This window comes from Balaenoptera physalus (assembly GCF_965194825.1).
Source record: "Balaenoptera physalus genome assembly, contig: SUPER_7_unloc_3, whole genome shotgun sequence".
Taxonomy (NCBI): Eukaryota; Metazoa; Chordata; class Mammalia; order Artiodactyla; family Balaenopteridae; genus Balaenoptera; species Balaenoptera physalus.
In genome coordinates, this window is record NW_028126532.1 from 445,660 (window position 1) to 517,748 (window position 72,089).

The 72,089-nt window shown below is 36.4% G+C and overlaps 3 protein-coding genes across 3 annotated transcripts; all 3 read left to right on the plus strand.

The window, feature by feature from the left end:
• Positions 1-7,652: 7,652 nt before the first annotated feature.
• Positions 7,653-10,688, plus strand: LOC309665280 (uncharacterized protein). The gene is made up of 3 exons (XM_082478915.1): positions 7,653-8,192; positions 8,568-8,698; positions 10,015-10,688. The coding sequence occupies exons 1-3, from the start codon at positions 8,058-8,060 to the stop codon at positions 10,265-10,267; spliced, it is 519 nt and encodes a 172-aa protein (XP_082335041.1). The 5' UTR covers positions 7,653-8,057; the 3' UTR covers positions 10,268-10,688.
• Positions 10,689-13,143: 2,455 nt separating this feature from the next.
• LOC309665279 (serine/threonine-protein kinase MRCK alpha-like) lies at positions 13,144-41,600 on the plus strand. The gene is made up of 5 exons (XM_082478914.1): positions 13,144-13,362; positions 16,126-16,202; positions 37,269-37,352; positions 38,680-38,785; positions 40,377-41,600. Exons 1-5 carry the CDS (start codon positions 13,266-13,268, stop codon positions 40,649-40,651), a joined length of 639 nt encoding a protein of 212 aa, XP_082335040.1. The 5' UTR covers positions 13,144-13,265; the 3' UTR covers positions 40,652-41,600.
• Positions 41,601-47,869: 6,269 nt separating this feature from the next.
• Positions 47,870-57,528, plus strand: LOC309665278 (serine/threonine-protein kinase MRCK alpha-like; the record flags this gene model as incomplete). The annotated part of the gene is made up of 5 exons (XM_082478913.1): positions 47,870-50,246; positions 51,870-52,086; positions 53,216-53,278; positions 56,054-56,650; positions 57,521-57,528. Exons 1-5 carry the CDS (start codon positions 50,229-50,231, stop codon positions 57,526-57,528), a joined length of 903 nt encoding a protein of 300 aa, XP_082335039.1. The 5' UTR covers positions 47,870-50,228.
• Between the last annotated feature and the right edge of the window lie 14,561 nt (positions 57,529-72,089).

Sequence of the window (72,089 nt, forward strand, 5' to 3'; positions counted from 1 at the left end):
GGGAGGGAGCATACTGTGCCCTGCAGGGCCACATGGGGAAGCACCAGGGTCAGTCAGGAGGGAGAAGGAGAGGCGAAAGCATGAGCCAGAGAATTTATTGTGGTTTCATGGGGAGGAAAGGTAAGACAGGCTAAGCATCTGAGCAGGTCTAAGATTGGATAGTTTGAATGATTTTGGTGGACTCTGGGCTATAAAAGTCATCCCTAGTTGTCTGGTACCTGGCACGGAGGTGATGCAGGGCAGGAGGAATACTGGCTTGGTGTGTGTGAGAATTAGATAAAGGAGGTGGTTGGGAGTATAGGCTCTGGATTAGTTGGTTTGCATATCAGAGGCATGCTTTCAGGCAAGTTGTTTGCTATCTCTAGGAGTTAGCTAACCCTGCAAGGGTCAATCTCTCTCTGGGTCCATAAGGCCTCAAGATATCAAAGCATCATAAAATATAGAAAATAACAAACATGATTAATACACTCTTACAAGCGTTCCTCCTAATAAATATCTTGCACATTGAATCTTGTCCTGGCTTCTGTTTTTTCGTAGGTCCCAATAACACGACATCTTTTTTAAATCCCAGTTTAGTTTTATCTATCTTTCATCTTTTATACGTCCTCTTGAACATGTGATGTGTACCCACATTCCCTCTTCACTGAGACGTTTGTTGGCCCCACTGCTCGGAGTTCTGTCAGCAGACAGCTTTCAGCTCTCAGTAACTCCAGGGATTGCCTCAGCTGTAGATGCAGAACCACTTTGCCAAGGTCTTACCACCCTAGGGGAGCCCACATCCATTGACTGATGAGGAACATAAATGCCTGCCTATCTTTGTGCAAGTTGACACAACTCAGAAAGCCCATTCTTGGTCTAGAGTTCTCCATGGAGTCAGTTTAGACTATAATTGGGTCTTCATGATGACTCAACTTCTCTCTCTTCCCAGTACTGCCCCTGTACCCTCCCTTCCATAATTATTGCTCACGAGTGCATTTCTGAATAAACTCTGACTCACAGCTGGCCTCTGCGGGATTGGAGACATGACAAGATAGGGTTTACCTGTGGGTTTTCTCTATTGTCTGTTTTTACTTTTGTATTTTTGTTTACCTGATCATGTTTCTGGAATTCTTAGTGCACTGCATTTTCATTAAATAACAGAAATTTCATAAGCAATTATAGAGGCTCAGGATGAAGCTGTCTTTCCTTAGATTGGATTTTCTGCTGGTAGGCAGATAGAGAGTGGGTAGTTCACCTGAATCCAGTTCAGATGGTATTTCAGACATTGTTAAAGCTGGCATTTTCTAGTTTGTTCTGACTCCCATGGTGAAGACTTTCTGAGGTCTCAAATGAAAACCTCGAATGTTGACCAGGACTTCTGCTCTTTGATAGGCTCTGAACTCCAACTTCCATTTCTCCAGCACCATTAAACAGCTGAAACTCTGCTTTCATTTTATAGTCTCTTAAAACTGCTTTTTTGCTTGTCTTCTTTGATCCATCCGTACAGCCTAGAATTTATCAAATGCCCTGTGCAGAAGGAAGTTGCATGCAGAATGTCAAGTCCTCTTTGGTTCCCTTTCTTCTCAAATTTTGGCCATCAGCTCCTGCAGCCCAGTGAGATTGCTGTAAGCTCTGGGCTGCTATTTTTTGTTTTGTGTCTGTGCACAGAATGGCAAACTAACAAATGCTCTGAAGGAAAGGGTTGTGGTGAATATAAGACCCACTCTATGTATTTCCCTTTACTCTGGTATCTTGGTGGCTTTGGCTGTCCTCAAATGACTTCAAAGACCTGGATTTTTGTTTTATGCTATTTTAGTCTTATTTTATAGTCATTCTGGGGTAAACTTAGCTGAGGGCTGAAGTTTTATCATTTTTCTTTTTGGCTTAAGATGGGGAGAAACTAGAGCTTGTTGGAAGAGGTTAGAGGAGTTTGTATACGATTTCTACACAGTTCCTCTTATCCAGATGTATTAGTGAACACAGTATTCTGGAAAGAACCATCATTAAAATTTTTTCAATAATATTGTGTGTGGTTGTGTATGTGTGTAATCCCTCACTAACAAGCAAAACTTCATATGGTGGCAGGTAATCATTTATCTTCCTTGAATTAATTAATTTTCTTAAACAATTTGACGTATATAGAACAGTTTCCAATTACACTTTTCAGACCAACTGGTCCTTATTTACTCTTGTCTTGGAAACCATCATCTGGAGTGTCCCTGAGCTGACCCACACTGGATGGTCTCATTGATAACATCCATCATTCAGCAAGCCTTGATACAGCATTCTTTCACACTGCCTTCCAGTCTTCTCTTAGCAGATTTCAGAAGGTCCACTAAAATGCTATGAGTGTATCAATCCTGCCCTCAAAGATTACATTATAAAAGAGATTTATAATATAGAATATTACCTATTAATTTAATATAGCTAAGAGCATTGAATTAACTGCATTTAATTCTCATTTAAATGAGAATTTCCTCATGGTCTAGAGTTGAGATTAAGAGACTAGATTGTGTCCCATGGAGTCTTGCCTTCCGTTGATCCACTACTTGCCTCTTTGTGCATCATTCAGTATGAGCCCAACCAAATGAAGGCTTTGCACTAGCAAAGTCCCCAAGGAAAACAGGTATTCATCTCTATGTTTCACAGATGAAGAGTTGTTGTTATATAGCCATATTTATTCCAACGTTAAAGTAAATGTGAATATGACCTTTGTGACGATAAGAGTAGAGATTTTGAACACAGAACATTTAAGACTCAAGGTATAGCTAAGAGATACAGCTGCCACTCTGCTTAGCATGCTTCACAGCTGCTTCTCAGGTGAACAGGTGTGGTAAGAGTCAATGACTCCTGATTCTATGAGGTTTGTTCACCATGTTGTCTAGCTCCTACTCCATTTCCTAAGAGATATGCTTCTGTGATAGTGTCAGGTTCAGGAATCAGATTTAAAATGTCTATTTTGTGTTTCATTTTATTAGTTTTACAAAGCTTATATACATGTATATATGTCTGTGTCTCTGTGTCTGTGTGTGTATATATAAGTTTGTGCATGTGTGGTATGCGTACAAGCATGTGTGTGTACATGGGTATGTGTATTTGAGTGGTACGTGTTCGTGTATATGTATGTTTGTATACGTACATGTGTGTGTGCGTATATGTATATGTGTGTGCATATATCTGCATGTTCACCTAGTTCTTTCTGCTGAGAGGACCGAGAGCAGGGATAAGCCAGTAGCAATGAGCAATAAGCCAGTAGCAAACAGCACATATAGTGTGCTGTTTTCTAAATATCACTCCCCATAAAAAGAAACAGGGGTCCTTGGAAAATTCTTGATTGCATATCTAGGACAATGAAAGAACAAGATGACCTTGGTACATCTTATGCCAGAAAACAATTAAGCCTTCCAATAATATTGGAGCTTGTGAAAAGGACTTAAGAGTCAGCTTGAAGTGTTTCCCTCTGACCAATAGGAGATAATTGTCCAGACGGGATCAATATATTTTCCCCTCCTAAATTCATATGTTGAAATCCTAACCTCCAATGTGATGGGATTTGGAGGTGGGGGCTTTGGGAGGTGACTAGGTTTGATGAGGTCATGAGAGTGAGGCACTTATAAGAGGCATCAAAACCGCTCTCTCTCTCTCTCTCCAAGCACACACGAAGAAGAGGCCATATGAGCACACAGTGAGACGGCGGCCACCTACAAGCCAAAAGAAGAAGGCTCAGGGTGACACCTACTTTTATGATGCCTTGTTCTTGGGCTTGTAGCCTCCAGAACTGTGAGAAAGACATTTCTGTTGTCTAAGCTATCCAGCCTATGGTATTTTGTTATAGTACCCTGAGCTGACTAATACAGGAGACAATTGAGCATCAAAATAAATAAGGAATAAGATGAAATCAGAGCCCATTAGTATATTCAGGTATAAATAAATTAATGAATACATAATAAGTGAGAGAAAAGGAAAAGCTGTTTCTTATAGTGAATGCCAATTAACAAATGTAGAAGGAATGATGGCATTGGAAACCTGTCTTCAGAGCATATTAATAACATTCAGGTAAGAATGATCAGTGGATGAAAGTTTGATGAGGAACAGGATAACTGCTTAGTTTTGAAATATTTTCCTACAGAACAGCTTATTAGTTAGAAATGGAGAACAGAAAATTTACAGTAAAAAAACAATCTGGTTACCCAAAGTTAATATCACCAACAAATGGACATCAAGTGTCCCTGGGGCGCATGGTGTTGGAGTTTGTGCCATCTTAGAGGGTGCAATTGGGCAGAACGTCAGTATTATGGAATTCCTCTCCAAGCTGCTAACATGGATCTAATCATGTGGAAACCAAACTGAAAATAATTGATCTGTATTTGTCAAAGTCTCCAAGTCATAAAAGACAAAGACAAACTGAGGAACGTCTCCAGATTAAAGATGTCACCTGAATGCAGCTAGCAGTCCTGGATTCCATCCTGAACCTGGAGAAAAATAATTACAAAGGACATTATTAGGACAATTAAAATTTGAATAGAGGCTATATTTTAGTTAATAGTGTTGTGTTGATGTTGAATTTCCAGGTTTTTAATTTTGTACTGTGATTATGTAAGGAGTGTCCTTATTCTTAAGTATTTCAGGGGTAATAAAGCTTAATGTCTGTGACTTACTTTCATATGATTCAGAAAAAAACAAAACAAAACAAAGAAACAAATGGAGTGAGAGAGTAAGAGAGAGGTAAAGTAAATGGGGCAAAATGTTTAAAATGGTAAATTTGATAAAGAATTTACAGGATGTCTTTGTCTATTCTTAAGCTTTTCTGCAAGTTTGAAATTTTATCAAAATTAATGGTTACCAAAAGGAAATATCTCAACAAAACAAAACAGAATAAAAAAATTATGAAATGACTTACAGCAATTTCTGCTTGTCTTATATATATATATAAAATCATATATATTTTGTATATATATGTATGTATATGAAAGTTCAGAGTTCAAAGGCTATGTTGAATGATTCAGTATCACAATGTCATCACCAGAATGCCCTTTTGGATTTCTCCCACCCTATGATCCAGGGAAGGATTTCCTCCTTTCCCACACGATGGGCCATTATACATGGATGCCCATCAAGCCTGTACAGTTAGGTCTTCTCATTTAACTGCCACTGAGGCCAGTGCCTTCCTTGGAATCCTGGGGCAGGACCCTTCCAGCCTCAGGGAGCAGCAGTTGACCTCACACCGGCAGCTCCTTTGGACAGTTGCAGGACTTGGAGCTAGACTTTCAGGCCTCCCTGCTCCACCAAGATCTCCAGGAGGGGAAACCCTGGGACTGTTTGTGTCACTATGAGCAAGGACAGAACGCCCTTATTCTGTAGGGTGAATGATTTTAAGCCCCTACAGAATGCCTCAGGAAGGTACTTAAGGCCCACGTCTGCAGTTCTTTTCCTATTAATTTACCAGTAATAACTCAATTACACTTTTTAAAAATATATGCTAAATAGTGTTTATATTTAGAGCTGGGTTTCAGGGCTTCTGCTTTCAAAAGAATACTTTTTTTTTTAGCTAAATTTCTATTTTCTTTTCTTACAAATTATAACAGGAAATGGTGCTTTGAAATACAGGTAGCACTATATTTAAATACATCATGAAATTAATGAATTAGGAAATTAAATGTGTTTATTACTCTTAAACATTCTTCAGCTCACTTTCCTGAATTATCAAGTCTAAAGTTTTGACTGAGATTAAAAATTAAGACAATTTCTGTAAGCTCTTTTTTGGTGTGTATTTAACAATAACAACAAAAAAGCTGTGTGTCCACAATGTACAAATATATATATACACACACACACATATATAAAGAAAATTAACAAAATTTAAATATAAGCTATATTTTAGTTAATAGTGTTGTGTCGATGTTGGATTTCCAGTTTTTTATTTTTGTACTGTGAGTATGTAAGAAGTGTTCTTATACTTAAGTATTTAAGGGGTAGTAAAACTTAGTGTCTGTGACTTATTTTCAAATGATTCAGAAAGAAAAACATATGGAGAAAGAGAGTGAACAAGAGATAAAATAAATGGGGCAAAATGTTTATGTGTATATATGTATATATATGTCTATATATCTATCTTCTGATGCATGTATACACACACACAATTTTTTGAATGTATATATTTCAGATGCTTCTAACTACTCTTCCAGTTAAATACATATTAATACTCCATTTTGTGTCTTCATTCAGAGATGCTTTTTAAAAATTTTATTTCTTATTTTTATTTATTTTTTGGCTGCGCTGGGTCTTCGTTGCTGCACATGGGCTTTCTCTAATTGTTGTGAGCGGGGGCCACTCCTCTTTGCAGAGCGCAGGCTTCTCACTGTGGTGGCTTCTTTCGTTGTGGAGCACGGGCTCCAGGTGCTCAGGCTTCAGTAGTTGCAGCACGTGGGCTCAGTAGTTGTGGCGCACTGGCTTAGCTGCCCCGCAGCATGTGAGATCCTCCCGGACCAGGGATCAAACCCGTGCGCTCTGCATTGACAGGTGGATTCTTAACCACTGTGCCACCAGGGAAGTCCCCAGAGATGCTTTTAATATACTTAGGTTCACATAAATCCTAGCAGCTAGAACCAAATTGGTTCCCAGGAATATGTGACCCAATGCCCATACTAGTTTCACTGTTGTTTCTTCCCTGCACGTATTTTGGTTTGCGTTTGTCTTGTGTTTTGCCTAAACTTTTTAAATTGTGATTTGTTCGTAGGCAGTTATTTCCTTTTAAATTCCATAAGAATTTGTTCAAGCTTGTGCTAAGTTTGCTTCTTTGATTATTAACATGCAGGGAAGCCACACAAGAAATATTTTTTTCTCCTGAAAGCCCTTCATATCATGTATCACATGTAAGTATATGTGAGATGCAGCTTTATTTCAAAAATTTCCACTATAATCACACTTAATACAAAAACATCATAATTGAGCCTAACAAAGTTTCTGGAGATCAGATTCGAAGAAATGTATTTTTCAAGTTCAGTGATATGAGAATCTGTGATATTACCTCTTACTGTAAGGATACAAGATGCTCTAAGTTTTCCTTAACAATAAAAATATTCAAAATTGTGTAATTTGTTTCTATAGGGCACATCTTTTCTAAGGTGCTCAAAGAATTTGCTTATTTACTGGTAGGCGTTGATTTTGATCCAGCAGAGTCATTATTCTATGACGACTGCTGCTTCACGAAGATTGAATGGCCAGTGGAGACAGTGAGAGTAGGGCTCTTGTGTTCTCCCTGCATTTGGCTCAGAACTCTGAGAGTTCCACTCCAGATCTAACGCTGATATCATATGGGATTTTAGATCCAGATTATAATTTACTGACAGTATATTAGACTTAATCATAAGTTACAATTATAGTTGTTGCCACTGTTCTTGTATCCTGTTTCCCTCTCTCTTGAATTCAGCTTTTGTTTTGCAATAGAGAACATCCTGGAAGAACTCTTTCAGAAAAGTCTGTGTGTTATAAACTTTCTACCTCTTTGTATGTCTACAATTTTCTTTCGTTCTCTTTTATACCTGAGTTTTTATTTGCCAGCACAGAACTTGCTAGGGAGTGATGGGACTAACCATCTCATTAACTGAGCAATCCTTCTGGGAACGGAGGTTTAAGGCTGTTATAGTAATAAGTGGTGTAGACTGTATGTAATGCTTACCAGTAAGCTATTTTACAGATGGGTGTAGTGTAGATTTTCAATGCTTACATTAATATTTACATTAATCTCTAATTAAGAATAAACAGTTCGGAATAGTGACATTTCTTAATTAAGTCCATAAAACTGTCTTTGCCTTGAATTAATGATTTCCCCAACTACGTGGTCTGAACCTAGGAATTCGTCTACTCCTGTTCAATGTTTCTTAAATCCAGCCAGCCACTTCACATTTTCTAAGAGCATTGTGAAAATCCAGGGCTATATATTTTGGTAGCATCTCTAGATTTTTACTCTTTTCTGTTGGTCGTAAATTACTTGTTATGACTCCTTAAACAGTCTTATGCTAAGATTTGCTGTCATGTATCTTTCTCATATCCTCATTTAGGTTGATTAATTTTTTTCCATGTTTGCATTTTATATCTGTTTTTTCTTTCTATATTGCAGCATCAAGGATGAAAAGGATGCCCAGGACTTGATCTTAGAAAAAACCAAAGAAGTGGAGTCTTTACGAAATTCCAGCTTGGTTAAAGGAGCAAGAGTGAGTGTCAGTCACAGCCCAGGAAGACTCATAGAATGGAAAAAAGGAAAGCTAAAAATGATGATACTAAAGTTGCTGACTAATGTCAATTTGTCTAGATCTCAACCTGAAAAATGCCTTTTCATAAGAGATGAGCCCTGCTTTTTTGGGAGGGGAGGCAGCTATCGTAGTTATAAGCAGAAAAATGAGACTGTTCATATGAATCTTTAATAATATCCCCAAATTTAATGAAAATAATACAATTTAACAATCAGTTTTTCTATTCACTATTCAAGAAAACTAATGGTCCCCAGCACCTCCTAAGTTTTTCTAGAAGTGATTTAAAATTTTGTAAATATAAGATGGAAATCAAAACCTTCTTATCTGATTTTGTAGAAAATGCCAGGGGCAATGGAGCGATTTGATAAACTGGATATGTCAGCTATGCTTAAGTTGGAGCCGGCTTTCGACAGAGAGCGAATTTCCAGAAAGATCCTCCCAGAGGCTGCTCCAAGCACTCTAAACTGGTGAGACCGACTGACACCATTTTTAAAACGACTTATTTATAATCTGGTTGCAAAGTACTTAAAGCATAGTTATGTGTTTAGTTTCTTCCTATGACATAAAGTTTAGTGTTTTTTTTTAAAGAATAGTTTTTTTCTGTGAAGTGAAAAGTAATGAAAATTTGAAAGCAATTAGTTACTTTTAACATATGTACTTTCAACAGGCTTTAATTGATTCTGGCATCTCTACAAAATGGTATCAATAATACTGAAAACTGAATCATCTGTGAATGAAGTTTCTGTTGTTTTCTCCTTATTTGCAAAATTTCCTTGATTCACAGGCACCCAAAATCCTCTAGTAAGAAACACCTCGTATATGTAGGAAAAAAATTTTTGAATGAAAATAGAATGAGGTAAACTCAAAATGTGGCCTATTTCCCATAGACCTTTAACTTCTAAAGGGTCTACTGAGGTTGGTTTTCTCATATTTTTAATTATAGCTTGTAACTTGTATATTGCAACATGTATATTTTTTAAAGGGCTCCTCTCTCCATTCTGTTTGCTGGTTAGTGAAGCAGTTTGTTTCATTCTTACCACAAAAATAGAGCAAATTAAACTCCAACACTGTGGATGATAATCATACAAATAGACAATAAACATAGCTAATGAATACATCAGTGTAGGTGAGGTGGTGTAATATTGGAGAGTAAAAGGAAGAAAAGAAAGAAAATTCAAACCAGTGTGAAAAACTATATATGACATCCGTTTCTTACATAAACGTGCTCCAAAAGAGTCATTTTAGTGAGATGAGAAGAAACATAAGCCTCTGAGGGCCACTTTCATGCCTAAAGCCTTATTCACTTAACTGTAATCGTTAACATGTGGATCAACTTCAGTGCAAGAAGTTGAATTATTTAAAGCCAAAAGCTTTATATGCTGCAAATGACCCAGTTATAAGACCAGTATACTTTATTAAACATGAAAAGGAAAAGACATTTCTCATTGTGTGAATGATACAGTGTAAAGAGCTATCAAATAACATCTGTGTAATCGTCCACAATAAACATGTTATTTCATCTTATGCTTAGGGCATCTCAGTTCTCATATCTGCTCAAAAGTAGGCATGTAAATCAGATTGAAAGTTAATATATATACACATTTATTTGCTCCATTATTTGGGTTCCTTATGAAACAAACCTTGATGCAGTTGTCAAATCTTTCAGTGGAACTACTTTTTTTCAGCATCATGATATATTTCGTAAAAACATGTTTGTCATTGGTAAAATTTTTCAATTCATACCAGACACTTCCCAGTTTTGGAATGCTCCCATGTGTTGCAGCATGAGGCAAACCACTCTGGCGATGGGGAAGTCGGCTGTTGTTCAAATTGGACAGAGTCGAGGCAACACGGGTCCGTGTGTTCAGAGCTGTAAGAGGCAGAGTGGGATACGGCAAAGCGCAGCTGCGGAGACGTCATGGGAGACTCCCTCAGACTTGCATCACGATGCCCCTCATCCTCCTCCGCTCTTCATCCACCGCGAGCCCGCTTTAAGCCATTTTCAACTATCTCTTAACCTTTTTGTTCTCCACTAAGATTTCCTGACATTTGCCCATGACTCTGGAAGCTAAGAATGTGTCACCCTTTTCAATACATGGATTTCTTAAATTTTTTTCATTATGAGGGTATTAATAATATGAGAATTTAATTTAAAAAAACAACTGTGGATGTTACCTTTAACTGAAGGGGTATTTTATTGTCTTAACAGAAGCCACTTCTTATGCAAATGAGTTAGTGGAGCTTCTACCTGTGTGAGTTCCCCTTTCCTTTCATGCCACAGTTTTTTGGCTCACACTGGATTGGATTAGAGTCCCATGACTCTGGGCCTGTGCCAGCTGATGAATATTCTGGAGGGGAGGGAGTAGGCTCATAAGGAATTCAGGATAGGCAAACTCTGGAAGTAAATATTTGTCCAATAAATAGTTGTGAGTGGACTTTTTTCTGGACAATAGAAAAACCAATGTCAATATATAGAAATAAATACATATCACGTTGATATACTCAAATCAAATGTATTTCTATATATGAAGAAGAAATATTAAATAATTACCTTTTTAAACACACACCATTTACAATAGCATAAGAAATCAAGTATTTAGAAACAAATCTAACAATAGCTAAAAGGCCTCTAGGAAGAAATATTATAAAATTTAAAGAGGGACACTTGAAAAGGCCTAAGTTACATAGAGAGTTATACTATAATCCGAGATTGAAAGACTCAATATTATAAAGATATTAATTCTCCCTTAACTGATAATGTATCAATTCAATCAAGATTCCATCAGGATTCCAGTTATAGGACTAGTATACTTTATTTAAACATTTCTCAGTGTGTGAATGATACAGTGTAAAAAGCTATCAAAGAACATCTGTGTAATCTTTCAGAATAAATATGTTATTTCATCTTATGCATAGGGCATCTCAGTTCACACATTTGCTCAAAAGTAGGCATGTGAATCAGATTGAAACTAATATATACATTAAATATATATACACATATATATATTTGCTCCATTATTTTGGTTCCTTATGAAACAAGGAATGTTATTTGGAATGTTGTAAGACGTTCAGCTTGACTGAAGACTAACTGTATTAGCCCCACATTCCAGTTATGTGGGATCCAATTATAGGTCAGTCTCTTGCACTTAGCACTTAATGATGTCTTCCCTTCTTTCTGCCTCTTTTAGTAAAATGAAAGCCAGAGAGAAGTACCAATCTGACCTGTGGTTAGAAATTGAACACCTGAATAAGGGTGAGGAACTCAGATCTAAAAGGGTATGGGGCTAACTGTTGCCTAAATCAGGACCTATTGCGCTACACTTCCATGGGCCCAGCTGGCTACAAGGGAGCCAGTTTACTATGAAGGTGGGAGATTAGCTCTTGTAAGCCAGTTTAGAGCCCAAGGTTAGTGTGTGTGTGTGTGTGTGTGTGTGTGTTTCTACTCTCATTTGGTAAAATATTCGAAGAGCCATTTTGTTGGGTTTTATTTTATACAATTTAGAGATTTTTCTATCACAAAGAAAGCAAAATATTATGCTTAACTGGAACTACCTTTTTTTCAGCATGACGAAATATTTCATAAAACATGTTTGTCATTGGTAAAATTTTTCAATTCATACCAATCACTTCCCAGTTTTGGAATGCTCCCATGTGTTGCAGCATGAGGCAAACCACTCTGGCGATGGGGAAGTCGGCTGTTGTTCAAATTGGACAGAGCCGAGGCAACACGGGTCCGCGTGTTCAGAGCCGTAAGAGGCAGAGTGGGATGCGGCAAAGCACAGCTGCGGAGACGTCATGGGACACTCCCTCAGACTTGCATCTCGATGCCCCTGATCCTCCTCCGCTCTTCATCCTCCGCGAGCCCGCTTTAAGCCATTTTCAACTATCTCTTAACCTTTTTGTTCTCCACTAAGATTTCCTGACATTTGCCCATGACTCTGGAAGCTAAGAATGTGTCACCCTTTTCAGTACATGGATTTCTTAAATTTTTCTCATTATGAGGGTATTAATAATATGAGAATTTAATTAAAAAAAAAAAACTGTGGATGTTACTTTTAACTGAAGGGGTATTTTATTGTCTTAACAGAAGCCACTTCTTAGGCAAATGAGTTAGTGGAGCTTCTACCTGTGTGAGTTCCCCTTTCCTTTCATGCCACAGTTTTTTGGCTCACATTGGATTGGATTAGAGTCCCATGACTCTGGGCCTGTGCCAGCTGATGAATATTCTGGAGGGGAGGGAGTAGGCTCATAAGGAATTCAGGATAGGCAAACTCTGGAAGTAAATGTTTGTCCAATAAATAGTTGTGAGTGGACTTTTTTCTGGACAATAGAAAAACCAATGTCAATATATAGAAATAAATATATATCACGTTGATATACTCAAATCAAATGTATTTCTATATATGAAGAAGAAATATTAAATAATTACCTTTTTAAACACACACCATTTACAATAGCATAAGAAATCAAGTATTTAGAAACAAATCTAACAATAGCTAAAAGGCCTCTAGGAAGAAATATTATAAAATTTAAAGAGGGACACTTGAAAAGGCCTAAGTTAAATAGAGAGTTATACTATAATCTGAGATTGAAAGACTCAATATTATAAAGATATTAATTCTCCCTTAACTGATAATGTATCAATTCAATCAAGATTCCATCAGGATTCCAGTTATAGGACTAGTATACTTTATTTAAACATTTCTCAGTGTGTGAATGATACAGTGTAAAAAGCTATCAAAGAACATCTGTGTAATCTTTCAGAATAAATATGTTATTTCATCTTATGCATAGGGCATCTCAGTTCACACATTTGCTCAAAAGTAGGCATGTGAATCAGATTGAAACTAATATATACATTAAATATATATACACATATATATATTTGCTCCATTATTTTGGTTCCTTATGAAACAAGGAATGTTATTTGGAATGTTGTAAGACGTTCAGCTTGACTGAAGACTAACTGTATTAGCCCCACATTCCAGTTATGTGGGATCCAATTATAGGTCAGTCTCTTGCACTTAGCACTTAATGATGTCTTCCCTTCTTTCTGCCTCTTTTAGTAAAATGAAAGCCAGAGAGAAGTACCAATCTGACCTGTGGTTAGAAATTGAACACCTGAATAAGGGTGAGGAACTCAGATCTAAAAGGGTATGGGGCTAACTAACTGTTGCCTAAATCAGGACCTATTGCGCTACACTTCCATGGGCCCAGCTGGCTACAAGGGAGCCAGTTTACTATGAAGGTGGGAGATTAGCTCTTGTAAGCCAGCTTAGAGCCCAAGGTTAGTGTGTGTGTGTGTGTGTGTGTGTGTGTGTGTGTGTGTGTGTGTTTCTACTCTCATTTGGTAAAATATTCGAAGAGCCATTTTGTTGGGTTTTATTTTATACAATTTAGAGATTTTTCTATCACAAAGAAAGCAAAATATTATGCTTAACTGGAACTACCTTTTTTTCAGCATGACGAAATATTTCATAAAACATGTTTGTCATTGGTAAAATTTTTCAATTCATACCAATCACTTCCCAGTTTTGGAATGCTCCCATGTGTTGCAGCATGAGGCAAACCACTCTGGCGATGGGGAAGTCGGCTGTTGTTCAAATTGGACAGAGCCGAGGCAACACGGGTCCGCGTGTTCAGAGCCGTAAGAGGCAGAGTGGGATACAGCAAAGCGCAGCTGCGGAGACGTCATGGGACACTCCCTCAGACTTGCATCTCGATGCCCCTGATCCTCCTCCGCTCTTCATCCTCCGCGAGCCCGCTTTAAGCCATTTTCAACTATCTCTTAACCTTTTTGTTCTCCACTAAGATTTCCTGACATTTGCCCATGACTCTGGAAGCTAAGAATGTGTCACCCTTTTCAATACATGGGTTTCTTAATTTTTTCTCATTATGAGGGTATTAATAATATGAGAATTTAATTAAAAAAAAAAACTGTGGATGTTACTTTTAACTGAAGGGGTATTTTATTGTCTTAACAGAAGCCACTTCTTAGGCAAATGAGTTAGTGGAGCTTCTACCTGTGTGAGTTCCCCTTTCCTTTCATGCCACAGTTTTTTGGCTCACATTGGATTGGATTAGAGTCCCATGACTCTGGGCCTGTGCCAGCTGATGAATATTCTGGAGGGGAGGGAGTAGGCTCATAAGGAATTCAGGATAGGCAAACTCTGGAAGTAAATAAAACTGTCCTATAAATATTTGTGAGTGGACTTTTTTATGGGAAATAGAAGAAACAATTAAAGAGAACTTGAGTACCCTTGCAAAGATGAGAACCAAGAGAGGTTCTAATTCAAGAGAGGTGTAGGAAGCACTGAATGTAGGATAAGTGATGTAGCGTGCTCAGGTGGTGGTGCTTCCGGGGCTGAGGCTGAGGCTCCAGCAGAGAAGTCAAGGCCAGAGTATCGCTCACTACACAGCACCAGCGGATGGGGTACTTTGGATAACAAAACACTGATAGGTGGGAGTAATGATAGGTTTGACAATTTTTAGAAGGAACCTAAAAGAGAAAGACTACATATCTATCTATCTATATCTATCTATCTATATATATATAATCACAATACTTTATCAAGTTAACATTTTTATCCTGGAATTTTATTTTTACCATTAGTTTTTCTCTAAATGCTGCAGAGCAATACAATCTTTGTGCGGTATTATGTGGCATTTCTGAACACCTTTCCTTATTTGACTATTAAGCAATTGTGTTTAGTAATTTATAGCTGGAAAATTCATACTCCCGGCAATGTCAGTTGCTAAAGGTGTGCTTGTTAGAGAAAGTCTGAATTCGTGCTTTTTCTTCTCTCATATTTAAGTAAAATTATAATCTTACAATAAGAATTCATTTTGAATATATTTAAAGTTAGTAAAATTGCTAAGTGATAATGCATGGAATTTCTTTAAAGTTCCTTTAAGGAAAAAAACCTTGTAGTTGGATATTTTATTCTGTCTAAATAAATAAAGCCTTGACAATATGATAAAAGTTTTAAGTATAATTAACATTTGTTTTATGTCTGCCTGTGTTCTTCTTATAGAAACTTAGCCAAAGAAATGCATACATTTGACCCTCCATATCTGCGGGTTTCGCATCTGTGGATTCAACCAACTCAGATCAAAAACATTAAATTAAAAAATTCCAGAAAGTTCCAAAAAGGAAAACTTGAATTTGCCATGCACCAGCAACTATTTACATAGAATTTACGTTGAATTTGCCACCTGCCAGCAACTATTTACATAACATTTACATTGTATTAGGTACTATGAGTAATCTAGAGATGATTTAAAGTATACAGGAGGATGTGGGTAGGTTATATGTAAATACTACATCATTTTATATAAAGAACTTGAGCATCAGAGGATTTTGGTATCTGCAGCGGGTACTGTAATGAATCTCCTCTGGATACTGAGGGGTAATTGTACTAGGTACCTAAGAGGAATCATTTGAAATTGATTCCTGAAGTGGGGAGAAACTAGCATAGGAAAAGCAGCCATCATTGGCATGACCATATTGCTGAAATCCCCTTGGGGCTTCTAAAATTGTTTCAAGTTCTATATAAACCTAATACTATTAGGGAAAAGAAAGCTGTGATTTGACACGCAGGAGTTAATTCATGAAAACTTATATAATTTATTTATATACTTCCATTATAAGTTTACCATAAATTTGCTAAAAATTATTGTTTCGTTTGAGATGCAGAATGCTTAGATATATTAAATGTACTTAACATACACAAATAAATATAAACATACTTTGACTTAAGTATATATAGATGATAAATCAGATTACCTCTGAAAATATGGTTTGAGAACAATTTTAAAGAGATAAAGGTCCAAAAAGGCATGAACGTTAGTTTCAATTTTCTGAGTTTAATAAATGTTTGCTGTTGTGTTCCAGGTTTAGTGCTACCAGACCCAAGTTCATCTTCCTTGGCACGTTTTAATACAACTACCTATGCCGTGGCTCAGTGTGAAGTAAGTACTAAACTTCTTGAGTATGTTCTACAGCCACTTCAGAAGTCACTGATGTGCTCAGAGTAGCACTTTCTTCTTGCAATAAAACTGTTTTTAATATTATTCCCTGAGAGAGGCCTGAAGTCTTGATATAAGCACATAGGAAAGAAACAGTTTTCATGGAAAGTAAGGCTGCAAGTTTATGTAAGTTACAAGGTCATCTGTATTAGAATTAAAATAACAAATAAAATATTTTACACTGTGAACTATGACACACATACAGAAAAGTGTAAAAAACACCTCTATAGACCGCACTCAGGTGAAGACAGGAAACACGACTGATGCCCCAGAAGTGTGCCCTTCTAGTTGGTAGCAAGCCCTCCGTCTCTGCTGTGGGCAACTGCTACTCTGCTGCTCATGGTAAGGACGTCCTTGTTTTTGTTATGTTTTTACACTCGATGTATGCATCCCTACACAAGAGGATTTAATTTTAGAATGTATGTAAGTGGAATCATACTGTATATGTCCTTTTGTGTCACAGCATGGGTGAGTTTCATCCACGTGCAGCAATAATATGTTCAACTGTATTTCAATATATATGATGGTCCATTATATGAATATATTGTAGTTTATTTACCCATTCTATTATTGAGGAACCCTTGGATATATGTCTGGCTCCAGTCAGAAAAATAGGAACTATAACAGTTATTTTAATGGAGACATTTTATTTTATCTATTTATTTTGAAAAGCTTTATTTAGGTGCAGTTGATATACAACTGATGTACCTATTTAACGTATATAGTTTGATGACTTTGTACATACACATACACCCATGAAACCATCACCACAAAGTAATAGATATATCAATTACCTCCAAAAATTTCCTTGTGCTTCTTCTTTGTTGTTGTAAGAACACTGTTTTTGTTTGTTTGTTTTTTATGCTTCTTTGTTGTGTGGCATGCGGGGTCTTAGTTCCCCAACCAGGGATTGAACCCTGGGCCCCAGCAGTGGAAGCTCGGAGTCCTAACCACTTGACTGCCAGGGAATTCCTGTAAGAACACTTAACATAAACCCTTTTAACAAGTTCTTAAGTGCATTTAACCGTATGGTTAACTATCGGCACAACGTTGTACAGCAGATCTCTAGAATTTATTCATCTTGCGTAACTGAAACTTTGCACTCACTGACAGACATTTCCCCATTTTCCTCTCCCCGCAGTCACTGACATTCACCATTCCACTCTCTGCTTCTATGAGTCTGACTATTTTAGATTCTTCTTATAAGTGGAATCATGCAGTATTTGTCCTTCTGTGACTGGCTTATTTCACTTAGCATAATGTCCTCTGGGTTCATTCCTTCATTTTAAAACAGAGAATTGGTTAAACAGACATTGGAGGACTAAAAGTGCAAAAAGCAAACGGTGAGGTGACACAGAGGCAGGAGAAGCTACCATCTCTGGAGCTTGAAAAACAAAAGGAAGGGGTTGTGGTTTAAGAACCTAGAAGCTTAGAAGATGGGGCTGGTTCACAGAGTGTAGAAGGAGACTGCAGACCAGGACCCACTGCTGCTGGAAGGAAGGGCTCTGCAGGCAATTACAGAATCGTTGTGCACTAGGCAAAAGGAAACACCAGACTTTTCAGAGATGGTAAACACTGGCTCTTTGTCAATGCTAATTTCTGGGACACAAAGCACCACCAATGTCCACAAGTCAGCCTGGAGCTACATCATATAGGAGGTAAATGACATTTTGGGCTGGGACTGTGTCTCAGTGGACTCAAAGGGACCGTGAATCTAACCTGTGGTTACTGAATATATAATTTGAATAAATATACTAAAAAACTGGTATGATTCATGCATGATCTCTGCAGTCTGGGGAGTGAGGGAGGCCTATTACAGTAAGAAGAGCCAGATGGAAGCCCTGAGGCCTTCTCTTTGGGGTAGTCTGGTAGGCAGAATTTGAATTGACCTTTAGAATTAGTTTTTGCCACCTGCTGTACATACCCTGTAAAATCCCCTCCCCTTGAGTGTGGGGAGGATCAGTGAAAATGATAGAATATCATTCTTATCATTAGGTTACTCATCAGTTGACTTTGAGTTAATGAAAAGGGAGACTATGCTAGGTGGACCAGACATAATAAGGTGAACTCTTTACAAGAAGGTTGAGTGTCAGAGAGATGCTATTATGCTGACCTTGAAGATGCAGCCCCCGTGAGTTTTATAGCTGCAAGGAAATGAGTTCTGCTAACAGCCACATGAACTGGAAAGAGGACCCCAAACCTCAAATGGGATACCAGCCTTTCTGATACTTTGATTTCAGCCTTGTGAGACTCTGAGCAGATTACCCAGCCATGCCAAGCCCAGATTCTTGACATGCATGACTGTGAGATAATAAATGGGTATTGTTTCAAGGTGCCACGTTTGTGGTAAATGGTTACTCAGCAATAGAAAACTAATGTAAATAGTAAAGCAAAAGCAATACCAATGTCCTGGGGGCAGTTGAAGAGGGTAGTGCAAAGATTTGAAAAATGCAGGGCTGGTTGTCTTTTTCAATCTCTTTTAATCACCTACTTGCCCTGTGCAAAAGCACATAGATATTGGAGAATGCAGTAGTTTATTGAAGCTTAATCAAATGGTGCCTGTAGTTTCAGCTCTTATTCTGCATCTCTTATATTTATGGGAGAAAAATTTTAAGAAGCTCTTGTACCTGGTTCATAGTTACCAATCTTACAAATGCTTTTGTTCCTTTTATACCAATTTGTAGGTTCGGTTTTGTGCACAAAATGATTTGGTTGCTTTTTTGGCTGATGATAATTGTAAAATAATAGTGATTTTCAATGTACTATAAGAAAATAACTGTAAACCTATCTATCAAAAATGAGGATGAATTTTTTATTTACAGATAAATGAAAATTAAGAGAAGAGGATCTGTCAGCAACAAAATCTCATTAAAGGAAATTCTAAAGAGTGTAGTTTAGGCAGTAGGAAACTGATCCCAAATGGTAGGTCTAAGATAGGAAAGGAAAAAAGAACAAAGAAAGTGGTAAATATATAAGCAAATGTAAATTAGCATTGACTGAATAAAACAGTGATAATCTCTACAGAATTAAAAAACAAACCAAGATGGACTTTCAAATGGAGATAATAACATTTAATTCAAAAGAGGGGTAAATGAATTGAAAGTATTCCAAGATCCATGTATTGCTCAGGAGGAGGGTAAGGATTTGATCAAATTCAGATTTGTGGAGTTAATTGTACATGCTTTAATTTCTAGGGAAACTACAAATAGGATAGGAACAGTATTAACAAGTTCAAAGGTGAAAAAATAATTATAACCATATTTGGCTAATCTAACAAGACAAGAAAGGAGAGGAAAAGAAACAAGGAATAGATGGGACAAATAGCACAAACTAAGATTATAGAAATAAATCTCAGTAAGTCAGTAACTAAAATGATTAAAAGTGAAGAAAATTACGCCAGTGAAAAAATAAAGATTGTCAAACTAGATAAAAATAAAATCTAACTTATACTGTCCATAAGGGAAACATCTAAAACATAAGTATACAGAAAGCATTAATATCTAAACATTAGCTAAAACAAGTTACATAAATATCAGATAAAATAAAATCTAAAGCAAAAAAAATTATTGTAGGTAAAGAAAGTCAATTATATAATAAAGGTTATTTTACCTGGAAGTCACACTAATCTTAAATATATATTGACCATATAATGTAGTCTAAATATAAATAATATGGAATTTGACAGAACTACAAGAAGAAATAGACAAACTGACAACTATAGTGGAAGATCTGAACACACATTTCTCAGTAATTGACAGACAATATTTGAATAAAATGATTAACAAAAGTGGACAAATATGGAAAGTGGACAAATATATACAGTTCACATAACACATGCTGAATGCATTTTCTCTTTAAAATCACAAAACATTAACAAAAATAAGCAGATGGACCACAAACTAAGACTCAACAACAGATGTAAATGGATTGGACTCATGGAAAGTATGCTCTCTGACCATGAGAAAGCTAAGTTATAAATCAATATTTTAAAATACATGTTAAATTCCTAATGTAAATCAAGAAATACCTTTTTAAGTAAACTATGAACCAAAGGAGAAATTCTAATGGATATTAGAAAATAGTTTGAAGTCAGTAATAAAATACTACATATCAACACTTGTGGAATGCAGCTAAAGCAGTATTTAGAAAAAATTTATAGCCTTATGTACATAAGCTAGACAAGAAGAAAGCCTGAAAAGTTAATGGACTAAGCATCCATTTTAAGAAGTTACAAAAAGAAAAGCAATTTATACCCAAAGAAGGTGGAAGGCAAAAGTAAAAAAAATAATGAAGTAAAAAAGTAACATAAAATAGAATGGAACAGTAAAGCCAATAGTTTCAACCTTGATAAAACTAATAAAATTGACAAAAGTGTGACATGGTTCATTAAGAAACAAACAAAGACACATAAAACCAATATGAAAAATGATAAAACAGACATTATATCTGGGGCAGATAATTAAAGATAATAAAGTATATAATAACTTTAGACCATTTCAAAATATGCAGAAAATCATGTCAATATATGAAAAAAAGGACAAATTGTTAGAAAGTATCACTTATCGTAATCAACTCAAGAAAAAAAATGGAGAAAAGCTTATATTCCTATAATCATTAAAGAAATTGAATCTGTTTTTAAATATCTCCCCACACATAAAACTCCAGGCCAAAATAGCTCTATCAAACATTCAAGATGAAATAATTTTAATTTACACAAAATCTTCCAGAAAATAAGAAAAGAAGGAAATCCTTGTGATGGTTAATTTTATGTGTTAACTTGAGTAGGCCACAGGGTGCTCAGACATTTGGCCAAACATTATTCGAGTGTGTTTGTGAGTGTATTTTTGGATAAGATTAACATATAAATTGAGGGACTAAGTAAAGAAGATTGCTCTCCCCAATGTGAGTGGGCCTCATCTAATCAGTTGAAGACATGAATAGGTCACAAAGACTAACCCTCCAGAGAATCACTTCTTCTGATTGACTACTGAGCTGGAACATCAGTCTTTTCCTGCCTCTGGATTTGAACTGGAACTTTGGCTCTTCTTGGGTCTGAAAGCCTGCTGGCTTTTGGACTGGAACTTACACCATCAGCTCTCCTGGTTCCCAGGCCTTCAGATTTGACTCGAACTACATCATTGACTCTTTTGGGGCTCCAGCTTGTTGACTTCAGGTCTTGAGATTTCTAAGTCTGCATAATCATGTGAACCAATTCCTTAAAATAAATAAATATATATAAAATATACATATAAATATATATTTATATAAGATAAAAACATATATATATATATATATATATACACATACATAAGGATACATAAAAAGATACAGATATTAAAAAGAATTGGCTCACATGATTATGAAACATAACCAATAGGAGATATACATATATAGATACAGATACTGATATACATTCCTGGTGTTTCTGTTCCTCTCGAGAACACTAAGACAGATTTTGGTGCTTAGAAGAGAAGTGCTGCTGTAACATATACCTACAAATGTGGACGGCTTTGGAAGTGGGTAAAGGAGAGAGGATGGGAGACTTTTGAGGTGCATGTTAGGAAAAGCCCAGATTGCTATGAAGGGATTGTTGGTAGAAATATGGACATTAAAGGTGATTCTGCTGACAGCTCAAAAAGAAAAAGGGAGAGGTGGAGAGAAAGCCTCCATCTACTTAGAAAAATATATAAATATTCATGAACAGAATATTGGTGGAGTGTAGATGTTCAGGGCCATTCAAATGGAAATGAGGAAGAGCTTATTGGAAATTGGAGGAAAGGTGATCCTTGTTATAAAGTGGCAAAGAACTTGGCTGAAGGGTGTTCTAGTGTTTTGTGGAAGGTAGAACTTGCAAGCAATGAGATTGGATATTTAGCAAATGAGATTTCTAAGCAAAGTATTGAAGGTGTGGCTTAGGTTCGCCTTACTGCTTACAGTAAAATGCAAGAGGAGAGATATGAATTGAAGAAGGAATTATTAAGCAAAAAGGAACCAGAAATTAGAAATTTAGAAAACTCTCAACCCAGTCATATTGCAAAAAAAGAAAGCTTGTTCTGAAGAGAACACTGAGGGTGTGGCTGAACAGCCACTTGATAACAAGATCATGGGTATGACGCAGGGATTTAATGAGTCATCTCAGCAGAGGCCAGGAATAGAGATGGCATTAAACCAGCAGAGACACTGCCAGTTTGAAGTAAAGGGGACCGAGAAAGCCAGGGAGAATGAAGGAAAGCTGTCAGACTTCTTGGGTTCTACAGAAGAGGACCTAGAGCTATGTGGCTGTGAACTTGCACTATTCTTAAAGGAAAGGCAAGAATGACTCAAAAGGCAATTCAGAGATCATAAGGGCTGCCACTCGCATCATAGCCCCAGGGGACAAAACTATTTGCTGCTCTGTTTCAGAGGCAGAGCTTCTGTAGAAAGCCATGTGGGCAGGTCCCATCTAGCTGAAGGGGCAGGGTCACCCCACAGAGGAGTGGGGGGTGAGGGTGATGCTGCCACCTCGGTGGTCCAGGAAGGTAGGACATTGAGGCAAAGAGGATTATTCTGGAGCCTTAAGATCTAATGGAGTCTGCCTTGCTATTTTTTGAACTTGCTTGGGAACTGCCACCCCTTCCTTCTCTCCTATTTCTCCCTTATGGAGTAGGAAAGTCTATCCTATGCCTGTCCCAACATTGTATTTTGGAAGCACATAATATGTTCGGATTTATAGATTCACAGCTTGGAGAGGAAGTTTGCCTCAGGGTGAACTGTACCTCAAATCTCAAACATACTTGATTTAGATATTTTGATGAGACTTTGGACTTCAGGCACTAGGGATGATGCTGAAATGAGTTAAGACTTCGTGACTGTTGTGCTGGAATGAATGTATTTTTCATATGAGAAGGACATGAATTTTGTGGGGCAGAAAACTATGAAATGAATTTTGTCCCCTGCTAAATTCTCATATTGAAACCCTGATCCCCAGTGTGACTGTATTTGGAGATAGTGTTTTTAGGAGGTAATTAAGGTTAAATGAGATCATAAGGGTGAGACCCTAGTCTGATAGTATTGGTGGCCTCTTCCATGTGAGGGCATAGTGAGGAGCCGGCTGTCTGCAAACTAGAAAGAAAATTCTCACCAGAAACCAACCACGGTGGCACCCTGATCTGAAACTTCCAGCCTCTAGAACGAAGAGAAATAAATCCCTGTTGTTTAGTCACCTAGTCCATGGTATTTTGTTTTGGCAGCTGTAGTTGACTAAGACACTCTCCAAATTATTTTATGTGGCTCCTGTAACCTGATACCAAAACCCGATAAGGACAATATTAGAAGGGAAGATTGTAGGCTAATCTTACTTGTGAACATACAGAATTCTTCTTTTGACATTAATGAGTATATTGTTGGTTTTATACCTGTTGTGAAAAATAAAGGTTTTGTCTTAACTGAAAACAGAGCTTTAATTTTTAGCCACTGATTTAAAAGATTATTGAGGGTAAGGCTAGGATAACAATGTTCCTATGGCTGTTAAAGACAAAGGTACACAATCCAGGCTTTTGGCTGAAAATACAGAAGCATTCTTTGAACTGTAGTTGGAATTTTAAGAAGAACATGTATGACTTTATCTGTGCTGATAGCAATGACATTCCTTGGAACACTTCAAAGATTATATACATTGTTTTCAGTATATTTCATCATTATTGCCCAATGGTAGAACATCTTCATAAAACACATACCAAATCTGATCTTTTGTACACTCTTAGCTCTACAGTGGGAATTCCCATGAAATGCTGAACATAATGAGTTCTTTAAAAAACATTGCTAAATGGAATCCAGTTGTATATAAAAAGAATAACACAGCATGACTAATTTGGTATTATCCCTGATACACAAAGTTTGACTTTAGAAAATGAATGAGCATAACATAGTAACAGATTAAAAATAAAAACCATATATCAATAAAAGCATAAGAACATCTGATAAAATTCAACATACTTTTATGATACAAAAACAAAAGCAAAACCCCTCTTCCCAACTAGAAATAGAAAAGAACTTCCTTAATCTGATGGAAGGTATCAGCATCAGCAACAGAATTCATAGCAAACAGTGTAATTAGTGGTAAAATACTGAAACTTTTCCATTTTTATATTTAGGGACACCACAAAGATGCCTGCTATGACTATTTCTAATCATTATGAAATGGAGGGTCTTTCAATAAATTTTTAGAATTAATAAAAGAGTTTTGCAAGGTGGTTAACTACCATGTCAATGTACAAAAATCAATATACAGAGTATATTGTATGTACAGAATATATTGACTACAATGTCAATATACAGAAATAGATATATATCATATCAATATACTCAAATGTCTTTCTATAGACGAAGAAGAAATATTAAATAATTACCTTTTTAAACACACACCATTTACAATAGCATAAGAAATCAAGTATTTAGAAACAAATCTAAAAATAGCTAAAAGGCCTCTAGGAAGAAATATTATAAAATTTAAAGAGGGACACTTGAAAAGGCCTAAATTAAATAGAGAGTAACACTATAACCCTAGATTGAAAGACTGAATATTATAAAGATATTAATTCTCCCTTAACTGATAATATATCAGTTCAATCAAGATTCCATCAAGATTGAAGATTCAATATAATATATCAAGATTCAATATAATCTTGATTAAAATCCTATTTTTTTATGGAATTCACAATTTATATGGAAACACAAAAAGCCAAGAAAGTAAAAATGCTTTTGAAGAACAAATTGGCACTAAAAAGTATCAAGACATTATAAAACTACAGTGATTAAAACTGTATGGTATTTGCAAAAGCATAGACACATAGACCAGTGGAACAAAACAGTTCCCAGAAAAAATGTATTAGGAATACTTAATTTATTATAATGCTAGTAGTGTAGAACAGTGGGAAAAAGACCATTAAAACACAAGCCTTAGAGTGGAGATAGATACTTGTAACACATACAACTAACAAAGGCTCATATCCAGAATATGTGAGGAGCCCTGTAAATCAATACAAAAAAGACAGTCAACCCAGTGGGAAAGTGGCAAGAAATTTAACAGGCTACTCATAAAAGAGGAAATCCAAATAGACAATAAACGTATTAAAAGTTCTAAACCTAATGAGATGTCACTAGTTAAAATAATTAAAATAAAATGACTATAAAAGCAAGTGCTGGTGAGTATTTGAAGCAATATGAACATGCATATACTATAATTTCATTTCTAGAAATACATCCTACAGGAATGCTTGCACATTTTATGCAAGGAGATACGTAGAAGAATGTTTGTAACAGCTAAAACACAAGTGTTCATCAAAGTGTAGAATGAATAAAGAAATTATGTTATGTTAATATAATGGAATACACTATAGTAATAAAAATGAATAAATTATAGCTGCATACAACACCATGAATGAATCTCTCAGCATAATGTTGAGTGAAAAAAGCCAGGCACAAAAATGAACACACTATGAGCAAAATTAAACTATGGTTTTTGTGTTAGTCTCAGCCTATTGGTAGTGATGCTCTTGTCTAGGAATGCCCGGGGCACTCACCTGGGCCATAGTACTTGTAGTGAGTCCCACAGACATTCCTCTCCACCACCACAGGGGCCATTGTTGTGGCTGGACCAAGCCTTGTGGTTCTTATTATGATAGCAGGATGTGCTTCAGTAAACACTATCAGGGAACTTTGAGGAACAGGATTGATCACTCACAGGTCCTGGAGGGTACATGGCCTACCCAGTGGCCACACAACGAGGTGGCAGGTAGAGAGAATGGGAGAGAAAGTGGACCCAGGGCTCTGCTTTTGTTAGGATGGAGGGTAGGGTGTCTTGGGTTTCAGGGTTTCACTATTGTCTAATTTAAAGCTTAAGAGCAGGATTCAGGGCATGGGAAGGGATAAACGGGTGGCTCAAGTGGTCAGTTATCTGGGTTGCTGAGGGCTTTCTGAAAGGAAACTTCATGGCTGGGGGTGACAACTCCTTATATGGTTGTTATGCTGGTAGCTGAGTCATAGGCAGGCAAGATGTTTATTCACGATGGATGTCTTTTGTAATGGATGCCTCAGCAATCCAAAGTTTAATATCATGCACTTACACTACAATCCAAAGTTTAATGTCAGGCACTTGCACTACAGTAGTGTTTAGGGATGCAGATGTAATGTGCTAAAATTCTAAGCAAATGCAAAGAGATGATCAAAGGTAGTTTCCTTTGGGGAAGGAAGGCAGTTGACTGGGACACAAGAGGGGCTTCTTTTGCCGTAGGCGGTATGTCCCTGGTTGTTTGCATCATAATACTTAATTAGCATTATATATTTGAGTTATGCCCTTTTTCCATTTAGTTGCTACACCTCATACTGAAAACCTAGTTTGCAAAAAAAAAAAGGAGAGAGAGAGAGGATATAAACAGACCAGCTGGTGAAGTAGAGGGTAGTGATTGTGAAGGATGTGGCTGTGATCTGAGGGTTGGAGGGTGGCATATGGAGAAGGCAGCTAATGGAGGTGGGAAGACTTGAGTTTCAGTTGTGCCAGGCATTGTGCTGAGAGTTGCACACGCACGGTGGATGAGGACTCTGTCCCAGTGAGGCTCATGGCCCTACCAGGAAACACGTCTATTAGCAACAGGCAAATCTCGCTGGTTTTAAAGTTCCAGCCTTCAGTGTTAAGCTCAAGTATTTTGTTGGGAGACTTGTTGATCTCTAAAGTATTAGCCACATAGAAAATTGTACCAGGAATCAATCCAAAAGCAGACTTTTAAATTCGCCACACTAAAAAAAAAAAAAAAAAAATTAATCATGAATTAATTATATGAATAGTAGTACACTGTATTTCATAACAGTGGTCACATGAATTAACAATGGAAGATACTGAGAAAATAAACTGGGCATTTGGGGATTTAAGCCACATGCCTGATGCCACCTTGAAATGAAAGCAAGCTTAAGAAGTAATTTACTAACCAAAGGTTTTTGCTTTGCACATCATCTATTATTTCTGTTCCTTATTATTTGGCCTTATTGTCTAAAGAGAGTTTATTCTGTTAGCCAAAAAACGTGCTCATACAAACCCATAGGACTTTCTAAGAGTCTACGACTAAGGTGTGCTCAGGGCTGTGTTAGCCTTTCTATAATCTCTACCAGCTCCCCCCACCCCTAAATCCCAGTTACAACTGCTATCACCACCACAACCATCTCATGTATATTACATATTATGTGTAAAGAAAATAGCAAAACACTATTTTTATTCTCTAGAACCATATGAAGTACCATATGGAGTGTATGCAACTCCAGGAGGGCTGCCCTATAGCCTCCTCACTAAATTATGCACTATAGTGTAACAGGGAAGAGCAAATTCTGACTCCATGATTCTGTTTCTTTTACTTTAACGTTTGCTTTTCATTGTTTTTGTTATTGTTACAATCACTGGCCTGCCACAGGGAACCCTGCCCCTCTTCCTGACTGTTAAACTAAAAGGCCTTTGTTCACCTCACAGGGAGACATTGTGACCCTGCCCACCTGTGAATTGCTACAGAAAAGAAGAAATTAACACATCCCCTCCCCAATGAGGGCCAAGTGAGCAGGAGATATTTTGCAAGATAAATGGCCTTTTCACTTTACTTCCTCCCCTCCTCCCCCTCTCTGTTCTATAAAAGAAACTGGCAACCAGACCCCATAAGATGGGTTTTTTGGGTACACTAGTCTGCCATTTTCTCAGTCCGATGGCTTTCCGAATAAAGTCCTTATTCCTTGCCTCAGCACCTTGTCTCCCAATTTATTGGCCTGTCATGTGGCGAGCCGGCTTGGTAACAATATGATCTTCCAAAGTAAAGTTTAAAAATTTCTGAACATAAAAGATGGCGACCCCTGAGTGCCAGTATTCCTACACTGTGAAATAAGCAGGGGTTTGCATTTGCACCATTAGTCACAATTATTAATCACAATGATTAGTTTCTTTTACTTTCATTTAATGCCTAATCTGGTGTGGGGGAGGAAAAATTCTTGTCTACCTTCTTTGGGTCTTTGGCTGGGCCTAAGACTTAAACTGACGTAAGACAGATTAACAGGAGAAAAGCATACACATTTTATTGAATTTTTACATGTACATGGGAGCCTTCCCAAGAGAAAGAAGACCTGAAGTGACCAGAGTAAGAAGCTTTTACACTTTTTTAGTCAAAGAAACAGTAAATTTGTGAAGAATTGATAGACAAAGTGGTTTGGGTTATGGGTAATGAATGGTGAAGTAACAAGGAAGATATGGGTTGTTTAACAAGGTTTGTTTATGCAGCCTTCATGGCCTTAAATTCGCTGTGTCTGGTGATAAGAATGTCTTCCCTCCTCCTGGTACAGGGAGGGTGCCTTTCACAGGGGAGGTCTACATCTTGCCTTCAGGAGGACAAAGGAGGGTCACAGTGTCCTTGCATGGCTGTTTCTCAAGTATTTTAATTCAAATAATTAATATGTCAAAGTGGCATATTTTGGGGTGATATATTCTGAATCTTTTTACTAGGTACCCTCAGGGATAGAATTCTTATCTTTAGTTTCTAGTTCATTTCTCTATTACCCACTGTGGATGAAATCTACCTGCTCAATTTTTTTTTTTTTTTTTTTTTTTTTTGATGTCATGGTACCTCCACATGGGATGGAATGATGGATGTGAAACAGCACCAGCTAAAGAGAAGGTGCAGGTGGGAACAGCTGTGTCCACTATTGAAGCATTATGGCTATGGTTTTGTAGGTTGACATATTTCTAACAAATATACTAAAATAATAATTTTGTTACCCATTATTAGGAAGCATTGTAATGTTCATGACTTCCATTAAGAGTCCTGAATTCTTCACAGTGATCTCTTAAATTTTTGTTTTCCCTAACTTGTTTTTCTAGGCTGATCCAACTGAGAACATATTTGAACAGAATCTAAATATCAAGTTTTACATCAGTTCCAGATCCACATCTCCATCCTCATACAGTGGAGACGAAGCAGACCCAGTGAAGGTGCCTCTCTGGGGTAGCTTTGCTTCAGAACTTTTCACTTGTAACAAACAAAGGGCGACTGAATCCCATTCAGAAACATTGCTGTTTCTCTCCTAATCAGATGCATTGCTTAGGAAGAGTCTATAGAGAATATTAAGTTTAACTGATAACACAGGAAGATTTGAAATTCAAATGAGAAAACTGCTCCTGAAAATCAGTGAAAAAAGAAAAAATTCTACCTGCACTTGAACAGAGAACTTAATGATGGGGTCTACTATGAAGCGAGGATTTAAAAGAGCAGAGAGCACAGTTAGGTGAATGATGAAATGGTCAGTAAAACTTGTGGTACAAAGCATGAGGGGACATGGTCTGGCAGGGAAAATTTTCTTGTTATTTGCATTGTTTTAATTAACATTACAGAGTCATGCTATAACAGGAATATTTTACACAATCATATCATAACATCAAGTCTGGTATTATGTAAGGCATAAAAATACATTTGCTAAACAGACTCACAGACTTCGAAAACAAACTTATGGTTGCCAAAGGGGAAACATGGGGGGGAGGGATAAACTAGAAGTTTGGGATTAACAAATACACACTAGTGTATATAAAATAGATAATCAACAAGGACCTCCTTTATAGCACAAGGACCTCTACTCAGTATTCTGTAATAACCTATATGGAAAAGAATCTGAAAAAGAATGGATATGTTTATATGTATAAATGAATCACTTTGCTGTACACCTGGAACTAACACAACATTGTAAATCAACTATAATATAAAATCAAAAAAAAAAACAAACAAAAAATACAAATAGCCCTCAGAGGCCATCCATCATGCAAGAAACCACAAACAAACAAAAACAAAACAAAGAAATACATTTGCGACTGCACTTAAAATTAAAGATAATTTCATATCTCCTATATAATGGGACATAAAACAACTATTTGCCCTTCATGTTAATCAGAGAGCTTGACTCTCTGCAAAAGAAAATGTTTCCTCAAGTGAAAGGGTTTGGTGTCTCCCAGCTCATTTTCTCCCTCTTCAAAAATGCTATTCCCTTCTTTCTCTGCATCTCATTCACCCTGAATAATCTGGGCAGGGTTCTTTGCTGCACATTTTGGAATCCTGGAGGCTAGATGGAGAGTTCTTCTGGAGACATGTGGTCTGCTTTGGAAAATTTCAGTGTGGTTTATAGCCAGGCCAGACCTTGTTTTCAAATTCTGCTCAGAGCCTCTAAAATTTTGATAACACTTTTATTTTATTGTTTTAAATTTTTAATAATAAAATATTTCCATCATGGAAGAAGGTACAAGGAATAATCTATCACAAGCCCATATACCTACTACCCACAAATTTAGCAAAACAGTTTGCCATTTTTGATTCAGATAAAAAGAAAATTAATTTGATAGTGAACAGTTGAGCCCATCTAACTTCATTCTTCTTTTTCCTGGGAGGTGATTGAATATTCTGAAATGGTGTGCATTCTTCCCTTCACATTCTTATATTTTATATCATAAGCATGTATCCTTCAAGTTCACAGGATTTCTTGGTCTGCTTAAAACACACAAATATTATCCCTATTGTTTTACAACTTATTATTTTCACACTATTTATTCATGTCAAAACATCTCATTAATTTTAACTTCTGTGTAGTATTCCAGTGTATAAATATACTTGGATTCACATAACCATGCTCCTTTTGATCGGTTGATGACTTTTTTTCCTTATTACAATTTCTCTATTATAATGAGCCTGTTGGGACCCACTTGCCTATATACATATGGGAGAATTTGTTAGTTGTTGGGTGGTGAAATGCATATTTTCAATGTAAAATTTTGCCAACTGATGGCTTAAATTTTTTGAAACAATCACAAATTTTACAGAAATATTTCAAGTAGAGTATAAATTTATTTTTCCTAGACTATTTGAAAGTTGTCATTTGATTTTCCATCACCTTGAGTTCTTTATCTTGTACTCTGATCAATAAGAATATTCTCCTACTTCCTATACATATATAATACAACCATCTCACTAACATTGATGCATTACTATCATCTAATCCTCAGACCACTTCAGGTGTCACCAACTGTCCCCATGTGTCCATTATAGCAAAAGAATACAGTTCAAAATTGTACTTTGCTTTTGGTTGTCATCTCTCATTAGTCTCTTTCCATATAGAAGAGTTTCTTAGTCTTTCTTTTACTTCAGTACCTTGATACTCTTGAAAGTCACAGGCTGGTGTAGAAGAGAATGTCTCTCTTTTTATACAAGTGTTTCCTCACGACTTGATTCAGATTATGCATCTTTGTTAAGAATATCACAGAAGTGATACTGGGGTCTTCTCATTGTATCCTATCAGGTGGTATATGATTTTGATTTATTCCATTATTCCATTATTCCATTATTGATGATGTTTACTTTGACCTCTGCACTAAGGTGAGATTTTTCCAGGCCTCTCCATGTTGAAATTACTTTTTCTCCTTTGTAATTAATAAGTACTTTGTAGAGAGGTACTTACCCCATTTCTCACCAAACTTGCAATTTATTTATATCTGTATGGACACATAGTATTTTTAATTTTATCCATGGCTTATAATCCATTATAGTCTTAATTTATTCTGGTGTTCAAATAGCTGTACAGCTCATCTGTATTTTCCCAGCCCTAGATTTAGCCATTTCTCCAAGGCACTCTGATTGCTTTTAGTGGAAAATGGTATTTAGAAGTCAATATCTGGGTGTTAGGTGTGTTTATTGCTATTGGGGTATCAGTATTCCAGAACTTTTTATTGGATAGAGATGGAGAAAAATATATTATATATCAGTCTCTCTATATGTATCTATTTATCATCTATTTGTCCATCTATCATCTCTACCTACCTAGCTGTCTACTTACTTACCTATAAAAACTATGAGTTCATACACATGTTCATACCTCTAATTTCAATCCAACGTTATAGGGTTCATTCTGGTTTTCTCTCTTTCCATATTTGTAGCTCCTTTCTGTGATGATAGTGAAAAACTTGCCTTTTATTATTCTCAATATGCTTATTATTTGAGTGACTCTATTCTCTGTGACCAATCTGCCATCTCTGCAGCTAACCCATCACTTCTCACACTACATGGGCTCTGCGTCCCCACCTTAAATTACCCTCCATGTGCATGCTCTTCTCACCTTGCTGGGCAATAGAGTTTTTAAAAACCAGTTTCCACTCTCACTTAGCAGCATGTAAGAGTTCTCATTTTGTTATACCCATGTCAACCGTTGCTGCTACTAGACATTTGAAATTTTGTAGTTCTGATGAAGTGGTGTCTTATTATTGCTTTCATTTTGTCATGCAGAGATTTTTAATTCTAATTACTAAAATTTATCAGTCTTTCCTTTTATTGCTTGAGCTTTTTAATTGTTTTCTAAGAAATCCATTTCTATAGTATCCCTCTGTCCCCAAAGGTTTGAAAAGATTTAAAGTTTTGCTTTTTTGCATTTAGGTCCTTAAATCACCAGGAAATTATATCTTTGTTTGCTATGAAGTAGGAATCTAACTTTTGCCACCCTGATACCATGAAAGTTAGTTGTCCAAGTACCATTCACTGACTAGTCTATCATTTCCCTAATAATTTGTAATGTCACTTCTGTCACATACGAGCTATTTTTAGTTAGTTACTTATTTGTTTTGTTGTAAAATATACATAACATAAAATTTTCTATTTATTCATTTTAAGTGTAGAGTTCAGTGGCATAAATTACGTTCACAATGTTCTGCAAACATCACCATTACAGTATTTATTTCTCAAACTTTTCCATCTCCCTGCACAGAAGTAAGTTTTATCCTCATTAAACAATAACTCGTCATTTCCCTTCCCTTCAGTCCATGGTAAACTCTGAAGTACTTTGTGTCTCTATGAATTTGCCTATTCTGTATATTTTATATAAGTAGAATCATACAATATTTGCCCCTTTTTGTCTGGCTAATTTCACTTACTATCTTCACATTTCATCTATGTTATAGCATGTGTCAGAATTTCAATCCTTTTTAAAGCAAAAGAATGGACAAGTAGATCAATGGAATATAATAAAGAGCCCAGAAGCATACAGTGGACCAAAGAGAGTCTCTTCAACAAATGATGCTGGAACAACTAGACATCCACATGCAAAAATATAAACCTAGACACAGACCTTACATTCTTTATAAAAATTAATTTGAAATTGATCATAAACATAAATATAAAATGCAAAACTACAACATAGGAGAAAATCTCATTGACCTTGAGATTGGTAATGAGTTCTTAAATATAAAACCAAAAGCATGATCCACTAAATTATTGATAAGCTGGACTTTATTAAAATTAAAAACCTCTGCTCTGCAAAAGACAATGTCAAGAGACTAAGAAGACTAGCCACAGACAGGGAGAAAATATTTGCAAAAGACAAATCTGATAAAGAACTATTATCCAAAACATACAAAGAACTCTTAAAACTCTACAATAAGAAAACAAACAATCCTGCAGTTTAGCACCTTGGTATTTACCCGAATGAAATGAAAACTTACCTCTACACAAAATCTTGTACGTGGATGTATATAGCCACTTTATTTATAATTGCCCAAACTTGGAAGCAACCAAGATGTCCTTCAGTAGGTGACTGGATAAATAAACTGTGATACGTCAAGACAATAGAATATTATTTAGTGATAAAAATAAATGAGTTATGGAGCCATGAAAAGACATAGGAATCTAAAGTGCATCTTACCAAGTGATAGTAGCCAATCTGAAAGGGCTACATACTGTATGATTCCAACTATATGACATTTTAGAAAAGGCAAAACTACATGCTGTAAAAAGATCATGTAGTTTCCAGGGGTTGGGGTTGAGGTGATGAACAGGCAGAGTAGAGAAGATTTTTATGAGAGTGAAACTATTCTGTATGGTGCCATAATGATAAACACATGTCATTATACATCTGTCCAAACCCATAGAATGTACAAGGCCAAGAGTAAACCCTAATGTAAACTATGGACTTCGTGTGATTACGATGTGTGTGTGTAGGTTCATCAAGTGTAACAAACGTACCACTATGCTGGGGGATTTTGATAAAGGGAGAGTTTATCCTTGTGTGGGGCAGGGGCTGTATGGGAAATATCTGTACTCTCCCCTCAATTTTGTTATGAACCCTAAAGTGTTCTAAAAAAATTAAGTCTCAGTAAAAAAGTCTATTTCCAGTTATTTATTGCTCTTATGTAGAAATATGATTAACTTTTGTGTTAATTTTGTGTCATGACTTTGTCAAATTCATTTAACAGTTCAAGATTTTCTTTTTCTTTGACATTACTAGGCATTTTCTATTCAGATAATTAATCATGTCATCTGCAAATAAGATAGTTTGATTTCTTGCTTTCTGATCTGTATGCCTATTATTCTTTTTCTTTTTTTTTAACATCTTTATTGGAGTATAATTGCTTTACACTGTTATGTTAGTTGCTGCTGTATAACAAAGTGAATCAGCTATACATATACATATATCCCCATATCTCTTCCCTCTTGCAGCTCCCTCCCTCTCACCCTCCCTATCCCACCCCTAGATGGCTTCACAGGACCAGATGGCTTCACAGGCAAATTCTATCAAACATTTCGAGAAGAGCTAACATGTATCCTTCTCAAACTCTTCCAAAATATAGCAGAGGGAGGAACACTCCCAAACTCATTCTATGAGGCCACCATCACTCGATACCAAAACCAGACAAAGATGTCACAAAGAAAGAAAACTACAGGTCAATATCACTGATGAACATAGATGCAAAAATCCTCAACAAAATACTAGCAAACAGAATCCAACAGCACATTAAAAAGATCATACACCATGATCAAGTGGGGTTTATCCCAGGAATGCAAGGATTCTTCAATATACACAAATCAATCAATGTGATAAACCATATTAACAAATTGAAGCAGAAAAACCATATGATCATCTCAATAGATGCAGAAAAAGCTTTTGACAAAATTCAATACCCATTTATGATAAAAACTCTCCAGAAAGTAGGCATAGAGGGAACTTACCTCAACATAATAAAGGCCATATATGACATACTCACAGCCAACATCATTCTCAATGGTGAAAACCTGAAACCATTTGCACTAAGATCAGGAAAAAGACAAGGTTGTCCAGTCTCACCACTATTATTCAACATAGCTTTGCATAGTTTTAGCCACAGCAATCAGAGAAGAAAAAGAAATAAAAGGAATCCAAATCAGAAAAGAAGACGTAAAGCTGTCCCTGTTTGCAGATGACATGATACTATACATAGAGAATCCTAAAGATGCTACCAGAAAACTACTAGAGCTAATCAATGAATTTGGTAAAGTAGCAGGATATAAAATTAATGCACAGAAATCTCTTGCATTCCGATACACTAATGATGAAAAATATGAAAGAGAAATTAACAAAACACTCCCATTTACCATTGCAACAAAAAGAATAAAATACCTAGGAATAAACCTACCTAAGGAGACAAAAGGCCTGTATGCAGAAAACTATAAGACACTGATGAAAGAAATTAAAGATGATACAAACAGATGGAGAGATATACCATGCTCTTGGATTGGAAAAATCAATACTGTGAAAATGACAATACTACCCAAAGCAATCTACAGATTCAGTGCAATCCCTATCAAGCTACCAATGGCATTTTTCACAGAACTAGAACAAAAAATTTCACAATTTGTATGGAAACACAGAAGACCCTGAATAGCTAAAGCAATCTTGAGAAAGGAAAACGGAGCTGGAGGAATCAGGCTCCTTGACTTTAGACTATACTGAAAAGCTACAGTAATCAAGACAGTATGGTACTGCTTATTATTTCTTATTCTGCCTGAATAGGAAAAGTGGTAGTGAACATCTTTACCTTGTTTCCATTCTTAGGGGAAAGCATTTGGTTTTTCATCATTAGTGGTAGTGCTTGCCTTAATTTCTTGTAAATGCCCTTCATCAGGTTAAGGAAGTCTCTTCTATTCCTAGCGTGTTGAGAGTTATCATGAATGGGTGTTGAATTTTGTCAAATACTTTTTCTGCATCAACTGATATGATAATTCCCCCCCCTTCGGACTGAAGATAGTCTCTTTTTAAATAAAATAAAATTAAATTGGAGCTAAGGCATCAATAAATTGCCTCATAGGAGGGATTCTTTATTATATTCATTCTATGAATCCATATGAAAAAGTCTATTTATTGGGATGCATACTAAAGAGACATTTTTTTCTTCATTACTTTGAAAATTTGGCATATGTTCTGAATCTCCTGCATTTACTATCAATTTCTTGTATTTTTTCTCCATTGTATTTGTCATTATTCAAGTCTATATACTTATATGCTCTGCTCAGCTGTGCAGCATCTTCACTTACAATCAAACCTTATTCCCCAGTAACATCTGTAAGCATCCAATTCTTTCCATTTCAAAACGTATTTTCTACTATTTCCTCGGAAAGAAAAATTTTATATCATATAGACAGCCAAATTTCATATGCTTTTGAAGTCTAATTTAAGAAATGTAATCTAAGTTACCTGCACCCATTTTTAGATTATTAGTATTCACAAAATCTTGCTGAAACCTCTATAATTGATTTTAATGTATTTCTACATATTTACAGCCATAAATCCCTTCTACATTTATAAGACAAGTAGTTCAAGAAATCTTTTGAAGATTCTGATCGTATATCTACTTAATGAAAGTATCTTTAAATACGTTTATGATTAATATTCTCCTTTTAATGTAGTCTACATGCACATGCTATGACACACATTTAAAAACAGCCAAATTGATATAAAGTATATGAAATATACATATATTTTGTTTGTAGAAATTGAAAGCATAGATTTAAATTACTTAAAATATATTTTCAGCTTTGTGAGAATTTTAGTTTTATTGTGTTTTTGTCTAACAAGTATTATTCTTTTGTCTTACTTGAGAAATAATTTAATTCTTATAATTTTGGTGACATAGGTAACTTGCCTATATTTATTATTGTCTCTTTGATTCAGATCACAGATTCTGCTCACCTTCCAGTTCACACACCAACGATAAAGAGAAAGGAATATCATAATAGAATCCTCTTTCCAACTCAGGTACTTGATTTAGTTATAAACTTAGCAGGTCCTTGAAAAATGAGAATAAGTTCTTTTTGGTCTCTAACCCCTCCCTCCCTCCCTCTCCCCTTCCCTCCCTCCCTTTCTCCTTTCCTCCCTTCTTTCTTTTCTTCCTTTTTTCTTGGAGACTTCTGGTTAAACATAGTAGATTCAAAAATGCCTACACTTTTGCTTTCTAATGAAACTTGTTAAACAGACTAAAGAGAGAGAGTAGACAAATAAGTCAACATAATTTTGAAAGATGGAAGAACCTGAGTGAGGGGTTAGGAGAGCTGAGAAATATGAATGTCAGGTGCTTAGAAATGACTTACCAAAAAGTCACAAGATAATTAATACTTTGGAAACCTAGAAGGATTCAGGGATTAGGGACACCAAGTCCTTTAGGAGGCAGAGGTGACATGTGGTGCTGAAAAGAGGGGAATAAATTGAAGATCTGAGAAAAAGCAGGTAGCCCCTGTACACACTCAGGGCCCATGGCAGGGACTGCAATCTGTCCATGTCACAAATCAGGAAACAGAGACAATGAAGGTGAGAAAATTTCCCAACTAGTATTTGGAGAAACTGGATTTTATTGTAATTTAGATATTGCTAATTTACGATAACAGTAATTTCAAGTCAAAGAGGCATGATACAGAAATGGAAAATCCATAGTGGATTGTCAAATTGTTGATAATTTTGTGAAGACATCTGCAGTTTTATTTGTTGGGGTTTCTACACCTAGAAAGTGTAATATGGCTTGCTTAATCGGAGTGTTCCAATTCCCGGAGCACATTATTTTTTTATTGATAATAGAAAATGAAACATAATTTTCTATAGAGAAAAAATTTAAAATTATTCTTTTTTTTCAAAGAAGGTAAAAAAAACATATTATTTTTGCTACCCCTCCCCAGTAAAAATATGTATACATAGGCAATTCTGACTCCATTCCTAGTTAAGGAATCATTTGAAGAATTTATCAATCTAGAATTTTTAAATGTTCAGGATATATTAGCTCAAATAAAGGCCAGGCTTTATTTATTTGGTTCCAAATAGTAGTAATGAACATTTGATCACCACTTAAATAATTCTCCTTCTTCTTCTCCTCCTCCTCCCGTCTCTTCTTGGTAATTTTTGGATCCTTTAATCAGTATTTTCCAACTATGAAGTAATTAAGGGCAAGAATCTTAAATGCTGGTAAGAAAAGGGGGAGCTGCTTTTCTTGGCATATATAATGATATTTTGGGCAGGGTGGGTTGAAGGAATCACCAGAATCACCTTTTCATAGTTATTTAACCATCGATGTATGTTTGGTCTCTTCATTTTGTAGCATAAGACCCACAGGTTTTTCCTCACGTCCTTTACCGTTCCCACCAAGTGTCACCAGTGCACATCTCTGATGGTGGGCTTGATAAGACAAGGCTGCACCTGTGAAGGTAAGACCCGAGGAAGGGACACATGGAGTCAGAGCCATAATACTTGTACCTAAGTGTTTTAGTCAACTCGGTGGTTTAGTCAGCTGCCATAACAAAGCACAGAGACTGGGTGGCTTCTAAACACAGTCATATATTCCTCACTGGCTGGAAGTCTGAGATCAGGGCACCAGTATGGTCCAGTTCTGGTGAGGACACTCTTCCAGGTTGCAGACTGCTGACTTCTTGCTGTGTCCTCATGTGGTGGAAGGGGCCAGGGAACTCTGTGGGGTCTCTTTTTTAAGTGCATTAATCCCATTCATGAGGGCTCCACCCCCATGACTTCCCAAAGTCTCCACCTCCAAATACCCTCACCTGGGGATTAGGATTTCAACATGTCAATTTTGAAGGAACACAAACACTCAGTCCACTGCATTTAGTTGGTAAGAAGAAATTTCGTTCTCTTTGAATTGTAGAAGCATGATGGTGAACTGATTACTTTACTAAAAATTCCTCTGAATCTGTTTCATATGAACGGGTGATCTTTGGGAGCATTTGGGGGGGACCTCTGCATTGTGCAGCTCCAAAGAGCCTCATGCCCTCATAGCCTGTGTGAACAGCACCCCAGGGAGGCATGCTGTGTAGCCTGTCCATGCAGGCAGGGCCACACTTATTAGGAAAATGTGTTTAATGAAATTTTGTTCTCTGTAGCATTAGTAGAGTATGAGGATGACATCCACCAGCTTATGTGACAGGAAAATGGAATTGGAATACTATCCTTGAGTTGTAATCCTTTTATTTTACTCAATGAATTTATTACAGTAGATATCGTTGAAAGAAAGAAATGTATTTTTTGGAAATATCAAACAGTGGATCACAGTGCTACACAGGCACCTCATACGTCATCCTAGGGAACAGACTCTGTACTCATTGGTTTCCCCAGCCAGTCCTGTCGAGTGTCCACTCAGGGACACACAGCGCTGAGCAGGACAACTTTCCTGCCCTCAGCATTGTGACAGTCAGAGATGCCTTAACCATAAATGTGTCCTAGCATATTAAAGAAAATAGGATTTTAAATGGGGAATTATGTGCCCATACAATTCTCCTAGGGCAGCAGAGGCAGGCTCTGAGCTGAGCTCCCAGGAGCATCTCCTGCTGCCAGCATTACTCAGTCTCTGCTGAGCCTGGGACAGCTCCACCTTTGTCGCAAGAAGATGGTGACTCTGGAAGCTGCCACCACTGCTGCAGCCCTCAGAACCTGCAACTTCTGCCAGAGTCAAGAAAGACCCTGTTGCTGCAGAGTTAACAGAGTTTCCATCAAATTCAGAAACCACCACTGCAGCTGTGACCTCACACTCCCTCTGTCAAGATCCAAGCCAGTAAAATGGATGTGCTACATCAGGCATCTCTCCCATCTTGACTCAACTCAAAGTCTTACAGAGAGTTATCTTATTAGTGGAGCTTACACCAGGTCCAAAACTTAGTTCCAAGGGAGTCTGGGAAATGTAGTTTTTAGCATTTCACCTCTACAGTAGTAGACAGAATTGCAATGGGGGTTGAGGGAGTCAAACCATCATATCCCCTACAATCATATCTCTTTATTTCCCTCAAAAAGCATGTGGGTTCTCATGTCACACAACCTGTGTAGAAAAAGCTCCAAAAACTTGTCCCGTGCCTTTTCATCAGAAGAAAGGTGCCTTCTGTCTAGACTCACAGAAAGGCATGGGAACAGCCTATGAAGGCCATGTCTGGGTAAGTGTCAATATTTTTGTTTCAGATGAAGTCTTAAAGAGTTTATTAATCACTTTTCACAATGTGTGCACAATATTTTTCAGAAATATTTATGATATGTTATATGATATTAATTATATGCAATTGAAAATCATCTGAAGAATATGATTTCAGAATAAAGTTTAAGTGTCCCCGATAGGATATTTTCAAATTTCCCAAAGTTTTCTGTTTAGACCTTACTTTGCAATGAACGAATGCTAAAATCCCTTCTAATGGTGTAAATTTGACTTCCGGTCAGTAATAATAAATTATGAAACTAAAAGTGAAAGAATCTTCTTCAGAAATATTTAAAATCTGAGTTGAATTTGAGGCTACCAAAATTGAATTTAATCTTAGGTAGAGGCAACGCTGTGACTAGTGTTAATGGAAATGGTATCGATCTTATTTTCACAACCTAAGAATTGTTTAGTCCTCAAAGGAATTATGTTATATAGTTCTGTTCCAATCTTTAACAAGTGGTAGATTTGTAACACATATTTTTTTCATTTTTATTATTTTAATTTTATATGTAATAATTGGGTAGTATTTGATGTTTCAGCTTGGATTGCTTTTATTTGTTTTTTGAAAAATAAAAACTAAAGACTCCAAAGAAAGCAGGGATGAAAAAAGGATGGCAGAGGGCATTGGCTGTAGTGTGTGACTTCAAACTCTTCCTGTATGATATGGATGAAGAAGACTCAAAACCCAATGTTGTAGTTAGTCAAGTGATCGACATGAGGTAAGCTTCAAAAGGGAGAGTATTTTTTATCAAAAAAATCTGGGAATAAAAATGGTTTCTGAAATTTTTAAAAATAGTGTTGTCATTTAACTTATGTTAAGTTTCTAATTTTCTCCATTGCCATGTGAACTTTAAAATAGAAGATTTCTGCCTGAAGTTTGCATCATTACCTCTTGGGTATGGATTATAATTGTGTAATATTTGTAATAGTTTTTTTATTTATTTTTTTAGTCAGAAGTTTATATTCTTATGTGTGTGTGTGTGTATGTGTGTGTGTAGCAGAAAAGGAAATACAACCTTAAAACCAGATGCTCTTTATATTGAGATATAATTCATATGTTATAAAATTCACCATTTAAAAATGGGCAACCCAGTGGTTTTTAGTATATTCACAAGGTTGTAAAACCATCACTACAATCTAATTTTAGAACATTTTCATCACACCAAAAAGAAACCTTTATTAGTTAGCAGTCGCTCTACATTCACCCCTTCCCCCAGCCCCAGCAACCATTAATCTGTTTCTATCTCTATGGATTTGCCTATTCTGAATTTTATATAAATGGAATCATACAACATGTGGAGTTTTGTAACTGGCTTCTTTCACTAAGCATAATGTTTCAAGACTCACCCATGTAGCATGTATCAATACTTCATTATTTTTCATGGCTGATGCCCTTTATCAGGTTGAGAAAACAGCCTTCTCCTCCTGGTTTGTTGAGTGTTTTTATCTGTAAGGGGTGTTGGATTTTGACAAATGCTTTTTTTGTGTCTATTGAGAAGATCACATGATTGTTTTCCCCTTAATTCTCATGATGTATTACATTAATTTTTACTTGTATATAGAACCAATCATACATTCCTGGGATAAATCCCACTTGGTCATGGTATCTAATCTTTTTAATAATATGTTGGATTGGGTTCAATAGAATTTTTGAAGATATTTGCATCTATATTAACACAGGATATTGGTCTATAGTTTTGTTGCCTTGTGATATTTTTGCCTGGTTTTGGTATTATGATAATACTGACCTCAGATTAAGTTGGAAAGTACTCTCTTCTCTTTTATTTTTGAAAGAGTTTGTGAAGGATTGGTATTAAATATGTTTGGTAGAATTCACTAGTGTGGTCATCTGGTCCTGGGGGTTCCTTTATGGGATATTTTTTGATTGCTAGTTCAATCTCTTTACTTGTTATAAGTCTATTGAGATTTTCTACATCTTCTTGAGTCAGCTTTAGTACCTTGTGTTTTTCTAGGAATGTTTCCATTTTCTTTAGATTATCTAATTTTGGGAGCATACACTTGTTCATAGTATTCCCTTTTATTTTCTGAAACGTCAGAAGTAATGTTCCCACTTTACTTCTGACTTTAGTAATTTGAGGTTTCTTTCATTTTTTCATGGTCAGTTTAGCTAAAAGTTTATCAATTTTTGTTGATCTTTTCAAAAAACCAACTTTTGGTTTTCTTGATTTTCTCTTATTTTTCTAGTCTCTGTTTTATTAATTTCCACTCTAAACTTTATTATTTCCTTCCTTCTGCTTGTTCTGAGTTTAGTTTGCTCTTCTTTTCCTAGTTTCTCAAGATGGAAAGTTAGGTTATATATTGATTTGAGATTTTCATTCAGTTATCCTTTCTGACCCCTTTTCTTTCTCCTCTCCTTCTGGGACTCCCATTATATATATTTTAGTATTCTTCATGGTGTCCCAAGGAACTCTGAGGTTTTATTAATTTTTCTTCATTCTTTTTTCTTTCTTTTCTTCAGACTGGATAATGTTAATTGACCTGTCTTCAAGTTCAGTGATTCTGCTTTCTGCCTGCTCAGTTCTGTTGTTGACCCCTTCTGGTGAATTCTTCGTTTCAGTTATTGTACTCCTCAACCTCTGAATTTCTGTTTGGTTCTTTTTTGTATTTTCTATATCCTTATTTATATTTCCTACTTGGTGAGACATCATTCTCATACTTTCATTTAGTTCTTTAGGCATGATTTCCTTTAGGTCTTCAAACATATTTAAAATAGCTGATTTAAATCTTTGTCTGGTAAATCCAACATCTGGGTTTCCTCGGAGATAGTTTCTATTGATTGCTTTTTTCCTGTGTATTGGTCATACTTTTATGCTTCCTTGCAAGTCATACAGTATATATTTTTTTAAACTGGACATTTCAAATAATACGATTGTCAGCTCTAGTTATCAAATTCTACTTCTTCTCCAGGATTTGTTATTGTTGTTTGTTGTAGTTGTTGTTTGTTTGTTCAGTGAATTTTTCAAGCTAATCTATAAAGTCTTTATTCTTAGTCATGTGTAGTTATTTGACGTCTCTACTTTGTTAGCTTAGTAGTTAGCTAATGATTTTGCAGAGATTTCTTTAAACATCTGGAACCAGTGAATCTCCCACACTTTGTTGAAGAGCTCTGTGTGCAAGTGGGGTCACTTCTTCAACACTCAGCCAGGCAGTTGACAACACGTTATACTTGTGCAAAGCCTCAAGAATATTGGAAGAGATAATGGCAGAAAACCTCCAAAATTTGATGAAAAACATTTATCTATGCATCCAATGTCAGCCAGAGGTGAGAACTTATGTCCTTCTCTGGTCTTTCCTGAGCATATGCATGACCCTAGGCATGTTCACAGTTCTATGCATGTGCATGATGCTCTAGATTCTTAGCAATATGTCAGACCTTTTCAAAACCCCTATGGATATCTCATTTTCTAACTTTTCCTTTTAAGAGTTTTGGTTAATCTATTATTTTGTCCAGCTGTTAAGCACTGCATAGGCAGCTATGCAGTTAAAATGCTTGCATGAAATAGTTTTTTATAAGTTCCCCTTGGGGAATAGACTTTTCCCTGGGAGACCTCTGAATCAAGCCTAATACTCCAGCTCCTTTCTCCTTCCTCCTCCTCTTTCCAGGTCCCTCAGGTGTCCAGTGGCTTCTAGGATGCACTGTAAATGCAGGCTGCCATTTTTCAAGGCTACTGAGGAGCTGGAAATGGAGCATGAGACTAGGGCGAGTTAAGCTACCACAAAGCTCATACTTCTTACCAAGATTCGGCTTTTTTTTACTTTTTTATTTTAAATAAATCCTCCTCAGATTGCCACAAACCTTGGTTAATTTATAGAGTTCTAAAAAAGTTGTTTCTGATGAATTTTGCTAGTTTTCGCATTTCTTTTATGAAGGAGAGAATCTTCAGAGATCCTTACTCTGCCATTGTTGCAAATGTCACTCCAGACACTCTTTAAGTGTTTAATAAAGAATATTGAATCGGTGAACTTATAGAAAGTGTATCCTTCGGGGAAAGGCAATATGCTCTCTGCTCCCCCTGATTCTTCTGCATCTTTTTGGCTCCTCTACACTTTTCTCTTAGTGTCTCTGAGCATCTGTCCTTGGCCTTCTTTTCTTCCTTCTCTGCACACTCCCTGGGTGGTCCCTTCACTTCCTGTGGCTCCAGGTAGTGAGACATTTATTCATAGTATTCCCTTATACTTCTTTTCCAGGTGTAACCTGCACTGTGATGGCTGTGTGCTTGCTCAGCCTGAACTTTCTCCTTATCACAGATTCTGTGGGTCTCTACATTCATCCTGTCTTATTTTGATTCCTTACTCACAAACTTTGTTTTGTATTCTTCACCTCAGCTAATGTCATCTTTGTCAGAAATTTGGTATTACCTTGAATAACTGATACAGGAAACTAGATAATCTTGAAGGTGACTTTAGAAAGTTACTCTTGATGTAGATTTTTAATAAGTTGGTTTGGGAGTGTGTGTGTTTGTGTGTGTGTGTGTGTGTGTGTGTGTGTGTGTTTCATTTTGGGGACAGGGAAAATTAAAGTGGTGCTGGAGCCAAGGAGTCCAGCTTACAATTGTCCATCCTTCAGATCAAATGAGTGTCTGCATTAAAGCGGTGGCTGCAGGAATTACAAAACAAGAGACAGGTGCAGGAAATATTACTAAAGTGACCTCGTGGGACATGGTGAGTGGCAGAAAAAGGAAGATGAAGAAAAGAGTTGCAATACCAGATGGTACTGAGGTTTTAAGTCATCAAGACTGAAAAACTGAGGGTCACATTGACAGCTGTAGGGGTATAATGGAGAATGGTAGCATTGAGGGAGAGAAATGAGTTTGTTTTAAGTGTTGGAGAAGCCAAAAATTATCAAGTGAGCAGAATCAAACAGACTTCTACTTTCAACCAAGACGGAGTAACAGGGGCCATATTTATATTTAACCTTCCCCATGAAATAACAAAAGAACTGATTTAAGGTTCTGGATATCAGACAATGAAGGGAAGTAAATGAGGTGAGCTCTATACTTGCCCCAGGTTACTGCCTTGTGAGAGTTTCCAGTATATAACACAGAAATTGGAATCCCAGGCAGACCCAGGTGAACTCCCTGAACTGAAGAGATGAAGCTGAGAGTCCAGAGAGACCCAGTAGCCAGAGTTCACAGGACAAAGTACAGAGCTAGAGAGGAGAGAGTGAGAGAGAGAGAGAGAGAGAGAGGGAGAGAGGGAGGGAGGGAGAGATTGAGAGCATGCACTAGCTCTGCATGGATCTACAGAGGATCTAGCTTGAGGATTCAGCAGATTACTGATCAGCACATGCATGTGAGGAAAACTACAAAATGTTAGCAAATCGAATCCAATATTACGTAAAAATTATATTGCATCTTGAGCAAGTGTAGTGTAGCTCAGGAAAGCTGGTTTATATTAAAAAATCAATGTATTTTACCATATCAAAGAATGAAAAAGATCATGTCAGTAGATACAGTAAACACATTTGACAAAATCATATATTCTTGATGAACACTTAGAAGGGAGCTTCTTCATCCTGATAAAGGGCATCTATGAAAATCCCACAGCTGACATCATAATTAGTGGCAAAAGACTCAATGCTTTCTCCCTAAGATCAGGAACAAGACAAAGATGTTTGATCTCACCACACTTATTTAACATTGTATTGGAAATCCAGGCCAGGGAAGAAATAGAAATAAAATACATCCGTGTTGGAAAGAAGGAAGCAAAATTATTCATAGACAAAATGAATATCTATGGAGAAAATTCAATGTAATCTACAAAGAAGCTATTAGAACTAATAAATGAATTCAGCAAGTTTGCAGGATGCTTGATCAATATATAAAATAAATTGCGTTTCTTTATACTCGCAACAAATAATCAGAAATCAAAATTAAATAAGTAATGCCATTTGCCATAGCATCAAAACATAGGGACTTCCCTGGTGGTCCAGTGGTAAAGAATCCGCTTTCCAATGCAGGGGACACGGGTTCCATCTCCGGTTGGGGAACTAAGATCCCACATGCGCTGGGGCAACTAAGCCTGCGAGCCCCAACTATTGAGCTTGTGCACCTCAATGAGAGAGCCTGTGTGCTGCAAACTACAGAGCCCATGTGCTCTGGAGCCCTTGCGCCACAACTAAGGAGAAGCCCACACACCACAACTAGAGAAGCCCAAGCACCACAACAAAGAGACCATGTGCTGTAACAAAAAGACCCCACATGCCTCAAGGACGATCCCATGTGCTGCAACTAAGACCTGGCGCAGCCAAAAATAATGAAAAAATAAATAAATAAGGAAAATAAATAAAATAAATAAATATTTAAAAAAATACTTAGAAATAAATCTGACAAAAGATGTGCAAGACTTGTACACTGAAAACTATAAAATATTGATGAAAGAAATTAACAAAGGTCGAAATAAATAGAGAGAGAGACTGTGTTCATGCATTGCAGAACTCAATATTTTAAAAATGTGATTGTTCTCAAAATTGGTCTATAGTTTTAACACAATCTTAATCAAAATCCCAGTAGGCTTCTTAATTCTTTTTGTAGAAATTGACAAGCCGATTCTAAAAGTCATAGGAAAATGCAAAAGAGTTAGAAGAGCCAAAACAGCTTTGAAAAAAAAAAAAAAACCTAGAAATATATATACAAATATATATAATATTTCTAATATACATATAAAATATATTTACATATATATTTTTAACATGCACATAAACTATACTTTCATATATAAAACATTTGTAACTATATTTCTGCATTTTCTGTTACTTTAATATATACAATATTTTCAACAAGTTGCAAAATCTAGCAACAAATGAAATTGGAATCTTAGATATCTATGTGTAAAAAAATCAACTTTGATTTATACTTTTTACAATATACAAAATTTAACTCAAAATAGACCATAGAACTAAATGTAAAACCTAAAACTATAAAGCACCTAGAAGTAAACATGGGAGAAAACATTTCTGATCTTGGATAAGGCAAATAGTTCTTAGATACAGCATAAAGCACAACAGGTAAAATTTAAAAACTGATAAATTGGACTTCATCAAAATTTAAAACTTCTGCTCCTTGAAATACATTGTCAAGAGAAGTAATAAGAGCTGCAGACTGGGGGCAAATCAAATATCTGGCAAAGGACTTATATCTAGAATATATAAAAATTCTTAAAACTTAATATTGGGTTGGCCAAAAGGTTCATTTGTTTTTTTCTCTAAGATGGCTCTAGTAGCACTAAGTTGTCTTTGACTTCATTCGAAACAGTTTTGTTAGATTGTATGTGACAGCTGTCATATCAACATGCATTAAAAAAAAACTTATCAAAATTGGTGGATTTTTGTGTAGCCTTTTTAATATTGAAGATGGAAGGAAAAAAGCAACATTTTCGGCCCATTATGCTTTATTATTTCAAGAAAGGTAAAAACACAACTGAAATGCAAAAAAAGATTTGTGCAGTGTATGGAGATGGTTCTGTGACTGATCAAACACGTCAAAAGTGGTTTGCGAAGTTTCGTGCTGGAGATTTCTTGCTGGCTGATGCTCCACGGTCGGGTAGACCAGTTGAAGTTGATAGCGATTAAATCGAGACATTAGTTGAGAACAATCAACGTTATGATTATGTGGGAGATAGCCGACATACTCAAAATATCCAAATCAAGTGTTGAAAATCATTTGCACCAGCTTGGCTATGTTAATGACTTTGATGTTTGGGTTCCACATAAGTTAAGTGAAAAAAACCTTCTTGACCATATTTCCGTGTGCGATTCTCTACTTAAACGTCATGAAAAAGTTCCATTTTTGCAACAAATTGTGATGGGCGATGACAAGTGGATACTGTACAACAATGTGGAATGGAAGAGATCGTGGGGCAAGAGAAATGAACCACCACCAAACCACACCAAAGTGTATATGGTGGGATTGGAAGGGAGTCCTCTATTATGAGCTCCTTCGGAAAACCAAAGGATTAATTCCAAGTGCTGCTCCCAATTAGACCAACTGAAAGCAGCACTCAACGAAAAGCGTCCAGAATTAGTCAACAGAAAATGCATAATCTTCCATCAGGATAACGCAAGGCTGCCTGCTTCTTTGATGACCAGGCAAAAACTGTTACAGCTTGGCTGGGCTGGGAAGTTCTGATTCATCCTCCGTATTCATCACACATTGCACCTTCGGATTTCCATTTATTTCGGTCTTTACAAAATTCTCTTAATGGAAAAAAGTTCAATTCCCTGGAAGACTGTAAAAGGCACCTGGAACAGTTCTTTGCTCAAAAAGATAAAAAGTTTTGGGAAGATGGAATTATGGAGTTGCCTGAAAAATGGCAGAAGGTAGTGGAAAAAAAGGGTGAATACATTGTACAATAAAGTTCTTGGTGAAAATGAAAAATGTGTCTTTTATTTTTATTTAAAAACCAAAGGCAATTTTTGGCCACCCCAATAATAAGAAAATAGCCCAATTTAAAAAAAATGTGCAAGGGATTTGAAAAGATACTTCAATAGAGAAGATACATATGTCAAATAAGCACATAACAGATACTTACATGCTCAACACCATTAATTATTAGGTAAATTCAAATAAAATAACCATGAGGTACCACTTCACATCATAAGAAAGACTAAAATTAAAAAAGATTATTTCAAGTATTGGGAGGATGTGGAGGACCTAGATCTCTCATATATTGCTTTGTAAATCATATAACCACTGTTAAAAAGAGTTTGGCAGTTTCATGAAAAGCTAAACACACACCTAATATATGATCTAGTCATTCTCCTCCTAGGTATTTCTACCAGAGAAAGCATATGTCCATAAAGACATACATGAACATTCATAGCAGCTTCATTTAAAATAGTCCCAAACTTGAAACAACCCGAATGCCCATTAATGGGTGAACAGATATGTTGTGGCATATCCATACAATGAAATATTACTCAACAATACATAGAAATGAAGTGTTCATCCATGTGGCAACATGAATGCATCACAAAATTGTTATGCTGAGAAAAAGCCAGACAAAAAGACCACATATTGTATATTTCATTTCTATAAAATGTTAGAAAATGCAAATTAATCTAGAGTGACAGGAAGCAGATCAGTGGGGGAGGAGGGAAGAGTGCTAAGGATGGGGGGTAGGGGTTACAAAGCTGTACAAGGAAACTTTTGGGGGTGATGGACATGTTCATTACCTACAATGTGGTGATGGTTTCACAGGTGTATACATAGATCAAAACTTACCTAATTGTTCACTTTAAAAACGTGCAGTTTATTATATGTCAAGTCTATCTTGGTAACATTTACAAAATATACAAATGAGCTGATCTGAGGGCACATGGCCCATATTCTAGGGACCATGGCTTTGGAGTCAGACAGGTGCTCCTTCCTAGTTCCCTGTGAATGGTGAGTCAGGGACAGCCCAGAGTTAACTTGCGTTTTCTGATAATATGCGACAGACCGGGTACTGCTGATACAATATTTTGACCACTGTCAGTTACTACAAAAAAGAATGTTAAAAATCAGGGAAATTAAAATTGAGGATTATGTTTATGTATTGTTTTACTCACTTTCCGGTGATTCTACTCACTCCCAGTGTCTTGTTTTTCCTTCAGGGATGGAGCGTTTTCTGTTAGTTCAGTCTGGCCCTCTGATTTTATTCCTGCAAGGAGAAAGGAAATGCCTCGTATGTTTAAGGTAAGCTTGCATACTGTCATTGGATCCCTTGTATGTTTTGTTTCATCCCTTTTTTGCCTGTTCCTAGGGGTCAGGGCTCCTTGGGTTACTGAAGGTACCTGGAGGTTGAGATTTTAGAAGTGCTGTGGGATAGTTTCCTCCCTCTCCCACTTGCCACAAGAAATTTAGCCCTTTATTCTTATTCAAAAATACTATAAATAGCTTTTTTGCAGGTGTCACATCTTTCATTCTACAGTTAAATCTGAGACTTAAGATACAAATGTTCCTGAGGGTGTCCATTCATTCCACACTAAGGTAACAGGACAGATCTAATTCATAGCTGAAAACAGGGGAAGCTTACAAAGCAGAATGGTACTGGGGTGGGGGGTGTGAAAGAAGAAGGAAAAAACAGTAACAGAGGAAGAGAGACCATATACTTCCGGATCAGACATAGAGGAAGGTCGTCGATTCATGGACCTACAGTAGCATGAATGTGCAACTTCTAAAACTAGAGGTACTTTGTACAATAAGTCTCCTCTGAGGCAACATTTTGAAGTCATAATTCAGATTCAAACCAAGAGTACAAAATGGAAAAATTGGGGAAAGATGTTGTTTTGCAAACTCTAAAAAATAGACACTCTGCTCTTTAAAATTCATGTAAAAAATAAAAGTGATTCTGGAATGGATTAAATAAAGTGACAGCGAAAGCAAAGGACTGTTATCCCCTCGAGACCCATATGGTTACAGTCAACCTAGGAATCTTGGTTTAACAAAGGCCAGACAGGAGTATTCTTAGTTCCTTAGTGCAAAGATAGACATCTATTTAGACTGTACCCAACCACCAAGAGACTACAAAGACCTGGCCATTTGGAACTGACTTACAGTGGGAATTTATGATGTCACTGTTGCTAACTTCATGCTCACAAAAGAAAGTTTTATATATTAGAGTTCTGCTAGCTTAATTATATACCTTAAATTTTAAATCTGATTTGCCATTTACTAGTATAATGTAAGTTATAGGCATGTAGCAACCAGGAAAACATGTGTTTTTGAATATTTCTAACTTAACAACAAAAAACTCCTGAACATTCCGTAATATCACAATTGATTATGATGATTGCCACTGTAAAACACATTGCCGTTTCAGAGATAATCTAAAGATGCAAAGCTGTGTGTTAGAATTAAAGCAATAGGGAGACTCAGAGTGGAGGTTCTGGCATCAGACTGCCTGCATTCTACCCTGCTGTGCTCCTGTCCTCTCACTGATAAAATGGAGAGAATAGCAGTAACTACGCACTGAGGTTTCTGTGAGGATTTAATCAATTAACACATGTCAATTTCTTAGAGCAGTTCCTGGTACAGAGTCAGCATTCAATAAATGGTAGCTATTTTCATTTGATGAAGTACAAGATTTTAGGTAGTCAGAGAACACTGGTGGTTTTATGAGGATCAAAATAGAAGTGATTCTGACACTTTGCTTTTGGCCTGCTTCTGATACTCACGTCATCTATTTTACTACGAGGAAGAGGGTAATGTTATTTAACATTTCGTTCAACAATGGTGAGTTTTATGAAAAATGCTAGACAGGCTGGCATAAAGAATGTTTGCGTTCTTATAACCTAGATATTCCTTAAATCATTCTAGGTCACAGCTTCCCAGCTCTCAGCACCTAGTAATAGATATTCAATCCCAATCTTAGCAGATAGCGAGAATGAGAAGAGTGAGTGGGTGAGCGTGCTGAGTGAATTGCACAAAATATTGAGAAAAAGTCATTCCAGAGACCGCTCAGTCTATGTTCTGAAAGAGGCTTATGACAACAATCTACCCCTGATCAAAACCACCCAGACAGCTGCAATCATAGGTATGGATTTACAACATTTATCCCGCTAGGTTCCTACCTTTCACCACAGTCCCAATGTTGAAATCTGAAAACCTTAACTTTATCCACAATTCATCTGTCAGCAAAACCTGAGTGAATGAGGCTTACCCGGAGGTGGAGGGTTGTCTTTCCACTTCTATCCCACAGCTACTCATCAGATTCTCTGCAAAAGTATACTTGATTATATGATGGCTCCCCAGGCCCTGCCTAAAAAGGTGTTTCTTTAATCTACCTTTCAAATCTTTTCAATCTACCTTTTCAAGTCTGAAAAATTATGAGCTCCCAAACACATCTGGCCCCAAACACATAAGGGGTGTGACCTTGTGTGTAACTGTGAACTACCTACCTTAAGGGCAGAGACTGTCTTTCAAATCCCAACGCCCAATACTCAATAAATAAGTGAAAATCAAGTGAATCAATGAATGAAATGCTAAGATCAATACTGAAAGTTTTATCAATAGACAAGAATACCTGCATTTTTTAAACAGCATTTCTTCTGCATTAGATACTGGTGACAATAGAGCCACTTAGCTATTTCCTCCTGGGGGTCACGGAGCTAGTTACTAAACTTCATGTGTTAAATGCAGATAATTCCAGTTTTTCAGTTATGGAGAGAATTAAATGAGCTTATATATGTAATATCTGTGCTTTGTATTCAAACCTTCACGTAATGTGCTATCTTTGCACTTTTTTAGTTCTTACTCTGTTGTGACATACCTCCCTATGCTGTTTTAGCTCAGGCCAAGGTCACCAAATTATTTTATAAAATTTTTTCATTCATGAAACATCACTTATTTATAGCAAATTTGACAGTTTATCATTACTTGAATATTATACTTTCTCTAAGTATTCATAAAGATTACTTTGTAAAATGATCTTTCTGCTGAGAAAAGTAATGTTTTATTATGCTTATTTCTGTAATGTGAAAGAAAAATCCTAGTGCCAATTATTTATTTTTATGTTTCTTTTCACTGTAGTATTGCTAAATATATACTTAATTTGACTTCTAAACTTTTTCAACATTGATAAACTTGTCCAGTTTATCTTATTAGCTTCACTTAATGTTTACCCCCAAAAATACTTGATATTTTAATTTATGTGTCAAATATAGATCACAAAAGAATCGCTCTGGGAAATGAAGAAGGGTTATTTGTTGTCCACGTTACCATAGATGGTAAGGAGAGTATTTACTGTTCTGGAATAACTTTAAACTCTAATAGTAATAATATCAGGTTCTTCTCTTCTTTTCTGTAAAAGAAATTTTCCACATCTGGGTCGATGTGTTTTCAAGTCAACTGATGACTTTTCTACTTTCAGAGATCCATAATCTTCCAGAGTCCAAATATCTTTTTAAAAAAAATTTTATTGGAGTATAGTTGATTTACAATGTTGTGTTAGTTTCAGGTGTACAGCAAAGTGATTCAGTTATACATATACATGTACTCATTCTTTTTCAGATTCTTTACCCATATAGGTTATTACAGAAGATTGAGTAGAGCTCCCTGTGCTATACAGTAGGTCCTTCTTGGTTATCTATTTTATATATAGTAGTGTGTCCAACTATCTTCACAAGTGATTTTATCTAATAAGTGCACTGTAAGAACTTAGTTTACCATCTTCAAGTTGGTGCATGAAAGGAAACACTTCTGCTTGAATCCCCCTCCCCCATTAGTACATTGACACCACAAAGAGTAACAACATAAAGTGAATACTTCCCAGATAAGACCGCAGAGTTCTCTGTTTCTGTTTCATTTGTTTTTGTTTGGCTCTCATGGTTGTTTGAGGGAGAAATGGGGGAGTAGATGAAATGAAGAGGAGTCATTGTAATATAGATGTTCTCTTGAATGTCTTGCACTCTAATGATAAGTTAGTTAAAGGAGAACCTGCATTTGAAGGGCATTAGCTAGTCTCCATTGAAGGCTTCCCATGCTGTGTGGGTGACCCAGTCCTGGCGAGGAGACCCATGAAAGGTCCACCAGGTGCCAGCATAAGAGCAGGGACTTGTCTCTTTTTGTTCAGCACTGTATCCTATGCACTTAAACAGTGCCTGGCACATAGTAGTCAATCAACAAATATTTGTGTAATAAAGGAATCAATTTAGTGCCAGAAAAAAAAGGACAGTCTTTTTTCCCTAAAGAAGCAGTATATTGGGAATTCCCTGGTGGTCCAGTGGTTAGGACTCGGCACTTTCATTGCCGGGGCCCTGGATTTGATCCCTGTTCAGATCTAGATCCTGCAAGCTGCATGGCAAGGCCAAAAAAAAAAAAAAAAAGAAAAAGCAGTATATTTCCACTTGTCAGACATTGAGGGTGTTCGCCTTGCTGTCTGGAATCTCAGGACTGAGTTTAGTGCTTTATTATGCTAATTTTATGTTTAAGGTAATTATGTTATCTATGGAATAATTATCTTTTTTTTTTTTAACCTATATAATTTTTGATCTCTTATCCTCTTCCTATCCCTTTTTGGTCCTTCTCAAACCTACCCTTTGAGTTTATGTCTGTGATTTTATTAGAACCTGATTTAAATCCATTGGAGTAAAAATCGGAAAGAATTTTAAAATAGGAAAACATTCTTCTGCACAGCAAAGGAAACCATCAACAAAAGGAAAAGGCAACCTATCGAATGGGAAAGAATATTTGCAAATCATAGCTGATAAGGGGTTAATATCCAAAATATATAAAAACTCATAAAACTCAATAGCAAAAAACCTAAGCAATCTGATTAAAAGATGGACAGAGGATCTGAATAGATATTTTCCCAAAGAAGACATACAGATAGCCAACAGATACATGAAAGGTGCTCAAGATCACTAGGGGAATGCAAATCAAAGCCACAATAAGATATCACCTCATACCTGTTAGAATAGCTATTATTAAAAAGCCAAGAAATAATGTGTTGGTGAGGATGTGGAGAAAAGAGAACGCTTGTTCACTGTTGATGGGAATGTATATTGTTGCGGCCACATGGAAAACAGTATTGAAGTTCCTCAGAAATGAAAAATAGAGCTACCATATGATCCAGCAATTCCACTTATGGATATTTATTCGAATAAAACAAAAACACTATCTTGAAAAGATATCGCACCTCCATGTTCCTTGCAGCATTATTTGTAATAGTCAAGATATGGAAACAACCTAAGTGTCTACCAATGGATGAATGGGTAAAGATGTGAGATATATATACATACATACATATATATATATATATATATATATATATATATATATATATATATATAATTCAGCCATGAAAAAGAAAGAAATCTTCCCATTTACAACAACATGAATGGACTTCGAGGTTGTTACTCTAAGTGAAAGAAGTCAGACAGAGAAAGACAAATACCATATGATCTCACTTACATGTGGAATCTAAACAAACACGTTCATAGATACAGAAAACAATCTGTGGTTGCCAGAGGTGGGGGTAATGGGCAAAATGGGTGAAGGGGTTTTAAAGGTATAAAGTTCCAATCATAAAATAAATAAGTCCTTGGTATGTCATGTACAGAAACATGATCATAGTTAATAATACTATATTGTGTATTTGAAAGTTGCTAAGAGAATAGATCTTAAAAATTTTTATTACAAGAAAAAATTGTAATTATCTACAGTGTTGGATGTTAACTAGATTTATTGTGGTGACAATTTCTCAATACACACAAATATTGAATCATTATGTTGTACACCTGAAGCTAGTATAATGTTATATGTCAAATATACCTCAATAAAGAAAATAAAAAAATAAGAAAACATTGCTATTTGAAGGTGACTTGCTGTTTTATTTGTAGAGAAATTACTCAAATTAATGACACTAAGAAGATTTATCAGATCATTTTTATTGGGAAAAATTTCTTAATTGCTTATGAGTAAAATTTGGAGAACAGTTGAAATAAGTAAACAGAAGTTATTATGAATTTTAAAATGACTTACAAATATGCTTATTTGTGTAGAAATTATTCGCATTGGCTACATGAAGAAGATTCACCAGATTGAGCTTATCCCCCATGGCCAGATGGTTGCAGTGATCTCAGGACGAAGTCACCATGTGCAGCTGTTTCCCATGTCAGCTTTGGATGGACGAAAGACTGATATTCACAAGCTGGCAGAAACCAAAGGGTGCCAGACCGTGACTTCTGGAACAGTGTGCCAAGGGGCCCATACATGCCTCTGTGTGGCTAGGAAAAGCCAAATCTTCTGTTACAAGCTGTTTCAGAGCAAGAAAATTTCTCACAGAAAATTTAAAGAGCTCCAAATCCCAACCAATGTCCAGTGGATGGGCATCTTCAGCGAACAGCTCTGTGTAGGATTCCAATCAGGATTCCTGAGATACCCCTTGAGGAGAGAAGGAATTCCATACAGGATGCTGCACTCCCATGACCCTACACTGTCATTTATTGCACATCAACCAGTGGATGCTCTCTGTGCAATTGAGATCTCTAGTATTGAGTATCTGTTATGTTTTAAGAGCATTGGAATTTACACTGACAGCAGGGGCCTCAGATCTAGGCCAGCTGAGCTGATGTGGCCAGCAACTCCAAGTTACTGCTGTAAGGCTATCTTACAATTTATTTCCTTGTCTCTCTGTACATTTCCAACCTTGTTATTACAATTCTATATCATATGACTAAATATTGTTAATGACGGTTTTATTTTTGAAAACTACATCACTGAAGAATTTTCCTAAGTTGTCTATGTCTTTTTAAGTAGAATAGCTCTAAAGAAGTTATATCTAAGTCATACATGTGAAATAACTTAGCCTTTAATTTATACTATATTCATAGGATAATTTACCTTGAATATATTCTTAATCCAGGTTGTTGCTTTTTGTAAGCTCCTAAGTAGATATCTTCATGGTCACTGAAAACCACATAAGCATTAATTAACCATAAGAAATAGTTACTAAGTAGATTACTTTTTGCCTTTTAGATTTAGCTTATGTAAAGTCTACATAGAATGTTCCTAAATAATTTTAGCCTATTTGATATTTCATTGATGCAGGCCATCATTTTATAAATTTAATATAGCATTTTTTATTCACTTAGAGAATAGTAATTGAGCACTTAATATGAACTTACTATGCTAAAAGTTAAGGGCACAATATTAAACATGGTGAAATAGTCTGTATCTTTATTGAGATTATAATCATGATATGAGATCAATAATTAAGCAAGTGCTGTGATAGGGGAGTACAGTATTCTACAGGAGCACGTACGAGGGACACAATCTAAACTGGTGAGTCTGGAAAGGCCAGCTAAAAAAGCGAGAAGCGTTTTTTTCTTTCAGCACTTAAAAAATGTCATTCTATTTTCTTCTGGTATCCATTGTTTCCAGTGAGAAATCAACCATTTTTATTGTTGTTCCCTCTGTCTTTTCTATTTGGCAGACATTAAGATTTTCTCATTATCTTTGGTTTTCAGCAATTTGACTGTGATATGCTTACATGTGATTTTCTTTGTATATATTCTGCTGGGGATTTTCAGGACTTTTTGGATCTGAAGATTGATATCTTTCATTAATTTTGGAAAATTTTTAGGCATTATATTTTCTAAAAATTTTTTTAACCTATTTTCTCTTTTCTGGAGATCCAATTACATGTATATTAGACCTCTTGACTTTGTTCCACAAATCGTTGAGGCTCTGTTTTTTAAAAATCTTTTTTTCCTTCTCTACTTCAGTTTAGATAATTTATATTGATTGTATCTTCAGTTTCACCGATCTTTTACCCCTGGTTTGTCCAGGGATTTTTAAGCATTTCAGGTATTATATTCCTCTGTTCTATAATTTCAAGTATTTTTTTGAAATTTCCATTTCTTTGCTGGATTTCTCCTCTCTGCCAATTTGTTTATATTTTTTCACAGTCTTAAACTATTTATATAATTATTTATAATTATTCCAACATATGGCCTCTATGGGTCTGCTTCTACTGAATTTTTTTTTTTTTGATTAAAGCTGTTATTTTCCTGCTTTTTTACAAGTCTTATTATTTTTTTATCTTTGCTGGACATTATGAATGCTATGATACAGGGACTCTGGGTTATATTATGTATTTCTCTAGAGAGTGTTGTGTGCTTTGTTCTGACAGACAATTAACCTACTGATGGATCACTTTAGTTTTTCTGAGGCTTGGAATTAGACTTTGTTAGGGCGGGCCTATTTTGGCTTTTCTTCTAGTCCTCATGCCCAAAGAATGGCCTTTCTGGGTCTCAACTGAATGCCTAGGGTTTTCACCAACGTCTCTCTACTCTGTCTGGTTCAGAAATCTCATGTCTTTCCAGCACTGTACTACCTATGAAATTTCTGTTCACTCTCAATGCTCTGCGTGAGTCTTGTGGAATCTTGCTCTGTCTGTGTGCAGTTTTGGATTTGGCCAGGAACTTCGAGGGAACAGCTGTGCAGATTTCTGGGACACCTTTCTTTGTGGCTCTTTCCTCTGTGTACTCTGCCTTGCAAATTCCAGACACATTAGAATCTGTTTCTTCTGCCTGGCAAAACTTCAACTCTCTGCTTGGGTTCCATTTTCCTACATAGCAGTTTTGGAGATTTCCGTTAGGCAGAGAAACAGCGGAATGTGGGACCCACCTTATATATTTATCTTCTTTTAGGAATGGCAGTCCTGTGCTGTCTACTAACTAATGCCTAAAAACAGTTATTTCATATGACTTGTCCATTTTTATATTTTTATGTCCATTTTATAATTATTGATGGTGGGAGGGTAATTCCAATAGCAGACAACTCTGTCATAACTGGAAAAGGCCATTGATACTGCATTTTGTGAGGAACTATAATAAGGTCACTGTTTCAGACATGGAGTTCAAGATAAGAGTTCGAGAAATGGGACTGGAGGAGTTCTCATGAGCCAGATCACAGACGCACTGACATGGTTAGAGATGCACTTCAGAAAAATCCCTAGGCTCTAGTGGTGAGGTAAACGATAAACGAGAGATCAGACTGGAGCCCAAGAGACCAACTAGGAGGTCATTGTAGAAATTGTGGATTAAAATTATGTACGGTAGAGACAGTTGGGATAGAGAGGAGACAAGTTGAGGGATATTGAGGAGATATAATTGACAAAACTTTGCTTTACAAAGCTTTGATTAGAAGTGGAAGCTCAGGGACCAGAGAATCAGGATTTCCTAGTTGAGCAAATGAGTGATGCCACTGATATTACTGAGATAATAAAACACAAGGTGGGACAGATTCAGATGGGCAGAGGAGGAAGGAATATGATAACTTAATTTTTTTCTTTTTTGTTGAGTCGTTGAAGTATTTGAAATAAAATCCCAAACATTATTTTCATTCCACCTCTACACACCTTAACATACATCTCTAAAAATATGGTCATTTTCTCATAAAACTATTACCACCTCTGAAGAAATTACCAATGATTCTTTTTTACCATCCAATAGTCCATATTAAAATATTGCTGATTATCATAAAGACATCTCTTTTGACAGTGTATTTCTTGGAATCAGAATCCAAAAATGGTCCACACATGGCATGTTGTGGTTAACTCTTAAATATCTTCTAATCCTGAGTGGTTTTCCACACCACTGATTTGCTCTCCTGTAGGATGTTCTACAATCTAGATCTGTCTGTTTCCTCGTGGTGCTTTCTAACTTCTTCCTCTGTGTCCTGAATTTCCTACAACTGAAAATGAGCATTAACGGCTTCTAATAAGAGTAATTTCTTACTAGTTTTGTATGTCACACTGAACACATCAGAGCACACAATGTCTGGCCATCCCATTTGTGGTAAAGCTAAAATCAATGACTAGTTTCTGGCATTATCAGCCTGGTTCCTTGGACATGCTGAGTTTGTACTTCCAGTGCGAGAGTAAACAGAGTGAGAGAGAATAGGACATAGGCCAGAGGACCAAGAAACATAAATATTAGAGAGGTGGTCAGAGGGCAAGAAGCCCACAAAGGAAACTGAGAGGGAGAATTGTAGGAGGCAAGTATCGCTGAGCTTTCAAGTAAGACAGAGACTGAAACATGTCTGTTGGTTTTAGGAATAATTGACAGTTAATGACTTGTAGTGAGAGCAGTTTTAATGGATGGGTTAAGACACAAGTCAGATTGCCATGGACTGGGTGTCAGTAGGGCTGGGAAGTGGAGGATGTGAAACGTAAATGACACTTTCAAGAGCTGGCCACAGGAAAAAAGAAAGAGTGGCACAACATGAGTGTAGGAAGTGTTGTTAATTATATTGCTGTTGCTTTAATGGGGAGACATATTCATGTTGAGGTGAGTATTTAGGAGCCATAAGAGGTTATTATTAATAAAGTGGAAAGTTCCAAAAATGTTACTGGCTGGAAGTTCTTTCTGCTTTGTTCATTAATTTCACTCCCCAGATATACTTTTCTAATCTTACACCATATTCTTTTTGGGAGTTGACCTGGTTTAGGAGCCACAGATTTTGAAATGTTATGGAATTTCCTAAAAAAGCTGCTGTTAGATGTAGGTGTTAGAAAGATTTTTGTCAGATTTTACATACGTGTTGTACTATATAATTGGACCCATGTGCATCATTTATGTGCCATTTTAATTTATGTTAACCCTGTGTATCAAAAAAAAGATTTTGATAATTATAATATTATTATGGGATTCTCTTTGGATTCCACTCTGAAGGTGTTTTTATAATGTATTTGGGCGTAGCAGATATAATTAATCATGAATACCATATGATTCCATTTATTTATTTACTTATTTAACATCTTTATTGGAGTATAATTGCTTTACAATGGTGTGTTAGTTTCTGCTTTATAACAAAGTGAATCAGCTATACATATACATATATCCCCATATCTCCTCTCTCTTGCTTCTCCCTTCCACCCTCCCTATCCCACCCCTTTAGGAGGTCAAAAAGCACTGAGCTGATCTCCCTGTGCTATGTGGATGCTTCCCACTAGCTATCTATTTTACATTTGGTAGTGTGTATATTTCTATGCCACTCTCTCACTTCGTCTCAGCTTATCCTTCCTCCTCCCCGTGTCCTCAAGTCCAATCTCTACCTCTGAGTCTTTATTCCTGTCCTGCCCCTAGGTTCTTCAGAACCATTTTTTTTTTTTTTTTTAGATTCCATATATATGTGTTAGCATACGGTATTTCTTTTTCTCTTTCTGACTTACTTCACTCTGTATGACAGATCTAGGTCTATCCACCTCAATACAAAAAACTCAATGCCGTTTCTTTTTATGGCTGAGTAATATTCCATTGTATATATGTGCCACATCTTCTTTATCCATTCATCTGTTGATGGACACTTAGGTTGCTTCCATGTCCTGGCTATTGTAAATAGAGCTGCAATGAACATTGTGGTACATGACTCTTGTCGAATTATGGTTTTCTCAGGGTATATGCCCAGTAGTGGGATTGCTGGGTCATATGGCAGTTCTGTTTTTAGTTTTTTAAGGAACCTCCATACTGTTCTCCATAGTGGCTGTATCAATTTACATTTCCACGAACAGTGCAACAGGGCACCCTTTTCTCCACACCCTCTCTAGCATTTATTGTTTGTAGATTTTTTTGATGATGGCCATTCTGACCAGTGTGAGGTGATACCTCACTGAAGTTTTGATTTGCATTTCTCTAATGATGATTAGTGATGTTGAGTATCCTTTCATGTGTTTGTTCGCAATTTGTATATCTTCTTTGGAGAAATGCCTATTTAGGTCTTCTGCCCATTTTTGGATTCGGTTGTTTGGTTTTTTTGATATTGAGCTGCATGAGCTGCTTGTAAATTGTGGAGATTAATCTTTTGTCAGTTGCTTCATTTGCAAATATTTTCTCTCATTCTGAGTGTTGTCTTTTCGTCTTGTTTATGTTTTCCTTTGCTGTGCAAAAGCTTTTAAGTTTCATTAGGTCCCATTTGTTTTTTTTTGTCTTTATTTCCATTTCTCTAGTAGATGGGTCAAAAAGGATCTTGCTGTGATTTATGTCAAAGAGTGTTCCGCCTATGTTTTCCTCTAAGAGTTTTATAGTGTCTGGCCTTACATTTAGGTCTTTAATCCATTTTGAGTTTACTTTTGTGTATGGTGTTAGGGAGTATTCTAATTTCATTCTTTTACATGTAGCTGTCCAGTTTTCCCAGCACCACTTATTGAAGAGGCCATCTTTTCTCCATTGTATATTCTTGTCTCCTTTATCAAAAATAAGGTGACCATACGTGCGTGGGTTTATCTCTGGGCTTTCTATCCTGTTCCATTGATCTAAATTTCTGTTTTTGTGCCAGTACCATACTGTCCTGATTACTGTAGCCTTGTAGTATAGTCTGAAGTCAGGGAGCCTGATTCCTCCAGCTGTGTTTTTCTGTCTCAAGATTGCTTTGGCTATTCAGGGTCTTTTGTGTTTCCATACAAATTGTGAAATTTTTTGTTCTAGTTCTGTGAAAAATGCCATTGGTAGTTTGGTAGAGATTGCATTGAATCTGTAGATTGCTTTGGGTAGTATCGTTATTTTCACGCTGTTGATTCTTCCAATCCAAGTACATGGTAATTCTCTCCATCTGTTTGTATCATCTTTAATTTCTTTCATCAGTGTCTTATAGTTTTCTGCATACAGGTCTTTTGTCTCCTTAGGTAGGTTTATTCCAAGGTATTTTATTCTTTTTGTTGCAATGGTAAATGGGAGTGTTTCCTTAATTTCTCTTTCAGATTTGTCATCATTAGTGTATAGGTATGCAAGAGATTTCTGTGCATTAATTTTGTATCCTGCTGCTTTACCAAATTCATTGATTAGCTCTAGCAGTTTTCTGGTGGCATCTTTAGGATTCTTTATGTATAGTATCATGTCATCTGCAAACAGGGACAGCTTTAAATCTTCTTTTCAAATTTGGATTCCTTTTATTTCTTTTTCTTCTCTGATTGCTGTGGCTAAAACTTCCAAAACTATGTTGAATAATAGTGGTGAGAGTGGACAACCTTGTTTTGTTCCTGATCTTAGAGGAAATTGATTCCTTTCATATAGCATTTTTGAAATGACAAAATTTTTGAAATGGAGTACAGATTATACTGATTCCCGGAGATTAAGGAAGGAGGGGAGGATGGAAAGGAGGTGAGTGAGATTATAAAAAGGCATGATGAGGGATCCTTGGAGTTATTTTGTATCTTGACTGTGGCTGTGAACACCTGAACCTACACAGGTGATATAATTGTATATACCTTCACACATACAAACAGACACACACATGGGTGCTAGTAAAAGTGGGGAAATCTGCCTGAGATGGATAGGTCAGCTCTATCAATGTCAGTATGCTAGCTTTGCAAAATGTTACATTGGGGAAAACTGAGCAGAGCATGCAAGAGATCTTTCTGTGTTTTTCTTACAACTGCATGTGAATCTATAATTATCCTAATAAAAATTCCAATTAAAAAATGAATCATGAACCCCATGCTTGCTGTCACCTCCTCTCCTTTTCCCAGGTTACAATGCCCCATATCTCTCAGTGTACAGTGAAAATGCAGTGGATATCATTGATGTGAACTCCATGGAATGGATCCAAACCATCCCCCTCAAGAAGGTGATTTGACATTGAGATCATGTGACTGATGAATTACTGACTGAAAATGGAAACTCAATTGTGCCTTTGCTGGACTTACTAATGTGTACTTGGTGATTTGAAGGCTTAGCTAAGAGTGAAAATAACCACCAAAACCCACATGGGTTAATTTTTTTACTAGTACAAGAGCTATTTTGTGATATTTAGTTGCACTATATAAGGTAGGATTATCATGATATAAATAAATGTACTATTTATTTATATAGATAATATAATATGAATATTTATATCATACATTATAGATGTTACTTCCCACATTCAGTTTAGTTACTTGTGTTTATTACTAATTTTCACTTAGTATAATTTTGCATACTGTGAAGGAAAATTTTACTGGCAAAAAAAAAAAAAAAAAAAAGGAAAAGTATATAGCCAAAGCTGTTTTTAGGATTCTCAATTAGATTCTCACAGATTCATAATAAAATAAAAATTTTGTATCTTTACTACAAATAATTTAAAATTTACGTAAAATTTAGAAGTAAAAACCTCTATTTTGTTAAAAGACCACTGAAGATTTAAGAATGATTAAATTCTGGCATATGTGGAGTATACGTAGCAGGAGCCACCAAAAAGGAGTTTATACAGGAAAGGATGAAGGAAGTATTTACAATTATATGTGAGATTTTGCCTCACTTTAAACAATATAAGCAATGGGAAAAGCTTTTGTAAGGACGGTCCCACTATATAAAATATTAAAATACACTTTTCCAGCATTCTAAACGTGAACCAGTCACATTTATTGTTTGATAAAATGAATTCACAAGGCAGATGAATCTTCTCAGGATAATTTTTTAGTTACTAATAATGTTTTAAAAGTTAATATAAAAATTAAATATATTGCTATTTAAGTTAGTAATGTTCAGACTTCTTTAATCTATGATATTCATGTTTCTGAAATTTTATCAGTATGAGTTTGTAACACCATTTATTTTCTTTAATTGATGTTTTGGGGGTCTTTTTTTTGAGACTACATTATTCTGAGGGGGGAGTTTAAGTAGAATATACTTATTCTTAATTCTTTATATGTAAGCAAATAGTCATAACTTAATTTTAAAAAAGTATTCATTGAAATGGTAATCTTGCTTTTTTATTATTTTAGGTTCAACCCTTGAATAGTGAAGGATCCCTAAATATTTTGCTTTTGGAGACAATTAGATTAATATATTTCAAAAATAAGAAGACAAGTAAGAAATGACTTCTTCTTAGTAGAAGTAATTCTAAGAGACCATGTCTCTAACTGACTGCCCAAGGTCACAGAGCTAGTGAGTGGAGAGGGTCTGATTTGGACACCTGTGCCCCTTACACACAGTCCTGGGATGCGCTCCCGGCAAAGTGGTTCTCCTTCATCCTCGCATAGCAGTAGAGATAAAAGCATTTACTTGTGGCACACTCGAGCTATTTTTAAGCAGGACTGATGGTTGGACATAAGCACCTGGAAACACTAATCTACCATTTGAATGCTCACTGTGAAAATTCATTCACTTCCCAGCAGGCTCTGCGTCCAGATGTGCTCCAAGCTGCAGTGCACACGGGGGAAGCAGACGCGGCCCACCCCACCGCCCTGCTCCAACTTCTCCCACCTACATTTTAGACTCTAGCAGATTTAGAGTGTGAGAAAAGCCACAGGGATTCATTTATCTTTCTTTCTTATTTTATTTATAGGCTGGAATACTTAATGTAGCAGAGAATTATTTTGCTGGGGCTGCTAAAAAGTGCCACAGGGTTGGACAGCTTAAACCACAGAAATGTATTGTCTCACAGTCCTAGAGGCCAGAAGTCCGAGATCAGGATGTCAGCAGGGTTGGTTCCTTTTGAGGGCTGTGAGAGAAATCCTTTTCCCGGCCTCTCCCCTAACTTCTGGTGACTTGCTGGCAATCTGTGTGTTCCTTGGCTTTTAGATACATCACCCCTGATCTCGGCTTTCATCTCCATGTGGCATATCCCCTGTGCATGTCTGTGTCCAAATTTCCTCTTTTTATAAGGACACAATCAGATTAGGGCCCAACCCAATGATTTCATCTTAACTTGATGATCTGCGAAGATCTTAATTCCAAATAAGGTCACATTCACATGCTCTGGGGGGGTTAGTATGACAACATCTTTTGCGGGGACACAATTTAACCTATAAGAAGCTCTCTTATTTTCTTTTTGTAGTCTAAGACACTTTTGAGTGTTTCTGGGTGACATTTTGTTGACTTCTAGATATTAAGAACTTAAACAGAGTAAGTCTTAAGTCTAAAGAGGGGTGCATCTTTCCCCAAGATCAGAAGAGGCAGCAAGTAGAGAATGACTTTTACCTCCAGGAGAGAAGAAGTGGGGTCTCCTTACCCCACCTCAACACCTCTTCCTCCAGCAGTGGACCTCAGAAATGCTTTGCTCAGTTACAATTATTGTAATTGTTTTCATTTACAGAATGACTGGCCCTTTATGCTTGCCCCTGAAGCATAACAGACCGTTTTGATACCCTTTAGCCACAAAAATCTGATAGGAGAAAAACATAGCATAGAAATGTGAGGGCAAATCGAAGTGGAAAGACACCAACATGATTGACCTCTCCTTCCAGTGAAATGATGTCATTTCATAGATAAGAGTCACAATAAATTCATTTTTAAGTGTTGCTTGCACTGAACATTAAATTCTGTTCATTAATACTCTGCTTCTATTCTTGAGAAATTTGCCATATTCATCCATTTTTAACTTTAAAAAATCAGAGCAGTGTGATATTTGTGCAGTTAATGAACAGTTGTGAAATTAACATGAGAAACTGGGTGGGAGGCCTCTTAACAGTTTAAAGAATGACATTGCTTTTTTTGTTTTAAAATACGTATAGATGGAGATGAGCTGGTATTTCCAGAAACATCAGATAATCAACAGAAGCAAATGGTCCGACACCACAGCAGCAGGCATCGTTATTCCTTCCGGGTTCCCAGAGGGAAAGGGATGCTACTGAAGGGGCTCTGATGACCACCCTCTCACGTGTGGTCCAGAGGGACCACTTGAGGACCACGTGATATTTGATGTAATTCGGAAGAAAAAGAAATAAATCTGTGAAACTCAGGTGGAGACATCTGTTTGCAGCAGTGTTATGTTTATTTTTCTGTGCAGCTTTAAAGAAAACATTGATGTAGTGAGTATGAATGGAAGTATAATACGTGGATACATTTCTCTGTGAATGTGGAATAACTGAAATTCGGTACCTAAGCCTCCACATAATGCAAATATAGAGCACACGTGTATACACACCATAATGTATGCCACTGAGGCATTTTGTGAAGGAATAAATAGTACTGAGCTGCATGTGGATTGATTACTCTCTGACTCTGGAGATGCCTTCCTTTGACTTTAAAAGAACATTCATTCTCTTATTGCCTATTACTTGGTGGTAATTTCTATAACTGAATAAGTGGAAAAATAAGCTGATCTTCTTTGGATTACAAATAAAAACTTTTCTAGAGCAGTGCTGTTTCTTTTAAAGGAGCCGTAATTATACGAAAAATATATAATAGGACAGAGCTTCTTTGATGTCTGTGGCTGTTAAATGCCATGTGATTTGTACCAAAAACTTTAAGATACTTAATTTTTAAAAGTATCTGGGAAGCACAGAATAACTGAATATTCTCTCCATTCACCAAATTTGTAATTGGATATACCTATCATTTGCCCTTGAAAAAGTCACCAGTACAATTTTGTCTTTGTCTTTTAAAGTTGATTGCAGTAGCATCTCTGTTGATTAATACCTAAAGTAATAATTTTTAATAAAGTAGTACTTTTGAAAATGAGGCTGAAGATCTTCTGATTTCAAACATGAGAATTCATGAAGCATTCACCTAAATTGACTGTTTCCTTTTAAAAAAATTTTTTTTTCATCTTTATTGGAGTTTAATTGCTTTACAATGTTGTGTTAGTTTCTGCTGCACAACAAAGTGAATCAGCTATATGTATACATATATCCCCATATCCCCTCTCTCTTGCGTCTCCCTCCCACCCTCCCTATCCCACCCCTCTAGGTCACCACAAAGCATCGAGCAGATCTCCCTGTGCTATGCAACAGCTTCCCACTAGCCATTCATTTTATATTTGGTAGTGTATATATGTCAATGCTACTCTCTCACTTCGTCCCAGCTTCCCCTTCCCCCCCCCCTCAAGTCTGTTCTCTAAATCTGCGTCTTTATTCCTGTCCTGCCCCTAGGTTCTTCAAAACCGTTTTTTTAGATTCCATATATGTGTGTTAGCATACTGTATTTGTTTTTCTCTTTCTGACTTACTTTACTCTGTATGACAGATCTAAGTCTGTCCACCTCATTACAAATAACTCAATTTTGTTCCTTTCTATGGCTGAGTAATATTCCATTGTAACTATGTGCCACATCTTCTTTATCCATTCATCTGTTGATGGACACTTAGGTTGTTTCCATGTCCTGGCTATTATAAGGAGTGCTGCAGTGAACATTGTGGTACATGACTCTTTTTGAATTATGGTTTTCTCAGGGTATATGCCCAGAAGTGGGATTGCTGGGTCATATGGTAGTTCTATTTTTAGTTTTTTAAGGAACCTCCATACTGTTCTCCATAGTGGCTGTATCAATTTACATTCCCACCAACAGTGCAGAGGGTTCCCTTTTCTCCACACCTTCTCCAGCACTTATTGTTTGTAGATTTTTTTGATGATGGCCATTCCGACTGGTGTGAAGTGATACCTCATTGTGGTCTTGATTTGCATTTCTCTAATAATTAGTGATGCTGAGCATCTTTTCATGTGTTTGTTCACAATGTGTATGTCTTTTTGAGAAAGAAAAACAGAGCTGGAGGAATCAGGCTCCCTGACTTCAGACTATACTACAAAGCTACAGTAATCAAGACAGTATGGTACTGACACAAAAACAGAAATATAGATCAATGGAACAGGATGGGAAGACCAGAGATAAACTCGCATACATATAGTCACCTTATCTTTGACAAAGGAGGCAAGAATATACAATGGAGAAAAGACAGCCTCTTCAATAAGTGGTGCTGGGAAAACTGGACAGCTATATGTAAAAGAATGAAATTAGAACACTCACTAACACCATACACAAAAATAAACTCAAAATGGATTAAAGACCTAAATGAAAGGCCAGACACTATAAAACTCTTAGAGGAAAACATAGGCAGAACACTCTATGACATAAATCACAGCAAGATCCTTTTTGACCCACCTCCTAGAGTAATGGAAATCAAAACAAACAAATGGGACCTAATGAAACTTAAAAGCTTTTGCACAACAAAGGAAGCCATAAAGAAGACAAAAAGACAATGCTCAGAATGGGAGAAAATATTTGCAAATGAAGCAACTGACAAAGGATTAATCTCCAAAATTATATAAGCAGCTCATGAAGCTCAATATCAAAAAAAACAAACAAACCAATCCAAAAATGGGTGGAAGACCTAAATAGACATTTCTCCAATGACTATCTTCTGTTCTTTCCCTTTTCCACCATTAGAGAAGAAGTGGTGCTGGAGACAGCCCCACCTGAGACTGGCCTGTTCTCATGCCCAAGGACTGAAAAATGCACTAGTTTCCAGACATGTATTTTATGGCGAGGTATTTTTATGTATGCAATAACTAGTCTGGTTGCTTCTGAATTTTTTTCTATGAAAAATTCCTGGTTTCATCTTTACTAAAAATATTAACATTAATAATTCAAATCTGTTTAATGTCTTATCTGTTGGAAAGTATTTTATTTTGAGAGATTTCTGTGACAGGGACAGCCAATTGGGGTTTTATTTTAATAGTAAATTCATAATCATGTCTTAAAGTAAAAATAATAATAAGTGAAATAATAATAAAATTCCTTATATTTGAATCTCATTCCTTTGAGGCAAGGACATTAAGTTAAGAAGTATTTACATGATATCTTCCACCAGTTTAAGTGGTTTTTGTTTTTTCTTTTTTTCTCACTACCTGTATACTCTTGAGACTTCCTATGTGCATTTGATAATGCTGGTGTTAGGATTTTCTGACTGCATTGCAATGCCTATATTTCTGGGTTGGAGGATTTGCAGAGGTTTCTCTGGACAGGCAAGGAAGGGGAGAAGCTTATTTGACTCTTCACATCAAAGAAGGAAGTGAGAAAGACAAATATCATATGATATAGCTTATATGTGCAATCTAAAAAAAAGGGTACAAGTGAACTTATCTACAAAACAGAAGTAGAGTCACAGCTGTAGAAAACAAACTTATGGTTACCAGGGGGTAAGGGGGGGAGGGATAAACGGGGAGATTGGGATTGACATATACACTCTACTATATATAAAAGAGATAACTAATAAGAACCTGTTGTAGAGCACAGGGAACTCTACTGAATACTCTGTAACGGCCTAAATGGGAAAAGAATCTAAAAAAAAAGAGTGGATATACGTATATGTATAACTGATTTACTTTGCTGTACACCTAAAACTAACACAACATTGTAAATCAACTATACTCCAATAAAAATTAAAATAAAAAAAGAAAGAAGTGAGATGGTGAGGGGTGTGATGAGAGAGGGAGGGCACTAGGAAATCCATCTTCTCTGGAGCTCCTGCTCTCTGAGTCCCCTGCATACCTCTCCCAGCTGGTTTCACTGCTCTCTCCTTGGTGAAGTAGGCCTTTGACATGTGGTCTTAGCATAACCTGGGTAACAGTCTGTATCTAGGGCAGTGGTTCTCAAAGAATGGTCCTCTGACCAGCTGCGTCAGCCTCACCTGGGCACATGTTAGAAATACAAATCAGAAATGGGACGGGGGCAGCAATCTGTGTTCTCACAAAAATAAACAACATATAAATCAAAACAGATTTCAGGAGGAAACAAGAGGGAAAGGAATAATAAACAGGACAATCTTAGTATATATGCATAATTATGGCTTAATAAATAAGAATATATGAGTAGTATTTTATATCACTCATGTTATAAATAAGAATTCTTGAAACAAAAGTGATGTGGTATACAGCTAAGCTTAGTAACTGACCAAATAGGAAATAAAGACTCCAAAACATCTTTGGAGATCTTTTTAGATAGAAGGCTCCTAATTGTCTCCTCCAGAAGATTATTTTCATTAACAGGAGCATGAATAATTGGAGCATGAAATATTCAAATATTAGGTACTACTAAGCAATCAAAGGAACTACGGACCCACAGAACGCTGTGGACGAATCTCAAAAACATTATGCTGAAACAGAGGAGCCAGAAACACAAAAACCACACAAAATGAACAACTATGTGACACGATTCCATTAATATGACGTCAAAAGCAGGCACACCTAGTATATGGTGATGGAGGTCAGAGGAGTGCTTCCCTCTGCGGAGGGGAGGGGTAGTTATTAATGTCAAAGGGGAATGAAAGAAATTCCTGGGGAAGGAAGTGTTCCACATCCCACTCTGGTTGGCAAATTACATAGGAGTGTAACCGAAAGTGGGGTCCAGCTTCTCACTGCTCAAAAGCCAATAAACAGGCAAGGTTGGTGGAAAGGAAAGTTTGCTTTATTTTGGATGCCAGCAACCGGGGGTGGACACCTGTCCAAAGGCTGAATCCACATCACTGACAATCAGTGGGCAAGAGCTTTTATAGATGGAGGGACGGGGCTACATGTAGAAACAGCACAGTCATCTCTGACAGTCATCTTGAAATTGGTCATTGGTGGTCTGACCAACGTCATCTTGATTGTTTTAGGTACAGTTAATCTTCAGTTCCAGGGTTGATTTGTTTCCATTTCTTTGAGGCCAGTTCTCAGAATTGTGGCAGCTTATGTCATGGCTACAGCCTGGTCATCATGTAGTTAACTTCTTCTACCTGGTGGGGGTTTCAGTGTCCATAAGACAGCTCACAGGACGTGGCTCAGAATATTACCTGAGACCTTAAGGAGGAACTAAATGTCCTTGACTATGCTTCATGACTAAACTATTATTATTTTGTCTCCTTTGACAGTTTTCCTTTGTTTCTGCATTTTCCCACTTCTCTGATTAAACTTATTCCTTGGCTAAAGTTTTTCCACAGACAAAAGCAGGCTGAGGACATGGCGAGGTGGGGGAAGGACCATAGGGTCCTGCTCCATTTCAGGAGTCTACGTATGGAAAACTTCATCCAGCTGTATATTCAAATACATGCCCTTTAGTGCTATTTAAACCATATCTCTATTAAAAGGAGTAAAAAGAAATGAAAAAGTAGAGAGCAAAAATATGGGACAAATATGAAAAATGTTTATAATTGATTCATTTGAGAATATGGGCATATGCTTATTACATTATTGATTGTAACTTTAAAAAATGTCTCAAAATTTTAAAAATTAATAAAAAAATAATGAATGAACTACCCATTCCCCCCAGATCCTCCCTCTTAAACTGAAAAAATCATGACCATAATACAACAAACACATATGGGAATGTCCTGAAAGGTGGGAAGAAGAAAGGGATCTCG

Excerpts from the sequence above, each read along its gene's own strand:
- LOC309665279 (XM_082478914.1), top strand. The coding sequence starts at position 13,266 with ATGATGTCTTCCCTTCTTTCTGCCTCTTTTAGTAAAATGAAAGCCAGA. Across the intron at positions 37,353-38,679 it reads GAATCCTCTTTCCAACTCAG|CATAAGACCCACAGGTTTTT; the intron begins GTACTTGATTTA and ends TTCATTTTGTAG. Across the intron at positions 38,786-40,376 it reads ACAAGGCTGCACCTGTGAAG|CATGTGGGTTCTCATGTCAC; the intron begins GTAAGACCCGAG and ends TCCCTCAAAAAG.
- LOC309665280 (XM_082478915.1), top strand. The coding sequence starts at position 8,058 with ATGTTTGCATTTTATATCTGTTTTTTCTTTCTATATTGCAGCATCAAG. Across the intron at positions 8,193-8,567 it reads GCTTGGTTAAAGGAGCAAGA|AAAATGCCAGGGGCAATGGA; the intron begins GTGAGTGTCAGT and ends CTGATTTTGTAG. Across the intron at positions 8,699-10,014 it reads GCTCCAAGCACTCTAAACTG|CATGAGGCAAACCACTCTGG; the intron begins GTGAGACCGACT and ends CATGTGTTGCAG.